A 72,089-nucleotide genomic window follows, 5' to 3' on the forward strand; every position below is an offset into this window, starting at 1 on the left:
TTAATTAAGAATATTTTATAAGTCAATATGAGTTTTACCACCAAAGTGGAACACTTTTTGAGATTTATGGGTTTATTCTTGATTATTTGTGAAAGGATAAATTTTCTTTAAAATTATTATATATAATGGCTTGCCCAAAGGATGTTATTATATATACTAATTTGAAATTTGTGTGTAATATGGATTATTTGTGTTTAGAGATACTAGCCTAGAGGGTCTTTCTGCCCAAAGGGGATGGATTTTTCAAAGGTAGAATAATCTCATTTGTGAACTCCATATATAAAAAATTTTATTGCATATACATATTCTACCCAAAGGGGAATGTGTAGTGATGCTCAAAATGTTCAAATAATTTATTAATATCCTACTTACTAATATATGCTTCTGTGTTGTCTTGCATCAGTTTGCATTAGTATGAACAACAATAATGCCACAGTTGAAATGTTAACTACTACAAATTTTAAGCAATGGAAAGAAGAGATTGATTTTGCATTGGCAATGAGAGAAATAGATTTAGCCTTGTGAGAAGATGAACCTGTTAAGCCTACTATTGAGAGTAGTGCTGAACAAAAGGAACCATATGCTAAGTGGAAGAGATCTAATCGTCTGAGTCTCATTGCTATAAAAAGAACTATTACTGATTATCTCAAGAGTGGACTACCAAGTAACGTTAATGCAAAAACTTATCTTGCTATTGTAGAATAAAGATACTTTGTATCTGATAAGGCCAAGGCTGAGACCCTAATGAACTAATTAACCAATATGAAATACAATCATGTTGGAAGTGTGAGAGATTGTATCCTTCACATGGTTCATATCCAAACCAAACTTAAGGGTCTTAAACTTGAGATTTCTGATGATTTTATTATCCACCTTGCTCTTAATACCTTGCCTTCTAATTTTAGTATAACACCCAAAATCAGACTTAGAGTGTTAGTGACCTTATATCTAAATGTGATGTTGAGGAAAAGAAACTTGAGAGTGAGAGGAAACTTAAGAGTGAGACTGCCTTGTTTATTTCCCAATCTAAACCTCACCCCAGAAAGGATAAATCTATGATTAGACCTAATCATCATGCTCCTAAGAAATATCAAAAATTCAAAAGGCATGGGTATGGTCAGGCTAAAATGGTGGATTGTAATAATGTTGCCTAGAAGAGTGGTTTGAAATGTTTCTTTTGTAAAAAGAATGGTCATAAGAGGAGCGAGTGTCATGAGTTTATAGTTTGGCTAAGGAATAGAAACAAGGGAGAAGGTAAATCCTTAGCTTTTGTTTGCTTTGAATCTAATTTGGTTGATGTGCCACCAAATTCCTGGTAGCTTGATAATGGTGCAACTGTTCATGTTGCCATTACCTTGCAGGGATTCATAAGCAAACGGAAAGCCAAGGGAGCATGAAGCCAAGCATAGAGCTGGAAATCACATGGAAGTAAATGTTGAGCTAGTAGGAGTAGTTAGTTTGATATTAGAATCTGGTTTTGAGCTCATTTTAGAGGATACTTTATATGTTCCAACTTTTAAGAGAAATTTAATTTCTATTTCTGCTTTAGATAAGATTGGATATTTTAATAATTTTGGTGATAGAAAGACTGATATGTTTTTTGGTTCTAAATTGATTGGTTGTTGTGTTTTATTTGATAAATTATATAGACTATGTTTGGCTTCAGATTATGAAAATGGAATTCATTGTGAGGCAAATATAGTATCTAAGAGACCTTTGGCCAAAGAGAAATCTTATTCATTATGGCATAAGCGTTTAGGTCATATATCTAAGGAAAAGATAGAGAGATTAATAAAAGACAATATTCTTCCTTGTTTAGATTTTGGAGACTTAGACACCTGTGTGGATTGCATTAGGGGTAAATTGACCAAAATTAAAAAGAAAGGTGCTAATAGGAGTTTGGATCTTTTAGAGATCATTCAAACTGATATTAGTGGACCTTATTCACCTACTATTTGTGGCAACAAATATTTTATCACATTTATTGATGATTTTTTCCGATATGGTTATTTGTTTCTAATTAAAGAAAAATTAGATGCACGTGAGAAATTTAAAGTTTTTAAAACTGAGGTTGAAAAGCAGTTAGGAAAAGTCATCAAAATTGTGAGGTCTAACCATGGGGGAGAATATTATGGCAAACATGATGAGACTGGGTAACATATGGGACCATTTGCCAAATATTTGCAAGAGTGTGGAATAGTTGCTCAGTACACCATGCCTGGTAGTCCTAAACAAAATGGGGTGTTTGAGAGGCATAATCATACTATCAAAGATATGATGAGGAGCATGATGAGTAGTAATTTGCTTGAATTCCTTTGAGGTGAAGCCATTAAAACTGCCTTGTATATCCTAAATCGTGTTCCTAGCAAATTTGTTCCCAAAACACCTTTAGAGTTGTGAATGGGTAGGAAACCGAGTGTGAATCAATTTCATGCTTGGGTTTGTCCAGCTAATTTTAGAATTTATAATCCTAATGAGAAAAAGATAAACCCTAGAACTACCCGTTGTTTCTTTGTAGGATACCCAGATCATTCTAAAGGATACAAGTTCTATTATCCTACCCATGGCACAAGAATAGTAGAATTTATGACAGCAAAATTCTTAGAGTTTGATGTTACTGATATTGATTATTCCCCACAACCGGTTGAGAATGTGCAAAATAAAATAGTTTCTCTTCCTTTGCCTATTTTGCAAGAAAAGATAGTAAAGGTACCTGTTGAGAGGGAAGGTGATATACAAGAGATAATTGAAGAGCCACCTGTTAGAATGTCTTCTAGGGAAAGAAGGTCTGCTATTTCTGATGATTATGTTGTGTATCTTGGTGAGAGTATTATGATATAGGTCATGTTGTTGATCCAGTAACATTTGAAAAGGCTGTCAATGGCACTCATTCACATTTATGGGTTAATGCTATGAAAGATGAAATGGCATCCATGGCTCATAATAGAGTTTGGGAATTAGTAGAGCTTCCATCTGGTTATAAGCCTATAGGGTGTAAATGGGTGTTTAAAACTAAGAAGGACTCTAAGGGAAAAATTGAGAGGTTTAAGGTAAGATTAGTTGCGAAGGGTTTTACTCAACGTGAGGGTGTTGATCATAATGAGACTTTCTCACCAATTTCCACTAAAGATTCATTCAGGATTATTACGGCTTTAGTGGCTCATTTTGAGTTAGAGCTTCACCAAATGGATGTGAAAACTGCATTATTAAATGAAGATCTTGATGCAAATGTGTTTATGGTGCAACCTGAAGGTTTTTAGGAGAGTGGTAAGGAACATTTGGTGTGCAGATTGAAAAAATCCACTTATGGGCTTAAGCAAGTTTCACGCCAATGGTATCTCAAATTTGATGAAGTAGTCACTTGATTTTATTGAGAATAAGATTGATCATTACATTTATCTAAAAGTTAGTCGAAGTAAATTTATATTTCTTGTTCTTTATATTGATGATATTTTATTGGCTAATAGTGATATGGCACTACTTTGTGAGACTAAACAATTGCTCTCTAAGACCTTTGACATGAAAGATCTTGGGAAGGCATCTTTTATCTTGGGTATTGAGATTCATCATGATCGATCTTGTCATATGTTGGGACTTTCTCAAAGTGCCTACATTGATCGTGTGCTTAGTAGATTTAATATGCAACATTTTAAAGGTGGTGATGTTCATATTATAAAAGGGGACAAATTTAGTAAGGAACAGTGTCCTAAAGTTAACTTTGAGAAAGATTCCATGATTGATGTACCTTATGCTAGTGTTGTTGGTAGCTTGATGTATGCTCAAGTGTATACAAGACCTGATATTGCATATATTGTTGGTGTTCTTGATCATTATTTGTCTAACCCTGGGGCAATGCATTAGGTTACTGTTAAGAAAGTTTTAAGGTACTTGCAAAGGACAAAAGAATATATGTTGGTTTATAGACAAGTTGATCAACTTGAGATAGTTGGATATTCAGACTCAGATTTTGCGGTTGTCATGGTGATTTGAAATCTACATTGGGGTATGTGTTCATGCTTGCTGGTGGAGCTATTTCATGGAAAAGTGTTAAACAAACACTAATTGCTTCTTCTACTATGCAAGCTGAATTTGTTGCTTGTTATGGAGCTACAACACAGACAGTGTGGCTTAAAAATTTTGTTTTTGGGCTTATTGTGGTGGAGTCCATTTCTAAACCACTTCCAATTTATTGTGATAACAGTGCTGTTGTGTTCTTTTCAAATAATAATAAAAGTAATAGTGATTCTAAATATTTGGAGATCAAATATCTCACTGTTAGAGATTTAGTGAAGAAACGGGATATAGAGATAATGCATATTGATACTGAGTTAATGCTTGCTAATCCACTAACCAAGGGTGATACGGTGTGTCCGCAAGTGCACGGGTCACAGTAGTATAGTTTTAAAATGATATCGATCCCACAGGGAATTGTGCTTAAATTGGAAATAAAAGTATAAGCAAATTAGAATGACAAAAATTAAAAGATATTAAAAATAAAATCTAAAAATTAAAATTAAGACAAAAATTAAAGATGTAAAATGAAATTTGGAATTAAAATTGGTATTTAAGGAATTAATGCTAAATCAAACAATTAACTAAAATTAATTAGACTAGATTACCAAAAATTAATTTGAAATTTCTATTTATGAAATTAAGAAGAATTAAATCTAAAAAAATAAAGTAATTCTAGATATTGGATTTAAATTGAAATTGCTATTTATGAGGTTTGGAGAATTTATATCTAACTTCAATGAAAAATAAATTGATTCTAGAGATTGGATTTTCAATATTGTTTGCATGTGATTTTTCCCTAATTTAGCCAAACACATGAGAATTGCAATTTTGAGGGAAATCAATTCTTAAATTTTTGAAACCTTTTTCAAGCATCTCAAAATTGGTTTTCATTAAATCAAACCCTGTTTTCACGGTATTTCAAATCTAACAAAACCCAATTAATGCTCTAATTGATTTTTGGAAAGTTCCCCTTAATCTTCTTAGCTTATTTCTAACACCAAGAAAATAAAGTTTATTGCAAGATTATCCATCCCCAATATTCACTTTTCAGTCCATCTATTAAGGATTAAAACTTAACTTAATGAGGGCCCATTCATCAAGCAAGGAAATAAGCACACAAGCAATAAATCAAAATATAACAATATTCATTTAAATGGCTAAATCAGTTCAAAACCACAAAACAAATCAATATTTACAAACCCATCTCTAGAATCTCAATAAACTACTCACAAATCATTGTTTAAAGACAAACCCAAATGAAGAAATGAAGAAATAATGGAAATGTAAGCTAAAAGGGGTAGAAAAACCCAGCAAATTTGCAGCAGATTCTGCTGCACAAAAGTGCAGAAAACGTGATCTGCAGCTGCTGGAAAAAGATGCAGAAGATGCTCCTCCCTTTCCCTCTTTCTATCTTTCTAAAAATGCCTCCCTTGCTCTCTATGGAAAGAAAGTGATAAAGGGCACTTTATATAGGCAAGGGGACTGTTCTAGAATGGGTAAAAGGGGGAAGGATCCAGAGAAAGTGAGGTAAAAAGGCTGGAGTAACGGAAATGCCACGTCAAAAATTTTCCAGTAAAAACGACATAAGCCGAGTCAGTTGTGTCGCGGGTTGTGTCGCTCTCGGCGTGAATATCTGACGATCGACACAACCTGCGACATGAGCTAATTCGGTTGTGCTGCAGGTTGTGTCGCTCTCGGCCATTTTTTTCTCAACTTCAAAATTTTTGCAATTCGATTTTAATCTCCTCCAAATGGCTACTCTGATCAAAATACATCAAATTTCTCCAGATTTAACCTACAAAACAAATAAATTCCAAAAATTAAACTAAGAAATGTGAAAATTGTAAAATTGACTAAATATATACTAATATCTAAAATAATAGCTATGAATAAGGGTAAATTATGTGCAAAAATTACTCCTAAATGATGATCTAAAATGCATGCATCAAATTCCCCCATACTCAAACTCTTGCTTGTCCTCAAGCAAAATTTCATTAAAACTCATTTGGAAGGGAATAGAATCAGTCTTTGAAAACTCAAAATTCACTAATCCAAACTACCAACTTACCTCTAGCCACCAACATTCCAAATTCCCACCAAAGAAAAGCACAAAGAATGAAGCAAGCACTCTCAACTATTACAGAATAGCTAAGAATTAACCAATCAACCCAAGCAACAAATACCAACCAGCTACAAGAGTCAATTGTGCCAAAACAAACCTAAATGAAATAGATAGCCAATGTGTCTCAAATAGATGGTGAGTAATGTATGAAAGATTATATTGCCAAACCCATATGCAAGCATAAAAGATCTAACTCTACTAATGTAACAAGCATTTTTCAAAGAATCATTAGGTCTTTTTAAGGGTTGTAATGGGGTCAAATAGGGTAAGATTGTGGTTAACAAAGAAAGGGAATAAGGTAAACAAAATATGAGAATAATATTAACCATGAAACTCAAAGTGCATCCATTTTTTTTTTTTTTTTAATACTAATTTTTTTTATCAAGAGGAAAGAAATTCACAATGAATCTTAAGTGCTAACACAATAAAGGGACTACTTTTATAATATATATTTTTTTATTTTGTATGTGTCCCTATTTCACGTCACACCCAAAATTACCTTTGGGATATTTTTGTGACTATTTATTTATTTATTTATTTTTTATCAACTTTTCACAATTACTCTAGCACTTTTCAAGATGTTTCAATCCTCCAAGTTTTTTTTTTTTTTTTTTTTATATTATCATTTTTTTATGCACTTAATTGCTAAAATACTATTCTCATAGATAGGTGGTAGTGTTTAGGTTTAACGGCTAGGTAAATGATTTGGGTTCCAAAGAAATTAGGGAATTAAGGTTCAAGGGGGTTTGCAAGGGTTAAAATGAGATTAAGGTAGGTTAAGGCTAAATGTGAGGTTTAAAATATGAAGAAATGCCTAAATCATATTCTTATCAAATGCAAGTTAAAAATTTCGCTTTGAAAGATCTAAGATGCTTGTTCTAGGAATGGTGAGACGACAATGACCATTTTCTTTCTTAAAGGCTTATCCAGACACTCAAAACTCAAAATAACTAATCAGAATCTGCATACCTAGATGAATGTATTAATTTTCAGCTATTAAGTAAGAGAAAGAATAATGCTTAAGACTTTGTACCAATGAACTTTCATTCCACTAACCATCTAAAGACAAGTTGGATTGCTTGAATAAGTGGCTTATGGAATTCAAAGACTGGTTTAAAAAATTCAAAAATTTTAGATGAATAAATGAAATGCATGAGTGTATAGTCAACCTATATGCAACTAAGTATGCATAACTAAGTATATGAAGCTATATGCAGTGTATATACGTGAATATGTACAAGTATGAGTGTGTCGCTAAATGAAAAAGGAAAAAGTAATTTTTGCAAAAAAATTTACCCTCTCCCCCATACTTAGAATGAACATTGTCCTCAATGTTAGAAGTTTGCAAGGAATGGGATAATTTGGCTATATGTGCATAAAGAATTATTACCCTGTTGCATAAGCGATAGCACAACTTGTGTTGAAAATGACACAAGCTGAGATAAGAAGTGTTACCTCATTGAAGTGCAGCCAATTTAATTAAATAAAATTTGGACAGCTGCTGCACTCATTACAAAAGAAACAGTGCAATGGAATCCATTAAATCAATTAAACTCAAAAAGTTGAAATAGGAAGTTAAGCGCAAAAATATAGCCATCAAGTGTAAATCCAAAATAGCAAATCAAAGCAAGTGAGCAATTGTACTAAAGATATAAAAGAAAAATGTACGTTATGAGGAACTAAAAAAAAACTGAATAAGTAAATGGTTAAAAATAAAAACAACACAAGCAAAATATTAACAAGTTCAAAATACTAATTAACGAAATTAAAGACATGAAATGTAAATGGAGAATAAAAGCTGGTCAGTCGGGTATGAGAAGTCCTTTGCCCTTGCCATGTTGTGACGGTGGTGGTGCTTGTGGTGGCTGCTGTGGAGAGAGAATGTTCAAAATCAGTGCTTGGTTTGTTTCGATCTTCTCCAGCTTAGCTCGCACGACTTTCAATTCATCTTGCATTTCAGCACTTCGATCCAAATATATGTCAGCTAAATCTCGTAGTGTCTGAAAATTGACCTCTGTAATTTGCCGAAAAGAATAGATCTCATCACTGAGATTCTCCATGAATGTCAAAAGAGTTGCTATGGATGGTCCAGAAGCTGTTGATGAAGCAGGTTGAGCTGGTGGAGCTCGGCGTGAAGGTTGTGTGGGAGGTCGCACAAATGGTCGCCAGTTCTGAGGAGGAACTAATGGCAGTGGGAGAACCAGGTGGTTTGTCTGTTAGTGCAGGAATCTCATACTGCTTGGTAGCTTCATTTTTGATACAAAATTTTTGGTTGGCAAGATGAGGTCCATCCAAAAATAACAAACCAGTAGGAAGAGCAGGACACTTGTGCATTTGAGGATTAAACCCAAAATAATGTGCAATAGGTGTGACCAAGCCTCCAAAGACAATACTACCAGTACCCCTAGTGGTCTGGCGAATCACATGGCGGCAGAAATAATAACTGTGGAAGCCTTTACGCGCTTTTTGCACACCACAAAAAGAAGAGATCATATTGTGACATTGTGCCAACACTGGATCCTCTGCCTAAAACTGTATTTGCAATTAGGCGCTGAAGCAATCTCAAGGCATGATTCTCAATCTTGGAGGCCTTACTGTGTCCTGGTTTGAAAGTACCTGCTGAAGGGGCAATGCGCTTCCAAAATTCATACGCATTATAGTCCCATTGGTTAGTAGGTATTTTGAACAGACCATCAGGTGGAAAGCCAAATATATGGTGAAAATTATCCATAGACAGCACCCTATCTTGACCAAGGCATCTAAAATGGATCGTCAAGTCATTGTCCAAAGCAATTTTATGCTCATTAGTGGACAGGGAGGCCAGAAATTCCTGCACTAAAATGGGGTAGACCAGTTCCTGTTTATGTGCAAATCGCACCCAACCTAAAGCATCTAACAGAGACTGCATTTCATCATAAATCTTCAAGGTTTTAAGTGTAGACACATCCAAATACCTTGTTTGAATCATTTGTCGGGCTGCAACCCTTGCCTTATTTTTCTTCATTTCGGCAGTAGGTAGTGTCCAATGTGTAGCAGTAGGCAAAGAGGAAGGGAATGCAAGGTTACCTCTAGATACCGGCGTTTGACCGCAGATTTGAATGCCACGCTGCTCACAGCGCGCGCATTGGAGGCGGGCTTGGGGTTATTGCGGGCTGGTTCGGGTTGTTTCCGCTTGACGCCGGCCATCGATTTGTTATGTTTGATACTTTTAGACTTTTTCTTTTTGAGTGTTGCGATCGGAGCATTAGCGAATGGGCCGCGATGGGTCGGCGTGCATGGGTGGGGTGGTTTGGGGGTTGTTGTGTGGGGAGTGGGGAGGCGAGTTTTCGAATGATAATGGAGAGTCGGTCATGGCGAAATGGAGGGTCGTGATCGGGGAAAGAGAAATATGGGAAGAGTTGCGGCCGGTGAAGGTGACGGGAAAAATGGAGGTTACGGCAGGGAGGGTTGTGTCGGGGGCGATGTCGAGAGGAAGATGAAGGTAATGGGCTATCGGGTTAGGGTCTTTAGGTTTGGGTTGTGGGCTTGGGTATAGGCTTTTGGGTTTGCTGCTGGTTTTTAGGTTTAATTTTGGGCTTGGTGGGGTACGGTTTTTAGGGCTTTGGGTTTGTCGCCCATTCCTGAAGAGAGTTTTTATTCCAAAAGGGTGCCCAATGAACACAAGCGACACAAGCAAAACCGGTTATGTAATCACGCCCAATTTGACCAAATTTCATAGCACCTAAAAAAAATTGAAACAAATTAGATTTCAAATGATTAAACCTTCATAACATGAATTCTAATTGTTCAACCTGTTATGTTCATTAAATACTTACACAAAATAATTTTTCAAAGCACCAATTCACACACCCATTTTCAAATAATTTCCTTGTTAAACCAAGATGTTAAAATTTGGAAAAATTTTCTCTTAAAAGTAACCAAAGGGGCAATGAATCCAGCAATATGAACCAGCAAATATTCAACAAAATAGAGATTATAAGTGAACAAATTAAAAACCTAAAATTTAAAGCTAAAATTTAAAGCTAAATAAAATTTTTATTGCTCATTTGCTTGCAATGCATTGCATCCCATCTGCACAAGGAAATTAGAACAATGTTAAATTCTGAATACGGAGTATATAAAAAAAAAAAAAACTTAAAACAAATGAAAGAAAAATTGGGAGTTATGCACAAAAATGCTAAGTTTAGGTCTTTAGCTTGACCATACTTACTCAAAATTTCATGGAGAATGAGAAAGATAGCAAGTTGCTATTTTCTCAATTGGCTCACCAGCTAAATAATGCCTCAACCTTTGTCCATTTACCTTGAAATTACCAGATTTTTCACCAAAAATTTCCACAGCACCATGAGGTAAAACTTTCACAATTTTAAATGGGCCGGACCACCTTGATTTTAATTTTCCTGGAAAAAATTTCAACCTTGAATTGAATAAGAGAACCAAATCTCCTTCTTTAAAGTCCTTTTTCTTGATATGCTTATCATGCCATTTTTTAGTTCTTTCTTTATAGATCCTAGCATTTTCATAAGCATCAAGTCTCAATTCTTCTAACTCATCAAGTTGCAAAAGTCTTTTGTGTCCAGCAGCTTGTAAATCAAAATTGATTGCTCTTATGGCCCAATAAGCTTTATGTTCTAACTCTACGGGCAAATGGCATGATTTCCCAAAAACTAACCTATAAGGTGTAGTTCCTATGGGGGTTTTAAATGCTGTTCTATATGCCCAAAGAGTGTCATCTAATTTAAGGGACCAATCTTTTCTGGACTTATTGACAGTTTTCTCCAAGATTTGCTTGATTTCTCTATTTGTGATTTCTACTTGGCCATTTGTTTGAGGGTGATATGGTGTGGCAATCCTATGCTTTACCCCATATTTTCTCATCAATTTTTCAAATTGGTGGTTGCAAAAATGGCTACCACCATCACTGATTATGGCACGTGGGGCACCAAACTAGTCAAAACAAATTTTTTCAGAAATTTCACCACAACTTTTGCATCATTGGTAGGTGTAGCAATAGCTTCTACCCATTTAGATACATAGTCTACCCCTACCAAGATATATTTATTCCCATAAGAAGATGGAAATGGCCCCATGAAATCAATTCCCCACACATCAAATAATTCAACTTCTAATATGGATTGTTGGGGCATCTCATCTCTTTTGGAAATGTTGCCTACCCTTTGGCACCTATCACACTTGCTTACAAAATTTCTCACATGTTTAAACATATTAGGCCAATAGAAACCTGATGTCAAGACTTTTTCAACAGTTTTTGAGACACTAAAATGACCACCATATTCAGAGGAATGACAATGGTAAATAACATCATGAATTTCTTCCTCTGGTATACATCTCCTAATTATTCCATCATTACATCTTCTAAACAAAAGAGGTTCTTCCCAAGAATAAAATTTAACATCATGCAAGAATCTTTTCTTTTGCTGCCAAGACAAATCAGGTGGCAAGACACCACAAGACAAGAAATTCACAATATCAGCAAACCATGGAAGTGCAGAATTCAACATATACAACTGCTCATTCATGAAAAATTCATCAATTGGCACAATTTCATCATCTTTATTTTCAGTTTTCATCCTAGAAAGGTGATCAGCCACCACATTCTCAACACCCTTTTTATCTCTTATTTCCAAATCAAATTCTTGAAGTAACAATATCCATCTAATCAACCTAGATTTAGCTTCTTTCTTGCTCATTAAATACTTTATTGCTGCATGATCAGTGAAAACTATTACCTTTGAGTTGACCAAATAAGAACGGAATTTATTGAGTGCAAATACTACCGCAAGGAACTCCTTTTCAGTTGTGGCATAATTAACTTGAGCTTCATCAAGGGTTCGGCTTGCATAGTAAATGGCATAAGGTTTCCTATCTTTCCGCTGGCCAAGGACAGCTCCAACAGCAAACTCACTTGCATCACACATGATTTCAAATGGCAAAATCCAATCTGGGGGTTGCATGATAGGAGCTGTTGTTAAGGCCGTCTTTAACCTGCAAAAAGCAACCATACAATCTTGATTAAAATCAAATTTAACATCATGATTCAAAAGATTTGTTAAGGGTTTAGCAAGTTTAGAAAAATCCTGAATAAATCGCCGATAAAACCCGGCATGTCCAAGGAAACTTCGGACTCCTTTGACAGTGGTTGGAGGGGGCATTTTTTCAATAATTTCTATTTTAGCTCTATCCACTTCAATTCCCCTATTTGAGATTAAATGCCCTAAAACGATTCCCTCTTGGACCATAAAGTGGCATTTCTCCCAATTCAACACCAGATCATTATCAGCACATCTCTGCAAAATTTTAGACAAATTAGTCAAGCATGAATCAAAATTAGTTCCATATACTAAAAAGTCATCCATGAAGACCTCCATAATTTCTTCAATAAAATCAGAAAAAATGGCCATCATGCACCTTTGAAATGTGCCAGGCGAATTACACAATCCGAATGGCATCCTTCGATAGGCAAAGGTGCCATAGGGACAGGTAAAGGTAGTTTTCTCTTGGTCATCAGGATGTATTAGAATTTGAAAGAAACCAGAATATCCATCTAAGTAACAAAAGAATGAATGCTTGGCTAATCTCTCTAACATTTGATCCATAAAAGGAAGGGGAAAATGGTCTTTTCTTGTGGCATTGTTCAACTTCCTATAGTCTATGCACATTCTCCAACTCGTAATGATTCTAGTGGGTATCAATTCATTATTCTCATTTTTAACAACTGTCACCCCACCTTTCTTTGGTACAACATGCACAGGACTAACCCACTCACTGTCAGAAATGGGGTAAATAATTCCAGCAGCTAGTAATTTTAGGATTTCCTTTTTCACAACATCCTTCATTGTAGGATTCAATCTTCTTTGGTGTTCAATGGAAGGTTTACTATTTGGCTCAAGAAAAATCCTATGCATACAAACTGTTGGACTAATTCCCTTTATATCATCAATTGCATAACCCAAAACTCTCCTATATTTTCTCAAAACTCTCAACAATTTGTCAATCTCAATATCAGTCAAACATGCATTAATTATAACAGGATATGTTTCATTTGGTCCAAGAAAAGCATACCTGAGGTTGGAAGGAAGAGGTTTAAGATCTACCTTTGGGGCATCCTCTACCTTTAATGATGGTGGTTTGATCTCCAAATTTTGCACTCCTTCAAGTTGAAAAATTGTGGCTTGGGATGTGGTGGAGAGCTTTCCAAGTATTGCGCAAAAATAGCCATGTTGTGATTATCATCATCAATGCTCCCACCATGGACTAAGCAATTTTCAAGTGGGTCTTGTGGATAGCTTTTTCTGAAATGCTCTTGAACAATCTCTTCAATAATGTCTACCCGCAAACAAGACTCAACTTCTTCATGTTTCCTTTTCATGGCAGGATTGATGTTGAATATCATTTGATCATCTCCCACTCTAAGTGTCAATTGCTCACCCTTTACATCAATTAATGCACCAGCTGTTGCCAAGAAGGGTCTTCCCAATAAGATAGGAACTTTTGTGTCTTCTTCCATATCTAAAATGACAAAGTCCACCGGAATGTAGAATTTCCCAACCTTGATAGGCACATTTTCAAGAATGCCTTCTGGATACTTAATTGAACGGTCAGCTAATGAAAGATACATGTTTGTGGGCTTCAATTCTCCCATATTCAACTTCTCATATATTGAAAGAGGCATTAGGCTGACGCTAGCTCCAAGGTCACATAAAGCATTGCCACACAATTATCACCAATATGACAAGGGATGGAAAACACACCCGGATCTTTGAGTTTGGGAGGTAACTTCTTCTGGATTATAGCACTGCATTGCTCTCCCAAGTTGATGGTGTCATAATCTTCTAGTCTTCTCTTGTTGGAAAGAATCTCCTTCAAAAACTTGGCATAACTTGGCATTTGGGATAGTGCCTCAGTGAATGGCACATTGATATACAATTTCTTTAGCACTTCAAGGAACTTGCCAAATTGTTTGTCTAGTTTATGCTTGATGAATCTTTGAGGGTAGGGAAGGGTGGGTTTGTAAGGTTCAGGTGGGATGTATGGTTTCTCTCCCTCATCTTGCTCACTTTTGCTTTCTTCTTCTTTTTCATTTTTCTTGCTCTCAACTGAATTTTCTTCTTTTGTGCTCTCTTTTTCTTCTCTCTTGTTTTCACTCTCTTGACCAACTTTTTTACCACTTCTCAAGGTTACAAACTTACATTGTTCATGAGGGTTTTGTGGTTGGCTAGGTAGTTTCCCATAGGAATTGCTTCCTGATGAGCTTGCTTGTTGCGCCAATTGAGTCTCCAACATGCGGTTGTGGACTTGTAATTGATCCATGGTTTGTCTCATGTGTTGCATTTCTTCCTCCAATTTGTTATTCATCTTGCTTTGTTCAGCAAAAAATTTCTCCATCATGCTCTCCAAGGTTGGCTTCGGTTCATGAGGTGGAAGGGATTGTTGTGCTCTTGCTTGATATCCAGGTGGTGGTTGTCTTGTGGGCTGAAATTGAGGCTGAAATTGAGGCTTGTTCTGCTGCATAAACTGCTGGTTATGAGCATAATTTGAGCTTTGGCCTTGTTGAGCAAAAGTTGCTTGTGGTCTCCATGTTGAGTTGTTCATATTAGAATAAGAATTTCCCATAGGTTTTTGTTGATAACCTCCTGCATAAGCAGCTTGCTCTTGCAAATAATCATCACCATAAGAAGAATAATCAACTCCACAACTTTGAGTTCCATTTGTGAAGGCAACTTGTTGCATAGTTGTAGGAGTTGAGGTTGTTGCCTTTGTGCAAAAATCACTAAGAAGCTGAGTCAACTGATCAAATTTTGCATTCATGTAGTTAACTGAGTCAAGTTCATAGATCCCAGCTTTCTTTGGCTCAAGTGCTCTAGGATTTCCCCATAAATGGGTATTATGAGCAATCTTCTCTAATAGATCATAGCATTCTTCACTTGTCATTCTCATGAAATCTCCTCCTGCTTGTGAATCAATTGTGTTTCTTATGGCTGGAGTAACTCTGGTGTAGAAAGTCTGAACACTCCTCCATTTGGGTATTTCATGATGAGGACATTGCCTTTCAAGCTCCTTAAATCTCATCCAAGATTCATACAAAGTTTCATCATCTCTTGGTTTAAAAGCTACCATCAAATTCCTCAAATGAGTGGTCTTCCCAGGTGGGAAAAATTGAGATAGAAAAGCTTGAGATAGCTGCTCCCAAGTAGCTATAATAGCTTGTGGAAGTGAGTCATACCACTCCAATGCTGAATCCCGAAGAGAAAATGGAAATAATGTGAGCCGAATAACTTCATCAGAAACTCCAGGTTGTCTTTGTGTACCACATATCATTAAAAATTTCTTCAAATGAGAATGAGGATTTTCAAGTGGACTACCTCCAAATTGTGAATTCTGAACCATTTGAATGAGACCAGTTTTTAACTCAAATTGATTAGCTCCAATAATAGGTCTGTTATCTCTCACATCAGTACATCTAGGAAAAGCATAGTCTAACATGGATCTTCTTTGAGGATCATTTTGATTAACCACAGCATTTTGCCCGTTTTGCTCGTTTCCTCCATTATCTCCACCAATAGCTCTATTTTGATTCTCCATATTTTCTATTGTCTCCTCTTGCTCAAATATTTGTTGTTCTTCTTTTTCTGCTTCTTTTCTTTTCTTGTATTCCTTTTTGTTGGCTCGACAGAATTTTTCAATTTCTGGGTTGAACAATAATTCGGTGTCACTTGTGCTTTTCGATCGTCTCATAAACAAGAAAAGTACCTGAAAAACACAAGAAACAATAGTAAAAATAAAAGAAAATAAAAATTCTAATTAGTTTAAAACAATTAAAATCCAACTTAAAACAAACAATTCCCCGGCAACGGCGCCAAAAACTTGATACGGTGTGTCCGCAAGTGCACGGGTCACAGTAGTATAGTTTTAAAATGATATCGATCCCACAGGGAATTGTGCTTAAATTGGAAATAAAAGTATAAGCAAATTAGAATGACAAAAATTAAAAGATATTAAAAATAAAATCTAAAAATTAAAATTAAGACAAAAATTAAAGATGTAAAATGAAATTTGGAATTAAAATTGGTATTTAAGGAATTAATGCTAAATCAAACAATTAACTAAAATTAATTAGACTAGATTACCAAAAATTAATTTGAAATTTCTATTTATGAAATTAAGAAGAATTAAATCTAAAAAAATAAAGTAATTCTAGATATTGGATTTAAATTGAAATTGCTATTTATGAGGTTTGGAGAATTTATATCTAACTTCAATGAAAAATAAATTGATTCTAGAGATTGGATTTTCAATATTGTTTGCATGTGATTTTTCCCTAATTTAGCCAAACACATGAGAATTGCAATTTTGAGGGAAATCAATTCTTAAATTTTTGAAACCTTTTTCAAGCATCTCAAAATTGGTTTTCATTAAATCAAACCCTGTTTTCACGGTATTTCAAATCTAACAAAAACCCAATTAATGCTCTAATTGATTTTTGGAAAGTTCCCCTTAATCTTCTTAGCTTATTTCTAACACCAAGAAAATAAAGTTTATTGCAAGATTATCCATCCCCAATATTCACTTTTCAGTCCATCTATTAAGGATTAAAACTTAACTTAATGAGGGCCCATTCATCAAGCAAGGAAATAAGCACACAAGCAATAAATCAAAATATAACAATATTCATTTAAATGGCTAAATCAGTTCAAAACCACAAAACAAATCAATATTTACAAACCCATCTCTAGAATCTCAATAAACTACTCACAAATCATTGTTTAAAGACAAACCCAAATGAAGAAATGAAGAAATAATGGAAATGTAAGCTAAAAGGGGTAGAAAAACCCAGCAAATTTGCAGCAGATTCTGCTGCACAAAAGTGCAGAAAACGTGATCTGCATTCTTTGGAAAAGATGCAGAAGATGCTCCTCCCTTTCCTCTTTCTATCTTTCTAAAATGCCTCCCTTGCTCTCTATGGAAAGAAAGTGATAAAGGGCACTTTATATAGGCAAGGGACTGTTCTAGAATGGGTAAAGGGGAAGGATCCAGAAAGTGAGGTAAAAGTCCGAGTAACGAAATGCCACGTCAAAAATTTTCCAGTAAAAACGACATAAGCCGAGTCAGTTGTGTCGCGGGTTGTGTCGCTCTCGGCGTGAATATCTGACGATCGACACAACCTGCGACATGAGCTAATTCGGTTGTGCTGCAGGTTGTGTCGCTCTCGGCCATTTTTTTTTTTTTTTTTTTTTTTTCAACTTCAAAATTTTTGCAATTCGATTTTAATCTCCTCCAAATGGCTACTCTGATCAAAATACATCAAATTTCTCCAAATTTAACCTACAAAACAAATAAATTCCAAAAATTAAACTAAGAAATGTGAAAATTGTAAAATTGACTAAATATATACTAATATCTAAAATAATAGCTATGAATAAGGGTAAATTATGTGCAAAAATTACTCCTAAATGATGATCTAAAATGCATGCATCAAAGGGTCCTAGACCCATAGTGTTTAAGGGTCATGTTACTAATATGGGTGTTGTGGAGTCTTTTGATGTTTTTGGTTAGTGGGAGCTTGGTTTTGTAATCAACTCTTTTGAGACATTATTTTGTCCTTATAATCAATATTTGTTTGGGATGGAAATATGTGATTATTTGATGATCATCATTTGTCATATTATATTTGATTATATTTGCTCATTTTTGAGACATTATTTTATCCTTATAATCAATATTTGTTTGGGATGGAAATATGTGATTATTTGATTATCATCATTTGTGATATTATATTTGATCATATTTGCTCATTAATTAATAGTATGTCATGAGATATATGTTAAATTCTTAAGACATATGTGGTTTAGTCTTAAATATTATTTATAGCCGCTATGCACGTTTCCATTGGTGTTTTTGGAAATAAATGGCTTATTGTGGATTTCTCTTGCTTATTCCTAAGTATTTGTGTTAAAAGAGAAATTAATGGGGACCAACAATGAAATAGCAAATTGATCACATTTGAGTGTTATTTTCTTGTTACACTATCATACTGTAATCTATGCCGATTAAGTCATTTATATTTGTAACCATGGATTGGTCGTATGTCAATAAAGGGGATAAGTATTGTCATGATTCAATATAGTTGGTTTAATATAGATGAGATTTATAGAGGTGTTATTTCTTAATCTGTATGTTTTCAAAATTAGTGGCCACATTTGTGTCTTAGTATTTGGTCTGAGAGTCATTTTTAAATTGTTAAAAAAAGCCACAATTAAAATTGCCTAAGTGGGAGGATGTAAGAATTTATGATATAGGCTACTATTAATTATGGGTTATTTTAGTTTGTGAAAATAGACTGAATAAATACAGTTTAAGAATATGTGTATAGAGCTCAATTTGTGTTTTTGTGATTACTTATGTAATGGACTTGAACACTTCTGTTGAACCAGTATGGTAAGGTGGTTAAAAATGTAGACCTAATCCTGTAAGGACTTGGGATGGGAATGTTTATAGGATTCTCTATAAAATAGGCTAGGTCCCCTCTCCATCCTTAAGAAAAAGAATTGCTTGGCTAGTCCCATTGAAAAGCCACCAACATGAAAAGGCAAAAAAGAGAAAGATCCGGTTTTATCTAACTTATTATTGAAAGGAATTGTATGTATAGGAATACAATGAGTCAAATAACTAACTCTACAACAAATCAAAAATCAAATACACAAATTGTTCTCGTTTATAAATCTGTGGATTGGTATTTAAATTCATGTACTAGATTCCAATCATTAAATTACAGGATTATGCAACTTTTGATAGAAAATAATTGAAAATGGTCATGCATTATTTATATGTGACTATTCATATAAATCGACTGCTGTCAAACATTAATGGTTTGACTGAAATTTCATATAATCTATTCACAATGCAAAAATCTAGGGTTGGTGAAAATTATCTCATACCCTTTTTAAACTTTAATGTTTTCAATTAATGTTGTTTTATTTTTGGAGATAAGGTTTCTATATTTGGTTTAGCTAATAAACTCTGTTTTTTTTTTTAATCAAAAAAGAATTTATTGTGTAGTTTCTAATGTAAGCTTAAAAAAAATTATTACATTTTATCTATCATTTAAAGTTTTTACATAGTTATTAGGAAAACTATTAAATCACTTAAATTATAATAAAATTCTCTATAATTTGATAAAATTATCTTTTATTTCATCAAATTAATAGAAAAAGAGGGTGGTGATAATATAAGTTATAGAAAATTATACAAATAATTATTGTGCTTAGTAGAAATTAAGGTAAAATCGAGAAAAAATAATTAATACACTTAATCTTTTTAAAGTGCTAGATAATTTTGGACAAAATAACTTTAAAAAATGGAAGATAAAAGTAGATGGAGGTATTACTATCTCCATCTCATTTCAAGTGTTTTTTAAGATATTTACATAATAATTAAGAAAATGATTAATAACCTCATTTAAGAAAAACTAATAATTAACTAAAGTAACCTTATATTTAATTAAAATATAGAAAATTGATAAGAAAAAAGATAAATACATTCGGAAGAGCAAAGTTGGAAAAAAAATAATTAACACTTTCTTAATTTTATAATTAAAAAGACAAATAAAATGAAAAATTTTTTAAAAATGAGACGGAAATAAAACAGGGAGAGAATTTTTTTTTTTTTTCTGTTGAATTCTGCAAATTTGTTAATATAAGAAAACTACATCTAAGGTTTATTTTTATTAAACATGAGACATTGAGAATTGTATTGAACAATTCGTCAACTTCTAAATTGAGAAAGGAAAATTTACTATCTGTGAAATTTAGATCTTGATATCTATTCCTAACTTATAAAATTAATTTTGATCAACTAATTAAATGACTACTAAAAAATTAATATTAAATATAAGACATTAAATTAATACAAATTCTTGATATTACATGCTGCTCAATTAGGTGGATGTGGTATTTATGTGTCGAAGAGATATAAGCAAAGAAAAAAAAGAGTATTTTAATATCACTAGAATATATATATATATATATATATATATATATATATATCAGATAATTATGCATTATATATTAACGTATATAAAAGGAAAAACTCCCGACACATGCATGATTGATAATTAATTATCTTGCGATGAAAATAGGAAAAGCAACCTTGAAAACTCTCTATTACTTGAAAGAAACTTCTATTTCATTGTTGAGACACTGTTACCATAAATCAAGTCATTTGATATGTGGGATCCATGCGAGATTCATATTGCTGGAGCTGCACTTACCATCACAAAAATAAATATAATATATTATATTTGTAATCTGTGTAGACATATAGATCTAGTCACGGGCTGATTTCGATTCAATTTTGAGTTGAAATCCCAAAGTTGAATGACTTCAAGGTTTGGTTCAATTTCAATTAAAAAAAAGTTTCGAATATTATCAAATTATAATAAATTTTATGGCATCATTTATTTATCTTCCCATCCCATCTTTCCATTTCTCAATTTTAATAATTTTTTCTGCTGCTTATAAAAAAAATTATTTATTTAATTTCTATTGTAAAAAATTAAAATGGCTCAAATATAAATCTACTATAAATTTTTAGGAGAAAAAAATTGAATCAAGCCGATTTCGATTTAAAACTGCCATTTTAAACTGACTATTTTTGGACGCAGGCCAATGATGGGGGACCCTGAATCAGCCCCTCTAACCATCTTCAGGACCAATTCAAAGCCCCAAAATATTAACTCAGGGCGATTTTCGATTTGACCCGAACTAATCTCGATCCAGTTGACAAACCGAACCAAACTGACCTAGGATGGTTCTACAGACATTAGCAGTCAAGATTGATGTGATTGTAGCATTTACAAGTCTGACCAGGGTGCACTTCAGTCAGTTGTTAGCTGAAGCAAATAAACCTCCAGAATTAATGAAACAGGAAAAATAAAAATAAAAAAAAAAGAAAACAAAACCATAAGTTATTTCCAAGAGAGAGAGAAAGAGAGAGGGGATAATTGAATAGAATAATCATGAGAAGATGCCTATACACTTGTTTGTTGAGTTGGAAAGGAAGTGAAGATGATGGAATATGAATTCTCAACACATGCTGCATCCAAAAAAGCAAGTAGATAGCAATCATCCTTCCCAATTGTCCAGGACTCAAATCTATTGATCTTTTGCTTAATCTAATTAATTATTTATAATTACACTATGTTTAGCGATCAAACTATTCTTTTTCTTTTATGCATTTTGTTGACTTTTGGCTAAAGCTCCCATGGATTCCTGAACAACTTTAGTTCTTTACTCTTGGGAGTCGCATAAGCAACAGTGTGTCAAAGTTAACACACATCTTCACAATATTCTCTTTTTTTTTTCTTTTTTTATTCTTGAAATAATATTAGAGTGTAATTTTTATGTGATATACTAAGTTGATCTCCCCAATTTGATTAGAGAATTTTTAATATTTTGCAGAGAGAATTAAATTCAACTAATTAATTAACATGAGCAATCATCTAACTCTGTTTTGAACCATATATTTTAAAATGTAAATCTTGAGAAAGATTTTCCAAACCAAGCAGAAGTAATTCCCAACTGAAATAATTCCAGGAACGTATTCCGTAAACATGACAATGTATTTGAAAGTTCAAAAAACGTATCATTGAAGCTAAGCAAAAGTCAAGAAACAAAAAAAAAATGGTAATGTAAAATTAAAAAACAGATAATAAGTGCCCCCTCAATAATTTCATGATGGCAAGTAATGGCCCCCTCCCTCATATTTCACTGAAACCTGAGGCCTTTGTCTGGTATAGGCTTGTTGGCATCCAAAGAAAAGAAAAACAAATTAAGTGGGAATCTATAAAAAGAGAAAAAAAATAAAATAAAATCACAACTTTTAAAGAAAGAAAGAAAGAAATATCTCTCTCTCTGCGTCAAACGCCATTTCACTTACTTTCAAGGCATAGAGAAAGATTTATTTGTTTGTTTGTTGCACATTGTTTGTTTTCTCTTACCTTCATGGAACTTTCATTTTTGTTTTCTAGAGAATTTTGTGGTTTTCTTTTTGTACATGGCAAGTGAGAAAAAGAGAAAGAGAAAGAAATACTGACAAGTTGTTTGGTGGGTTCTGTCAGGGTCTGAAAAGCCAACGTGACCTTAGCGTAATAATTAATTAAAATAAACAAGCAAGAAAAAGTTACCCTAAAGGATAAAAAGAGAAAGAGAAAGAGAAAGAAAAGAAAATTGCAAAGAGAAAGAAAGATAAAAGGAAAATAAAATAAGACAAAAATATTAGGGTTCGACTTGTAACAAGTTCCTGGAAAGTCAATATAAAGTACACTTGAAAGTTTGGTCCATCTCAGAGACAAATATACCCTTCTTATCTTCAGCAGTGTAACAAAATGAAATGCTTCCTAGTTAGCTAGCTAGTTATTGAACTGATGCATGATCAAGGACACAGAGATGAGATCGAGATACTCATTGAACCATATGGAAGTTTGATCCCTTTTCCTACTCTTTCTCGGAAAAAAAATAAGATCCTTTTCCACGATTCGAATGGACCATTTTCGTTATATGATTTTAATGCATGGACCCCCATCTCATTTATCAACTTTGAACGTTTCTTGGTTATTTATGTACTTGATCCAACAACTAAAACTAAACAACAAGTTGAAAGGTATTTTGCCTGATAATAACAAAGTAAAAAAAAAAAAAACTACTATGTGGATTATAAAGAGAAAATAATAGAATCAAGGTCAATTAGATTAAAAGTGAATACAATTATTAATTCCACCCACGTATGACATCATCCACAGCTAAACATGACATTATGAAGGAAATGGGTGCTGCTTAACATTCCAAGTAGAGAGAGAGATTCTGGGTATGGATGAAATTGAAGGAATAGAAATGGTTAGGATATGATAGAGAATGAACATATCTAATCGGCAGCACTGCTTCCCAACCATTTTCCCTTATGGCCCTTGTCAAGATGGATCCTAATTAAAAAAAAAAAAAAAAAAGGAAATAACGTATATATGCCATTCATTCGTGGTCCATTGGCTCCATTCTTTCTATTTATCATTCTTTACAAAAATTATAAAAAATTAATGAGAATAAAATTTAAACTCCACTCATTTTCCATTATGGATTTTTCCCTAATTCGCTATAAATTCAAGATATAAAATATATATTAAAATTTATTTATCAAATATATAAGAATCATGCATATTTGTATTTTAAATTCGTGATAGATCGAATCTAAATAAGAATTATAATGTCATAACAAATTAATTGATTAATTAATTTATATAAATATAATGATAGATGTGCAGTTTTAAATTAATTAAAAATATATTAAATTGGAGCTTTTCTCTCCTCTCACATCAGTTAGCTATGGACACAAATCCTAATATAATGATAATAATAGCAGGGACAAAAGTATCAAGATTGGAAATTTCGTGAGACAGAGAAATCCAGCAGGCTTATTTCTTAAGACTGGATGGTGATATATCCAGCAACAGATAATAGATAATTAATTATTAATTAAAAGTGAAATATATATATATATATATATATATATATATATATATATATATATATATATATATATAATTATATTCAAATTGCTATGATATTAACGCATTAAGGAAGACAAAGATGTGTGTGGGTTTACGTGGCCTCCTCTTCTTTTTTGTTTGGATTTGGATTTTATTTACCTAGAATATATGAAATGAGGGGATATAATTTATTTTATTTTCAGATAATGTGTCTGAAATTGTAGGTATGGAAGTCCATCTTCGCGTTTAAAATATGTAGATTTTATTATAAAATTGAAAAAAAATTTCATTATATATAATTTATTAGCCTTTATTTAATTCTGATGAAAATTTAAATTTGAAATTTCATAATTTCATAAAAAGTAATTATTTTTAAAATTTAGAAATATAAGAATAATTATCAATATAATTTAGTTCTTTTCCACTTATCAAATAGGAATGGGAATTTAAATTTTTCAAATTCCAAGCAAACTAATTTTGATAGGAAAGGTTGTGAGGCCACCCCACCCAAAAAATGTTTTGAGATGGAGTTGCCGAGTTGTTTCATTAACAAAAGCTTACCACCTAATCCATCTGTACGTTGCGTTGTCACATCTTAGTGTTCATGCCTTCTTCATCAAAACTTAAAAGCAGCTGCTTTATATGGACGATAAAAATTATTATAATTAATGATTATAATAAAATCATTATATATATATATATATATAATAATTATATTCTAACAAAAAAGTTTTTGAAAAATTATTGAGTATACCTCAAAATCTTCTATTTCTTAACAAATCATCCTATGAAATGGTGATTTCGCATAGTAATTTTAGATAGAGCAACAAACCAATAGGAAAATGATGAAATTACTAAAATAAATATAAAAAGAGATAAATAGCTTTAAATAGTAATTAGTAAAAGATTTTTACTTATTGTAACTCAATCCATTATTACAATTCTATAAGTAAGAGAACGAAAAAACAATGAGAAGTAAGATGAAGGTATGATAACAAAATATTCAAAATGGATGGTGAGAAGTTTAGGGTTTGCTTATTTGTGGAAAGTTGGGATGGTTTTTTTTTAAAAAGTTTTTTTTTTTTTTAAGAAAACTGAAAAATAAAATAGAGTTTTTTAAAATTTAATTAAGATTTAAAACCAAATATTAAGTTGTTATCCACTGTTTTTTTATAATAAATATTCTATTTTCTAAATAAAAAACATGATTTTTTTATAACTAAAATTATATTATAACTTTTAATTTTTAAAATTGAATAATTATTTAAAAAATATTTATTTATAATAATAAAAAAATTAATTATATTATTATAAAATAAATGAATAATACATATTAAAAAAATTTAATTACATACCTTGGATTTTGGCCGAAACTTATATTCGAAATATTTCACTAGTTTTGGGGCGTGTTAAATTTTAGTAGTTTTGGATTTATCTTAGGTTTAAATATATTTTAATATATGTATTTTATTATTTAAAATATGTTTATATAAATAATTAATTAAATATAAAATATATTTTTAAAATATATATTACGTTTGTTTAACAAAAGGTATCATCATCACATACCGCACAAGTGACTTCAAAGACTTAATTAATGGACAAAATTCATAAAGATGAGCCCCTTAATTAAGCCCATCTAATAGTTAGGACCAAATGCTCATCCCATATAATTCAGGGAATTGAAATGGACTTTTGGCTTATGTTTTTGCAATTTTCATATTTAAAAAAAAAATCACCAAGAATACTTGTTCATATGAAAAAATATAAATTAAAAAATAAATAAATTTTCACAAAAATAAAATATGCTCACTAAACATATAAACTCAACATACACTTTTTTAATAGATTTGTACAACTAAACACCTAGATTTAAATGCAATCAAAACATATATTTATCAGAGTATTGCTATAGAAAACGCAAACCCATATGAGAATGAATTCATTAATCATTAAATTAAATATTTATTTATAAATTTATGTACTTTATAGATATATTTTAATTGATTTTATATATATCTCAATGTATAAAAAAATAATTTTATTGCCATATAACTTCCAGCTTGTATTAGATGTGTTTTTTTTTTTTTTTTTTTTGAGAATGATAATTTAATGATTTTCGGAACATGTAATCCTAAATTAGAGGAGAGAGAAAAAGTCAAAGAAGCCAACTCATAAAATCTGTAAGCAAGAACAATGGCAGGAATTGCCGTCCACAAAACAAGCAGTAATGGTACACCATAGCATAATTAATTAATTAATTAGTTAATTAATAGTGATGAAAATTGAAGGTTTTGGACGGCCAAGAAAGTTTCTTTTTTTTTTTTTTTCTGATTTAGTTATGTTTGAGCTATACACAAATAGCAAAGACCCAACATAAAATAGAGCAAGGCCCTTCCATCACAAACTGTTCGGGGAAACATAGCAGGAAATGAAGCTCTGGAGGAGGGCCACCGGTGCCCTCAAAGACCAGAGAAGCATTCTCCTCGTCAGCCTATCTCGCCGGTCGGCTTACCGGAACCCTGATCTCGAAGCGTCCATCATTAAGGCAACCGATCATAATGATAGCTGCATCGATTACAGGAATGCCCAGAGAGTTTTTGCATGGATTTGTGATTCCCCGGTAAGCTTGAAGCCTCTGATTCGAGCTCTCAGTAAACGAATGGAGAAGACGCAGAGCTGGATTGTGGCTCTCAAGGGCTTGATGTTAATGCATGGCGTTTTCTGTTGCAAGACCCCAGCCGTTCTGAGAATTGGAAGGTTGCCATTTGATTTATCACATTTCACCGATGGACACTCGAAAAAGTTCGAAATGTGGGCATTCAATGCCTTCGTTCGCAGTTATTATACGTATTTAGATCAAAGATCTGTACTCTTGTATGAGCAACGCAAGCAAACGGAAGATCCAATGGTACAGGAGCTTCTGAAGCTGCGAAACTGGCAATCCTTGCTTGATATTCTGCTTCAAATCAAACCCCTTGCCGATAACATGAGGGAAAGCCTGATTCTTGAAGCCATGGATTGTGTCATCATGGAAATATTTGACGTTTATAGCAGAATTTGTAATGGGATTGCGAAGCTTCTGTTGGGAATTTACTCGGCTGGGAAGCTTGAAGCAAGCATGGCACTTAAGGTTCTTCAAAAGGCAATAAGTCAGGGTGAGGATCTTGCTCTCTATTTCGAGTTTTGCAGCCATTTTGGTGTCTTTAACGCCATGGAAGTCCCCAAAGTCACTCACATACCAGAAGAAGATATCAGAGAACTTGAACGTATAATTAATGGAATTTCTGATACACCTCAAGTGAATAATTATGATTGCTTCGATGATAATAAAGCTACAATGGTAAGGGAAGATGCTGGTGACATTGTTGAATACAAGAAACCCAATGGATTGAAGACGATAATAACAGACAAATGGGAGGTTTTTGATGAAGATCAATTCAAGTATAAAATTCAAGGGAATGAACTCTACAATTTTAGAACAGGAAACCCTTCAAATTGTGCTTCTGTTCCTCTTTTGCCTGTTTATAAACAAGAAATTCCAGATTTAATTAGTTTCTAGTACTTTTGAAAAATATATATTGGGACTTGTACCTCATGGCTTCGACGACAGCTTCTTTATCAATGGATGACATTTTTGTTGAAGAGCAAATGGTTGATGATCACTTTTAATATACTTTTAATTAATTACGTACTTTTTTATGAGTTTGCATGTTATTAGAGTATTTCTTTAAGCAGCCAAATTGCATATATGGGTTTGTTTATGGGTTATTGATATGAAAATTGCAGCGACAAAAGCTAACATTAGCACGTTATTGGACGTAATTAAACATATTTTATATATATCTATCAAAGTAATTTTCATATCTATTTTATAGTTTATAAAAAATTAATTCTTTCAGAATTAATAACTGTCTCTTTCAATAATATCTTTTTAAGAATCAAATATGAATTTGTCCCTTAAAAGTACAGTCAACCTTACAAGAGGTCTTAAATTCGCCGTGAAATTACTAACTCTAATTGGCATGCTCCATAATCTATCATCTCCATTGATTTTGGTGGCTAGTATACGTGCAAATTCATAAGCAAATTAATTAACTACTGCCTCTCTCTTTCTCTCTTCCTCACTTTTCTCTATTGCTTCTAATCAAATAACACAATAAATAAACCTAACAATTCAGTTCAATCAAATTAAACCTACCATAATAATAGAAATGCCAAAATGAGAAGGAAACTTAATTTATTTTCCGAAAGGGGCTGTTAATATTCATAGTCCAGACCAATTACAAACGAAAGCCCTTGACGATAAGAATCTAAAGCCATTATTCTTATTCAGATTAAAATATTAGTTAACATCATTAAAAATTTCAATTCTTTGTAAACCAAAGGGAAAAAAAAAATTATTTAAAGAATTACACTCAATTTCCAATTTGGATATAGACATTGATGGATCGCATTGACTGGCGAATTATTAGTGTCACATGCAAAGTTGTAACAACAAATTTAAGTAAAATATGCATTCTCAAAACTAAAATTTTTTTCTCTTTAATTTATTAAATAAGGAAATTTTCTATATATGAAATAAAACGACCTATTTTTAAATACTATAAATATTCTTCAGGTCTCTCACAAACAAGTCTCAAGAGATTTTAACGAGCAGAAATGACTCGAACGAGGGATCTCCTTGCATATACAAGTCTTGATGTTTGCATATGCACGAAGGAGGCCATGGCAAAAATAGACTTGTTCAATTCAAATTAGAAATTGGACCTGGGCTGAACCTGACCATTCATATACTAGATGGGGCCTTTTGCTTCTCTCTCTCTCTCTCTCTTTCTTCTTCTTTTTTTTTTTTTTTTAATTTTTTTTTATTGCTCCTAGCCCTTTGTAAAATAAAATATACAACTCAACTCAACTAAGTTTTTATCCCAAAAATTTAGGGTCGACTATATAGATTCAATTTCTCCACTCTAAACGATTTTGGGTTAAATCCTCAGAAATGTATAATACTTCTAACTTTAAGTCTACCCCTTTTTTTTCTTTCTATCCTCTAACCTAATGTGCTCTACTTGTCTAACTGGAACCTCTCGTATGTCCACGCTTCACATGACCAAACCATCTAAATAGAAAAATATAAACATGAAATGTCCATAAAATTCAGGGATAATTCCCATTCTGACGTTTTTTTTTTTTCCAACTTTCCCGCATTTTTTTGAGCTGCACGATGAAGACGTCTGGATTATCAGCAATGAGAAGATAAATGCTATTAGTTCATTACAGCAGAAGGCATGCACAATGAAAATTTTGACAGTAAAATTTCACTTCAAAAAAGAGGGGGGAAATAACATTAGAGAATCAAAACAATAGATGACAATCACATAAAACAAACACCAAACAAGTTTAATTGTTGAGCTCGGAAACTTATACCAATTACCATCCTACAGAAACATCATGTTGGAAACAAATTACACTGCTACAATGAAAAACAGGTAAATGGAAATGGCAACTATAATGTACATCTTAAATTATCATATACCTACACTTGGATTCCCATGAGATGAGAATCCTCATTCTCTTCCATCTTTTTAAAAAATATGCACAAGAAGGGAACAACTCCTTGGATACTTACGAAAATACAAGGCTAATAGGATAGCCATGAAAGATGCAACAGAACAAGGAATAAATAGATAAATAACACCAATCCAGTGCAAATGACCAACAACCTACCACCCATCAATCTGCATATGCCCCTCACCCCTAAGAAAAAACAAAAATGTAGAGGGAGAAGGAACGAGAGGAGCATGGGGGAAAGTGAAAAAAAGACACTCTTTTCACTAACATGCATTTTCCTGCAACATGTACAATCTTTTTTCAAAATGACAAGAACAAAGACATCTTACACGATCAATCTACCAAAAACAGAATTAAATTGGTCCAAAAAAATTTAAGCATAGCATGAATCTACCCCGATGTCTGAATACATTAGTTTAATGAAGCTTCACCTTACCAGCTGTCATCATAGGAGTTCAAAGACATCAAAATAAAATATATAGAACATCCAATTTAGCATCCAACTTCATTAAAAGCAAACATCAAATATCAAACAATATCAAACTTCAGGAATTCACAAGTTTCTCTAAATATGACTATATCATGCTCAATCATTATGCTGCATAAATGAATGATACAATGTTATCCAGCAAGCATATGCATGTACCACTTAGGGAAAAAAAAGTTGCATGTTTGCATACTTGCAAATGCAATACCAGGCTCAGAAACACACACATGAAATAAAATGTGCATAAATGCACATTTATTAAGGAGTCTGCATCTGGATTTTGAGGAACTGCCATTCTTGATACAATATACTTGAAACAAATGCCCTGCTGTCTTACACAAAAACTAATATTACCAGCCCCAAAGGTAATCTGGGAAAATCTAGCATTATGATTTGAGAGATTAGCAAAACTTCATATTATCTGAATTCTGGACACCAATGTGAGAATCCTCATAAACGCCACCCTTACACAATTATGCGATATAAGCAATAAAGCAAAATTAAAGTCAAGCCCTTCAAACAGTCATAAGAATCCATTCGAAATAAAATAAACAAATTACCATCATGTGAAACACAATAACATATGATGAAAGGAGCATTCATTTACCAATCTTTGATGAGATTCAATTTAAGGGATGAAAAGATGTTATCCAAAATCCAAAAAAAATAATTTCATTCACATCCTACATCCTGGTGGTGAGAAATTACTAGTTGCCTTTATAACACAAACAGCACTGAAAAATTAACAGCGATTCTGGAAAAGAACAAATGTTCGAATTTCAAAAACATGTATCATATCTGTGAAGATTCATGAACTACAATGAACCAGATAGATCTCTGCGAAAGGCCACAGATATATACAAGAGAAGCAGACCAAATGCAATGGAAGTCCCACCATAGGCACCGGCAATGTAAATCTACCTTATAGTGACAAACTTGTTGGTACCATGTTTTGCCCAGTGAGTCCTCAAATCAATTGGGTTAACAAAGTTATAACCTTCAGCAGCAAGTTTCTCCAATACCTTCTTAAATGCACCCTGGCTCATTTTCCTTCCAGCTATCCTTGCACCACGTCTTTTAGTGCTCATTGGCAAGGGGTACATTGATACATTGGTAGTGCAACAAGCAGACTGCCATCCACCGCAGCCCCATCGATAACACTGCTGAGGAGTTCCAGTACAAGAGCAAACTGGAATAGGAATACCTGAAATATCCATATCAATCCCATTTATGACAACATCCATACTTTTTTTAGCTGGCTTCACACGTTGAACTGCATTGTTACTACTATCTTTTGGCTTCCTAGGTTTCTTAGCTTTTGGGGTTTTCGGGGCACCCCCACCTTGTCTTTTCTTCAACTGATTCCCTTCCTTGTTTACGCTTGGCTCCTCAATCCTAGGCACCTTCTCATCCCTAGATGAATTGGGTGGCTGTAAAACTTGCATGGAGTGAGCTCCAGATGTTTCTGGGAGAACAGCATAATTAGGATTCGGAGGTAACATGTTCAAAAACTTCTCCCTCTGGCTTATCCAACTGTCTCTTACATAGTTCATAGGGACAGGGGCATCTGAAACCACGCAATCACGTGGATGAAAAGCTCCGTTGGGACCAACCATGATGTTATTAGGATCACGCCCAGGTAGGAAATGTTTTGTGTCACGGTCTGCCATGCTCGACATGAGCTGCAGACCGAGATTCCCTTTAAAGGTCGGTTCATAATAACCCCAATTGCGCATGTTTAGTGCATCGTCATCCATGAAAACTACACAGTTATGAACAACACGACAGTGAGGAAATTAGTCATTTGTTATGTTTTAGATTGACGCATTATATCAGTTGCTATAGAAAATCAAACTTTCATAAAGTTTTGGGGCGACATATTAGTGGCAGTGCAATGCTGCAGCTATCAACGAGCCCTCAAAATTATATTTTAGAAAACAAACAAATACAACAATAGCATCAAAACTAAGTAAGGAAACATAATAAAAAAAAAAATGTGCATTGAAATAATGCTTCAACCAACACAGATCCATTCAAATTTCAGCACAACAGATTCAAATGTAAATAGATCCGGAAAAAGGGCATCTGCATATAAAGAAGCAAATAATGCCTAATCGACTGCTTAGTTTCCGAAATAAAAATGAGGAGGAAGTACAACTTCAAATCGCATTTTCCAATTTCACATTCATATCCAAATGAAAACTTATTGTGCTAAGATATCAATTATTTCCAGATCCAAACAGAGGAACTCTAAGATTCCCATCAACAAAAATTAAAATTCCAAAGTACCCATTAACGAGAAAACATAATTTTTTGATATTCAAATCTTCGAACAACATCCAGCATTTTGACCGGCACCAAACCAGAAACCCATTATCAGATCTACAATACTGAAATTTCAAAAATGGAAAGCATTTTCATGACTAGGGTTTCAAAAATTTTGACTTTGCAAACAATAGCAGATCTCAGCGATCTGGAGCGAAATCACCAATTGACGATATGCAATTTAACCTGAAGAAGAAGTACAGACATATATGTGCATATAAGGCAGGTTTTAAGTACAGGACCCATATATTCAAATTTTAGAAGAAAGAGAGGGAGAGAAAGAGAGAGGAGAGAGAAAACTTACTTGGGGGGGTGTAAACGGCTCTTTAGGGTTTTGCCCTTCTGGAGAGAGAAAGGGAGAGAGAGAGAGGAGAGAGGAGAGAGAAGCCTGAGAGAGAAAGACAGAAAGAGAATGAGAAAGAGGAGAGAGGAGAGAGAAAGCCCTAAAAATGAGAGAGAGACCCAAAATGTGTTCCTATCAAAGAAGGATACATTTTTTTTTTTTTTTTTGTAAAGGTATTTTTTTTAAAATATTAATAAAAAGATAAATAAATAAACAAAATCTAAGAATACAAAAGAGTCAAGAGAGATAGATGCGCTAATTATTTTGTAGGGCATGAATCTCTTCTATTCTATTCTATTCTTCCTTTCCAATTTGAGGGGGAGGCCACCCCACTTTATTTTATTCTTTCTTTTTCATTACTCTTTTTTTTTTTTTTTTACATTAGTATTAATATGGACAAACATGGGTTTTTCTTTTTACTTTATAACCAATCACCATTATCTAGAATTAACCTTTTGTTTTTTCATAAATTTAACTTTCTTGTGGAAAATCTTCTCAGGAGTGATGAAGAAAGAATCAAATCACAAGCCATGGCATGGTAAGCAAGCCTTTGGGCTCAGACCAATTGAGCCAAGCCTTTAGATAGGTATTAAAATATTAGTCCAGTTTTTGGTTTTAGGCCTTTGGGCTTCTTCATCCCATTAATAGTTTTTATTTTTTATTTTAAGAAATTATTTTACAATTATTTGATATTCATAATGATGAATGATTTTCTATATAATTATATTTTGTGTATGCTTATAATATAAATGAATTTTTAAAACAAAATCTTCAACTTTATTAATCTTTTCAATTGAAATTTTAATTTGGTAATAACTAATAATAAAGAGGTAGTCTTAATTCACAACAGTTGATTTAAAATCTTAATATTAATTTAATTCTAATGTTTATTTGTAACAATTGAATCAATTTTTATACATTAAGATTAAGTTATTTTTATCAAATATTAGCTATTTTAATAACTGTTTTAATAATTATTAGATATTAAATATTAAATATAAAATAATGATATCATCTTTAACTTAATATTATAAATGGCTCTCAATTAATGCATGTAGCTAAGTGCTAGACACATTAAAAAAATATATTTTCTTTTTTTTATATATATTTATATATTAATGTGTATTTAGATAAATTGAACAAATTTTGATGTAAAAAGTTGATTAAAAAATCATTAAAATAAATTGAATAAAGCCTAAAAACATAAATTTTTATAATTAATTAGTAATTTTATATTTACATTGAAATTAAATTAGTGCTCGAATTAGCTAATGAAATCTTTTTCTAGTGGTTAATTAGGCAAAAAGCTCAGCTGAGACTCTTTAGAGATTCTCATATTGGATGTTTATTTCTCTTTAAAGTGTCTACTCTATTTGGTGTGGATAAAGATCATTGATGTTAACAAAATTATTTCAATGTCTCATATAATGAAGGGATATTTATTCTATCTAAGAGATTTCAAGTTCAAACATCATCACTGATCTCTTAATATGATTGTATATCTATATCCAATTAATTCAATTCCTGAAAGTATCCTAAACCTTAGTCCTTATGCAGACATAGTAGAATGCTTATAAATATACATGTATAGATTTGAAAGATGCAATATTTATTACCTAAATTTATATACCCATTTTTATTTAAAAAAGTAAATATTTCAAGATAAAAAGAAAGGGTGCACTCACTCAATTTTAGATAAAATGTCACGACCCAACCTATGGGCCGGACCGACACTAAGACCTGGACTAGTCTAATGCTCCAGAGGCCCGTAGTAAGTCTAACTATTCCTCGGCCCAACTCTAAGGCCCATTTGGGCCCAATTTTAAGAATTCAACCGGACAGAGTCCGGCCATAAAATGGACTTTTCAACAGGGAGTTTTTTACTCACCTGACCTGTAAACACAATATATAATCAATTGGGGAGCTCAGCTCACCCTCCACATACTCAAATGTCACAAAAATAAATGGGAGCTCAGCTCCCTCATCCAGTCTAACATATATGCATATAATAAGTTTACAGGTCCAATATGGTAATTATATTACAGATCCAAATCAAATAAATATTTCTAACACATGCAGAAATTCTAGGAGTTAATAGAATTATACAAATATTAATAAACGACCTGCGGAGAAGAAAGCAGGTTAACCACAGCAAATATCCTCCTGTAGCTTGGAAAAATAATGAACAGGAGTGAGCGTTCAATTCAGAGAGTAAAATATCAATTTTAACCATAATCTCTATAGCTATCTAAAGCTAATGCACCCTGTAGAGTGAAATGTAACATCGTCAATATTTTCATATTATAACAGCAAAAAGGTAATCTGGAGCACTCACACACTCGATAAAGTCAAACAGTACATATATGGGAGATGATCTCCTATACAGCTGTGATAGCCCTTACCTGTCTACAGTATAGCCGAGCAAGATATGCCATGCAGTATACCGGAACACCCTATTTTAATTCAATCATTTTTTTTTATTCTTCCTAATTTATTTTTTTCATAGTTATGAAGTACAATTTATGAAATATAATTTATTGAAATTATAATTTATTTGAGGTTCTGAAAATTTTATAAAAAAATCCGGCAGAGTACCGGCTAAAAATGAAGAAAACAGTTCTTCGAAACCTATGAAAAACACTTCCAATAATCATTTCCAATCATTCTCAAACTCCAATAACCATCAACATGGTCTCAACATTAATCCACAATTTCATTCAAATTCAAAATCAACTGAAATTTCATGAAGATATTCTCAAATTATATTAATTAACAAAATTCTTCAAAATATATACATCAACATATGATTACATAAATTTACTATTTACATGAGTTCATAATTTACAAATCACAAACTACTACCTAATACAAAATGCAAAAACATAATTTCAAAAGGGACCTAAAGATCCTACCACTGATGCACTGTAGATGAGAGGTGACTCTAACGCTAGGTAGATCTGTGACCTCACCTAGTCTGTGGTCTGCTGGTCTCTCTATCTGTCTCTCCAGAACCTACACGTGGCAAAAAGCGACGTGCTAAGCAATAATGCTTAGTGGTGCCAATAATAAAATAAAAAGAACTAATATAAAAAAATAAATATGCAGTGAGTGTATTGATGTCTCATGCAAACAAATTTTTGATAATTATTGGTAGTCTTATTTATTTGATACTTGTTATATTCATTATTTCATTAAATTTATCAACTTTCATTTTTAGTTGCCCAAGTAACATATACTAGATGACTGGACTGGATAAACAGGTAAACTGGCATTGGGTATCAAGTACCTCGGGCCGTCACACCATCGGTCACATATGTGTCTCTCGGTGTGCAACAGAACAGCTAATAAGCTGTAATAACATTAGGCACAAGGCCAAGTCTCAACACAATATCAGAATGGCTAAAAGCCATGAAATCATAGAATGGCATAATGTTATGTGTAGTACTGCTAACTGAACCCTATTGGCATGCCAACCTATCCAAACCAATCTTGCTAGGTGTACTAGGGCATGTTACACTTTTAAACTTTACAATTCTTGAAATTTAAGTTTAGGTATTACTATTCATTTCATTAGTCAACTAAAATGTTGACTTTTGCATAGACAATAGGTACATTGGTTCTAATACTCCTAACATACCATATTTTGCATTCTAAAATTGTTGGTATTGGTTGCCAATACCATTTCTAAGCTTAATGTTAGTTGTTCAAAATTTTCAGATTTTAAGCCTTGTGTTTACTGTTCAATTTGTTATTTTTACAGTAGGAATTTGGCAAAGTTGTCTTCATGAAAGTTATTCCTTATTTTGTCTAGTTATATTTCCTTTTTTTGAATCACTCCATTTGGAGTTTTGTAGCTCAAGTTATGGCCTAAACACCATAACTGGCCGGATTGGACAGAATCTAAAATTCTGGGCAAAACTGGTTCTGCCATATTTGGTAACCTAAGTTTGGTTGACAATTTAACTAGGTTATGGTCAGAATTGGGATTTCTATTCTTCATGAAAATTGTAGGTCTATGTCTCAGCTTTCTACTGGTAAAATTTCAGGTCAATTAGACCTTTCTACACTGAGTTATGACTAAATGAATAAATACTATTCATTTGATCATTTTACCCAGGCATATTGCAGGTCACCCGGATTAGGGCAATTTTTAGGTCAACTTGGTTTGGTTTTCTGGGCAAGGTTTCTTCACCAAAATTGTGACATTATGTGTCTAGTTTCATGTCCAATTAGCCTTGCACTAATTGAACCTCTACAACTCCAGTTATTACTGCCCAAACCTACTGGACTCATACTCAGTCCTGCAAGTTAGCTAAGGCAGCTCACCTAAACTCAAATCCAACATACTTACTCACTTCAATTCCTTCTCACACACATTAAAATGTTCACTAATTGACCATTACAAGGTTAATAAACCATTACATGAGCAAACCCTAGCTGCCAAAATTTTTAGAGTGCACACACACATATTTTTATCTTGTTTTCTTACATTTCCTACTTACTTCATGCCATTAAACATGAATTTAATCAAAATAGCAAAAATTTGGATACTAACCTTGATTTAGCTAATTCCCAAAGCTTGAAAACTCCTCTTTTTCTCTTTCTTTTTGCTGCCCAAGACTTGCTCTAGGTGTAAGGGTAAATATTTGTGAAGAGAAGCTAGGATTTTGGGGTGATTTGGGTGGTGAACTCAAGCTTGGCGAAACTTTAATAGAGTTTTCCTTCCTCTCTCTCTCTCTCTCCACGTTTTTTGCTGCCCCAAAGGTTGAAGATAGCTATTTAGTTCTTTAATTTTTATCTCCTTTTATTCATTTTTAAGTAGTTTATAATGATGTATCAAAATTTGGTTGGGTGGGAGGATGTTTAATGACATCATAATGATGTCATAATTCAAATTTCTTTCCTTTTCTTGTCTACTTAATTTTAATTTATTTTTTGGAAATATTTATTCATATTTTATATCATAATAATTATTTACTTAACTGAACAAGTCGGCAAAAAATCACCTCTGAGGGCGAAATGATCAAAATGCCCTCCGTTTGGCTTAACAGACTAAAATTGTCTGTACCGATTGAAAAATTTTTCTAAGCATTTTCTTGGCATTCTAATGTCATAGGAACCTCAATGACCCTTCTCTGGAGTCCCAAAAATTATTTTATGAATTTTTCCTCGGGTCTAGGGCTCCTAGTTGCGAGAACCGCAACTTTCCACTAGGTTACCCATCGCTAGGGCACCAGCTCATTTAACTTAGTTGTATTTTATTTCTAAAAGTTTTCCTAAATTTTTCTTATTAATATTTGAGTTAATTATGGTTCTTCACTTTAGTTTAAATATTTTTCCGAATGTTCTAGCTGTCCGGACCGACACTAGTGACCGGAACAGTAGAATGTACGGAGTTGCTACAAGGAGGGTGTTACAACAACCCTCTTAATCCAACTTATGCCAACGAAGAACTCAAGCCGAACTTTCACTTAATAAACCAAATCGGAGTCCCAGTAAAGAACTCAAGCCGTGTCTACCCCGAAGGACTAGGTCCTAGCAAAGATCTCAAGCCATGTCTACCCGTCATATCCATAGCCAACACCACACCACACGCACGCCAACTCACACACACTGCTCCAAATTACCACAACAACATCCATGGCACTTTAACAGTTGTGAATGTAATATAAAATGTGCCTAGAGTTTAACTACATAGATACATATTTATAAGTGATGCATAGGCATGCTTGAACATATAATAATATCGAAATTACAATTAAAATTAATATTTTACTCACAGACTCAACCGAAGTCACTTTGGCGGCTAGGCGGAGGAGGAAGGCTATCCCGGCTCACCTGAAAATTTTATTACAAATATTTAATACATTTGACTTAATATAAACTAAGAAAAATATCAAAGATGTCCTAAGTCATGCCGAAAATCCAGCAGAGTGTCCCCTATACCTAGGATCTACCCAACCTGCAAAAGGGCTTAAAACACACTTCTATATCCACAAACCATACACCCACAACTCAATCGCATCACACAACCCCTCCTGGGCCCATCCAAACAGTCATCAATCACAATATGTAAAATTACTATTTAGTCCTTATAATTGACCCTTTTTTCAAAAACTATCCAAATGAGTTCTAAAAATTCTAAAACTTTGCCCCGTGGTCCTTAGCATCATTACTAAGCTAGTGCAAAAGAAATTATAATTTTCTGAGCTACTACAAATATTTTATGAATTTTTAATCCAATTCAAGCACTAGAAAATTACGAAAAAGTAAGGTTCGGGTTTACCTATGCAATTTCGACCTCAAGAACGCGCTCGGGACTTCTAAGAACGGTGGAGTAGCTAAAATCTCGATCCAATTCTAAGATTTTTTCGGTAGCCGGTCTGTCTGGCCAGAAATTCACAGACCGGGATAACTGTCGAATTTCCGTGAATTGAAGGTACCTACACAAAGCCTACAATACGAGGGTTAGTATATAATTTTTTTACGAAATTTTCTAAGCTCATTTAATGCTCGAAAAAATACTATGAAGTTTCATGGGACCCACTGAAAAACGGTGTCTGAAAATTTTGAAATTTATATTGCCGTGAAGCTCTCGACGAGTGGAGCGCTTTGGTACTCTCGGTTTTCTCATGGGGTTCACGATTTGTGAGAAATCTAGCCCAAAAATCAAAATAGGCTAAAACTTCCTGAACAAAAATTGAGCAAACCGCTCGATGGATTTTAGTGTTCTTGGTGTCTATGGAAAACTCTTGAGGTGTAGATGGTATTTGACACAAGACCCGGTCCAATCGGTGGCTGGATCGACAGGATTTCAGTCGGGAAGCTGAAGCGGCACGCTGCGCATCGGGTGGTCTTCGCGAGCGCTTTCCCGGCATTCCAGGCTGCGGCTGGCGAGGAGGGAAGGGCGAGGCAGCGCGTCGGCGAGGTGGGGAGGCTGGGGCGGCGGCTGGCCGAGAGGGGAGGTGAGAGGAGAGAGAAAACGGGAGGGGAAGGAGGGACGTCGGGCTCGCGAGGGAGAAAGAAGAAGAAAAAGAAAAAGGCTAGTCCGTTTCGACCAGTCCAATCCTGTCCGATTCGATTCAGTAAGTCCGACTCAAGATACAAAATTTTGAATTTTTACTCTGTCTTGAGACCAAAAACGAGGCCCAAAAATTTCGAAAAAATTCAAAAAAACTCAGAAAAATTCATAAAGTCCAAATATATTTTTAGTTTTGTCATGTGGTCTTTAAATTAATTTTTAAAAATTATCAAAGTTTTATATTTTCGGGAAATCAAACCCGATTTTGAAAATTCGAAAAATTTCAAATAATTTTCTAAAATTTAAATAAAATAAAATATTAATATTACTCACAAACTAATAAATTTAAAAATTTAGAGTGTTACATTCTTCCCCCCTTACAGAAAATTCGTCCTCGAATTTTACACAAGGTATAATAAAGTACAGAATTATACATTGAATAGATAAGGGTACTTGCTACGCATGTTCCGCTCTGACTTCCAAGTGCACTCTTCCATTGACTGACTCCTCTATAAAACCTTAACCATAGGGATCTGTTTTGATCTTAGCTGCCTCACTTGGTAGTCCACTATGGCTACAGGTTGCTCCTCAAACATCATGTTTTCTTTCAGCTCTATTACATCCGGTTGTAGCACATGAGAAGGATCAGGAATGTATTTCCTAAGCATGGAGATGTGAAATACAGGATGAACATGAGAAAGGTTGGGTGGTAGCTCCAACGGGTAGGCAATTGCTCCAACTCTATCAATAACCTCAAAAGGTCCAATATACCGAGGTGCCAACTTGCCCTTCTTTCCAAATCTCATGACTCCCTTCATCGGAGAAATCTTCAGGAATACGTAGTCGCCTACTGCAAACTCTACATCCCTCCGTCTGGGATCTGCATAACTCTTTTGCCTGCTAAAAGCTATTTTCAGTCATTCCCTGATTAAAGGAACTATCTCTAAAGTGTACTACACTAGGTCTACATCATGCACCTTCGCTTCTCCCATTTTCGTCCAACACAAAGGTGTCATTCCTATGCTGGAGTGATAACTGTTGTTGTAGGAAAACTCCACCAAGGGTAACTAATCATCCTATTGACCTCCAAAATCCAAAACACTCATGCAAAGCATGTCTTCCAGTGTTTGGATTGTCCTTTCGGACTGTCCGTCTGTCTGAGGGTGGAAAGCAGTATTAAAGTTCAATTGCGTGCCAAGTGCCTCCTGCAACTTTCTCCAAAACTGAGAAGTGAACTGGGGCCCTCTGTCAGATATTATGGAAGCAGGAACTCCATGCAATATGACGATTTCTCGAATATAGAGTCGGGCGTACTGTGCAACAGAATATGTGATCTTCACAGGCAAGAAATGAGCTGATTTAGTTAGGCGGTCTATAATTACCCATATCGAATCATATCCTCACGTGGTACGAGGCAACCCAGTCACAAAATCCATAGTAATTATCTCCCACTTTCATTTTGGGATAGGGAGCTCTTACAGCTTCCCTGATGGCCTCTGATGTTCAAATTTCACCTTCTGACAAGTCAAGCATTTGGACACAAAGTCTGCTATGTCTCTCTTCATGCCATTCCACCAATAGCTATCTTTCACATCACAGTACATCTTGGTGGAGCCTGGGTGGATATTGTACAGTGTATAGTGTGCCTCTTGCATGATTTCATTTCTGAGATTATCCACGTCGGGCACACATATCCTAGAACCTTGCATAAGGGCGCCATCATTGGCAAATCCAAACTCACCACCTTCACCCTGCTGTATTTTTTCTATGATCTTCATCAATTATTGGTTTCTGTGCTGGGAAACTCTAACTCTGTCTCGCAGGTCTGGCCTCACTGAAAAATGAGCCAACAATACCCCCTCATCTGAAAAGATCTAAGATCAGACCTTGATCCATCAACTCATGTACTTCCTGAATCAATGGTCTCTGCTCCACTGGTATATACACTAAGCTGCTAAAAGATTTTCTACTCAAAGCATCTGCTACTACATTGGCCTTCCCAGGGTTGTACTGGATGGTACAATTATAGTCCTTCAGAAGCTCTATCCATCTCCTCTGTCTCAAGTTTAAATCCCTCTGTTGGAAGATGTACTTCAAACTCTTGTGATCGGTGTATATCTCGCACACCTCACCATACAGGTAGTGTCTCCAAATTTTTAGTGCAAAGACTACAGCCGCCATTTTCAAATCATGGGTGGGGTAGTTTTGCTCATGCCTCTTCAGCTGCCTTGAAGCATAAGCCACTACTTTTTCATTCTGCATCAAAACACACCCTAAGCCAACTCTTGAGGCGTCACAGTACACGGTATATCCTTCACCACTCGTTGGTAATGTCAACACAGGGGCAGTGGTTAGACACTCCTTAAGCTTTTGGAAACTCTCCTCACAATCATCTATCCAAATGAATGGAACATTCTTCCGAGTTAACTTAGTTAGGGGAGCTGCTATCCTGGAAAAATCCTGCATAAAATGCCTATAGTAGCCAGTTAAGCCCGAAAAACTTCACACCTCAGTGACTGTTATAGGCCTAAGCCAATCAGTTACAGCCTCAAGAAAATGCCTTCACTCAAAACCACGTGTCCCAAGAATGAGATGCTTTCTAGCCAAAATTCACATTTTGAAAATTTGGCATATAGCTGGTGCTCCCTCAAAGTCTGCAATATCATCCTCAAGTGCCACACGTGTTCTTCCTTGATCCGAGAGTATACCAAAATGTCATCTATGAATACGATGACAAAATGGTCCAGGAACGGCCTGAACACTCTGTTCATCAAGTCTATGAAGGCTGCTGGTGCATTAGTGAGTCCAAAAGACATCACCAAGAACTCATAATGACCATATCTTATCCTGAATGCTGTTTTGGACACATCCTCATTCTTGATTCTCGAATGATGGTAGCCTGATCGTAGGTCTATCTTGGAAAAGAATCTAGCCCCTTGGAGCTGATCAAACAGATCATCGATCCGAGGAAATGGATACTTGTTCTTCACAGTCACCCTGTTCAGCTGTCTATAATTAATACACAACCTCAATGAGCCATCTTTCTTTCTCACAAATAGAACAGGAGCGCCCCAAGGTGAAGTGCTCGGACATATGAAACCCTTGTCCAAAAGTTCCTGTAGTTGCTCCTTTAACTCTTTCAATTCTGCTGGTGCCATCCTGTAAGGCGACATTGATATGGGGTTTGTACCCGGAACAACATTAATGCAGAACTCTATTTCCCTTCCTGGAGGCAACCCTAGAAGCTCCTCAGGGAACACATCCATGAATTCTCTGACAACAGGAACATTTTCCATGTTAGCACCTTCTACAAATGTATCTCTCACCAATGCCAAATACCTATGACATCCATGCCTCAACATTTTTCTAGCACTAATTGTTAACACCAAATTATATAGAGCCATGCTCCTGTCACTATCAAAGCTAAACTCTTCCGCACCAGGTATGTGAAAATACACCCTTTTATTCCTGTAGTCTAAAGTGCCATAATGAGTTGCCAACCAATCCATTCCCAAAATTACATCGAAATCCATTACTGGTAGAGGAACCAAGTCTGCTGGGAGGATATTTCAATCCACTACTATTAGGTTACCCGGAAAAACCATATCTACATCTATGTTGTCACTAAGCGGGGTAGCTATAGACAAAGGACATTCTAAAGTTGTAGGGTTTTTACCCAATCTCATGGCAAACATTGGGGAGAGAAATGAGTGCGTAGCACCCAGATCTATCAAAACACGAGCCTTATAGGAATAGACTAGAAGAATACCTGCCATAACTGCATTGGAAGCCTGAGCATCCTAGTGGGTCAGGGTGAAAACCTGAGCTTGACCCCTACCCTGCATTGCAGAACCCTGATATTGACTTCTACCTCCTGATCTGCCTCCAAATCCACGTCCCCCTTGTCCTCGGCCCTGTTGGCCACTGAATCGACTGTCTGCCATACTGAAAACACCGGGATACAACTGATGAGGAACATTTGTATTAGAACCCTATGACCCCATCTGTGGCTCGCTGAACACAGGGCATTCCCTAGCAAAGTGACCTGGTTGGCCACACTTGAAGCATACTCCTGAACCCATCAGACAAGGTCCTGAATGTCCTCTTCCACACTGTGCGTTAGGTGCCAAGGAGGATCCTGAACCAGACCCTGAACTGCTGTATCCCGAACTGTGACCACTACTGGATTCGTACCCTAGTCTGAATCCTCGAGATTTGTGTCTAAAACCACTCCTCTTGTTTCTGCTTTTTCCTCTGTAATTACCTTGGCCTCCGCTGTCTGGAGCACCCATGTGGGGAACACCTAAAGAACCTTCTGCTCTATTTTTCTTTACTCTTTCACTGTCATCTTCAGTGTAGCTAATCTCAATCTGTTGGGCTCGATCAACTACCACATCAAAAGACTGATCAGACATCATGGCCAGGTTTGCATACCTCTTGTCCAGCCCCTTTAGGAACCTTTTTACCTTCATACTTTCAATAGCCACTGTTGTAGAGGCATATCTGCTTAATTCCAGAAATTCTGTAGCATATTCATCTATAGACCTACTATTCTGTCTTAAGGCCTCAAAGGCCCATTGCTTTTGATCTCTGAAACTTTCTGGTACAAACTCGTTAATAAACAGTTCCACAAACTGGGTCCATGACAAACCCTCCATCCGATGTAATATGTAGTCATTCATCCATTATCTAGGCATAGACCCCATGACATGCTGCACACATTCTATAAGTCTCCTATCAGTCAACTGTAACTCTGTTCCTACCTGTCTGCAGGAATCCAAAAACCAATAGGCATCGTCTGACACATCATAAGTACCAGGCACCAATTTCTTGAAATTAATTATCTGTTTGTAAGGTTCCCTCCTTGGTGCGGTGGACTGTTGCTGTTGGAGAGCGTGGACTATATACTGTGCCATTATATCGATGGTTCTCTGCAAACCTGCTAGAGTAGCTGCCATTGGGTCCATAGGACTCGGGGCCACAAAAGACTATTCCTGAACTGGTGGCGGTTGCTCCTCTACTTGAGCAGGTCTAGGCCTCCTACCCCGCCTCCTCGTGGTAGGTGCCTGATCCTGTGCCGACACCTCGTCAGGCACATCTGGTTCTGGTGCAGTGGTAGCTCTCCTGCTTCTATGCATTTTTTTGAAATTCAGCAGCATTAGCCCACAAAATTTCAAAACTGCATATTACATAGCTCTATAGACTCATATTTACACACAATTATATAAAGCAGAAACTAGAAGCAAAGATGAGAATGCAAGATGAATGTTGACCCTATTTTCCGCATGTGACTCCTGTTAGACTCTTCCCAACACTTTAGACAAATATTCCTTATGAATCTGGAGCCTAAGCTCTGATACCATATTTGTCATGACCCAACCTATGGGCCAGACTGGCACTAAGACCTGGGCCAGCCTAAAGCCCCCGAGGCCCATAGTAAGCCTAACTATTCCTCGACCCAACTCTAAAGCCCATTTAGGCCTAATTTCAAGAATTCAACTGGACAGAGTCCGACTATAAAATGGACCTTTCAACGGGGAGTTTTTAACTCACCCGACCTGTAAACACAATATATAATCATTTGGGGAGCTCAGCTCACCCTCCACATACTCAAATGTCACAAAAATAAATGGGAGCCCAGCTTCTTCATCCAGTCCAACATACATGCATATAATAAGTTTACAGGTCCAATATGGTAATTATATTATAGACCCAAATCAAATAAATATTTCTAACACATACGAAAATTCTAGGAGTTAATAGAATTATACAAATATTAATAAATGACCTACAAAGAAGAAAAGCAGGTTAACCATAACAAATATCCTCCTGTAGCCAGGAAAAATAATGAACAGGAGTGAGCGTTCAACTCAAAGAATAAAATATCAATTTTAACCATACTCTCTATAGCTATCTAAAGCTAATGCACCATGTAGAGTGAAATGCAACATCGTCAATATTTTCACATCATAATAGCAAAAAGGTAATCTGGAGCATTCGCACACCCGATAAGGTCAAACAATACATATATAGGAGCTAATCCCCTATATAGCCCTCTTAATCCAACCTGTGCCAGCGAAGAACTCAAGCCGGACTTTCACTTAATAAACCAAATCAGGGTCCCAGCGAAGAACTCAAGCCGTGTATATCCCAAAGGACCGAGTCCCAGCGAAGATCTCAAGCTGTGTCTACCCGTCCTGTCCATAGCCAACACCATACCACACGCATGCCAACTCACGCACACTGCTCTAAATTATCACAATAACATCCATGACACTTTAACAGTTGTGAATGCAACATAAAACGTGCTTAGAGTTTAACTGTATAGATATATATTTATAAGTGATGCATGGGCATGCTTGAACATATAATAATATCGAAATTACAATTAAAATTAATATTTTACTTACAGACTCAACCGAAGTCACTGTAGCGGCTAGGCGGAGGAGGAAGGCTGTCCCGGCTCATCTAATAATTTTATTACAATTATTTAATACATTTGACTCAATACAAACTAAGAAAAAGACCAAAGATGTCCTAAGTCGTGCCAAAAATCTAGCAGAGTCTTCCCTATACCTAGGACTTACCCAACTTACAAAAGGGCTTAAAACACACTTCTATATCCACAAACTATACACTCATAACTTAATCACATCACACAGCCCCTCCTGGACCCATCCAAACAGTCATCAATCACAATATGTAAAATTACTGTTTAGTCCTTATAATTGACTCTTTTTTCAAAAACTACCCAAATGAGTTCTAAAAATTCTAAAACTTTGCCCCGCGGTCCTTAGCATCATTACTAAGCTAGTGCAAAAGGAATTATAATTTCCTAAGCTACCACAAATATTTTATGAATTTTTAATCCAATTCAAGAACTAGAAAATTACAAAAAAGTAAGGTTCAGGTTTACCTATGCCGATTTCGACCTCTGGAACACGCTCGGGACATCTAACAATGGTGGGGTAGCGAAAATCTCGATTCAATTCTAAGACTTTTTCGGTAGCCGGTCTGTCTGGTCGAAAATTCACAGACCGGGGCAACTGTCGAATTTTTGTGAATTGAAGGTACCTACACAAAGCCCACAACACAGGGGTTCGTATATAATTTTTTTACGAAATTTTCTAAGCTCATTTAATGCTAGAAAAAATACTACGAAGTTTCATGGGATCCACCGAAAAACAGTGTCGAAAAATTTTTAAATTTATATTGCCGCCAAGCTCTCGACGAGTGGAGCGCTCTGATACTCTCGGTTTTTTTGTGGGATTCACGGTTTGCGAGAAATCTAGCCCAAAAGTCAAAATGAGCTAAAACTTCCTGGACAAAAATTGGGCAAATCGCTCAATGGATTTTGGTGTTCTTGGTGTCCATGGAAAGCTCTCGAGGTGTAGATGGTGTTTGACACAAGACCCGGCCCAATCAGTGATCGGATCGGTCGGATTTCGGCCGAGAAGCTGAAGCGGCGCGCTACGCATCAGGTAGTCTTTGCGCACGCTTTCTCTACGTTCTAGGCGACGGCCGATGAGGAGGGAAGGGCGAGGTGACGAGTCGACGAGGTGGGGAGGCAGGGGTGGCGGCTGGCCGAAGAGGAGGTGAGAGGAGAGAGAAAATGGGAGGGGAAGGAGGGACGTCGGGCGCGTGAGGGAGAAAGAAAAAGAAAAAGAAAAGGGCCGGTCCGGTTTGATTCGGCAGGTCCGATTCAAGATACAAAATTTTGAATTTTTGCTCTACCTTGGGACCAAAAACGAGACCCAAAAATTCTGAAAAAAATTTAGAAAACTCAGAAAAATTCGTAGAGTCCAAATATATTTTAATTTTGCCACATGGTCTTTAAATTAATTTTTAAAAATCATTAAAGTTTTATATTTTTGGAAAATCAAATCCGATTTCGAAAATCCAAAAAATTTCAAATAATTTCTTAAAATTTAAATAAAATAAAATATTAATATTACTCACAAACTAATAAATTTAAAAATTTGGGGTGTTACATAAAATTAATGAAAATAAATCATATAATTATATGATTCACATTATTTATAATTTAAAATTAGTTGAAAATAAATTACATAGTTATTTATAATAATTAATATAAATTAATTAATGTTCATATAACGTGATAGATTATTTTTATTTAAAAATTTCTTTAAATGAATAAATTTTAATTATTAAAGATCTTTTAGGAAATTCATAATTTTAAGAGTATATTTAATCATTGAAATGAACTTGAGAATGTAAAATCTTTGGATTTGATTAATAAAGGAATCTCCAGTTTATTGTATGCAATTTACAAAAAATTATATACTATTGATATGAACAAAAGATAAAATGTGCATGAATGATCTAATGAAATCCAATCATTTAATTTATTATATGACCAAAACCATTAGCCTAATTTCCTCCATTGCTTAGTTTGTCAATCTTTCCAAATTCCAATCCTCACCCTATAATAAATAGACATTCCTCACACAAAAACATATCCTCGTCATTACTAGAATATGAATTTCTTCATTTTAAAAAATATATAATTTCACATTATTTTTCACTTTGGAGTGCGACTTCTTGGGGAAGTGGACATGTTATATTTTCGGCATTGGCATGGAATCAATCCTTCCATATTTTCTTTTATTTTCTTTTTATAATATATATATATATATATATATATATATATATATATATATATATATATATATATATTACAATTTCAAAGTTGATCATTTTGGTCCCATGTCTCATTAAAAATTAGCCAATGAAAATTCAGGATGCATAGATCGGATAGATTGTAGTATGATGGCACCTTTTCTGAGAATTGCATGTTCTCTCTGGTTAGTGAGAGAAAATCCTTTCTCTCGTTTCAATTTCCTTTAAGTTGCTGGTCATTCGTTGTCTCCTGTTGATTATAGACAGTGGAAGGTTCCCCCTCTCTCATCCAAATTGGAGAGTGTGTCCCTCCTCCTCATCTTTGGTTTTAGGTTATGCATAGGTTAGTCTTTCGACATTATTTTATTTACAGATCTTGTGTTTACTAGTAAGTGAAAATTTTTTTGCTCAACTCTTATTTATTATAAATTTAAAATATAAATATATGAAATTTATTTATTAAAAAAGTAAACTACTACAATAAATTAAAATTAAATCTAAACAAGAAAAATTCAGATACGTTAAGTTTAAAGCTTTAATAATTAGTTTCTAAGGATTATTTCTGTAGACTAATATCTCACAAGATATGATCCCGCGGTAGGTCACTGATCCCTTTAGGCTATATGAGACTGAAAAGCGTGAGCTTTGCCAAACCTTTCCCGGTTCTTCGGCATGTGGTCCTTACTTTTCGTTGGTCCTTACTTTTCGTTTTCGATAGAAACTAGTATTTGATGGCCGTGCACAGCTGCCACAGCAGCTAGCTGCTAAGCAGAGATCACTCACCATCTTCACAGAGTTACATCCAAGGATTAGGATAAACCCATGAATAACCAGCAAGCCAAAGAATACATCACATGCTAAGAAGGAAAATATAGCCACCCAGCAATGAGAGAGTAAACCCACAACCCGACATGGAGAGAAACTCCTCCCTACTCTCAATAAACCGGGGAAGCCACTTGAATAATAGAGCATGTCGTGAGCGCAGCAAACAAATAATAAAGGAAAAGAGAGCTCATCTCTCTAAAGCCTAAAAAGAGATAATTAATCAAATAATACTCAACTTGCTAAAGGTTAATTTATTTTACATACAATATAAAAAAAATTAATTATAATTTTAACATATTTAATAGACTAAATTGTAAATTTACCCTACTAAAACATTGAATTGAACTAACGGCTAGGATGAGCGTCCAAAGGCAAGCAGCTGTCTGGTGCTTTCCGCTCTCTTAGCTAGCAGCCTTAGGTTTCTTTCTTCCTTTCTAAGCTTTCCCCTTTTTTCCCTCTATGCAGTGCAGTGGTTTATCTTGGCTCAAGAACAGCTGGCTCATGCAAGCCTCCATGTGCAATTTTTTTCCCTTCTTTCTCTCTCTTCCCATCCTCTGCAAATCCAAGAAAAGCAAAAAAAGTGGGAGATTGTTAAGATTTTCAGCCAAACTACAGCTACTGCTCTCAAAAGCAAGAAAGCGAAAAAGAACTATTTGTCTCTCGTCCATAGAGAGAACAAAGCCATAGCTTGTACAGGGACCCAATAAAGAAAGAGAAAGGTTATGAAAAATAAAGAAGTAACAATATCAAGAAAAGAAAAAAAAAAAAAGCAAGGAAATGGGTGGGAATCTTTCTTCGTCTTTCACTGTTAGTCGATCCCACATCGCCACCTCTCCTCTCCTGGGTACTACTCCTTTTCATGCTCTCTTTCCCTTTTATGTCTTTTTTTCTTTCTTTCTTTCTTTTTTTTTTTTAATTATTTTTTTTTCATCTTTTCCCACACCTCTGTCTCTCTCTCTCTCACACACAAACAGAGATACTAAGACAAAGTTAGATTTTCTGTGTTTCTGGCATTAGCTTATGAGCATTTCTCTCTATGGGTTTGTCATGTGGGGATGGGGAGCATGATTTTGTAAGCGTCTCTCCTTTTCTTTCTCCCTCTCTCCCTCTCTTTTCACAAATTTGGTAATTGGTGAAGTGAAGGATTTTGGTTTTGCGTCACAGTTTGCCATTCTTGAGTCTAACACCCTGATTCTTATTAATTAATGCCAGTGTATTTTTGGGTTTTCTTAGGATGAGAGAGAGTGAAGTTCCACTAATATATGAGACCACCAGGCAGAGCGGACAAAGGTTTGGCGAAATGGACATACACCACCATCATCATCCTGTCGAAGATGTTGAATTCTGGCCTGTTGAACACCCAATGGAGCCCCAGGATGAAGATCGCCCTGTCAGATGCCCAATTCCAACTTCTTCTTTTGTCAATGTAAGAATTTAATCATGTTTTAATTTATAAACCTGGTAAAGGTCATATAATTATATATCTGTTGCTTTCCCTACTAATCCTTATGTCACATTCCACTCATCAATTTAAATTTTCTTTAGTTTAGTGGATTTGGAAGTGTTGCCTTTACATTCTTGACGAGTTTAATTCTCATGAGATTGAATACCAGCTACAATGCCAGGAAAAAGATTGAAATATATTGCAAGTGTGGAATAAAATTAAGCATAATAATGCTTGAAAATTTTAACTTCTGTGATGAAATGTTGAGAATTTTGTTCAACAAGGATTCTCAGATCTTTTTTCCCTTTTTCTTTGGATGGATTGATTCTTTAGTCCACAGAGTGCAAACTCTGTATCCAAAACCTCTTCCAATGGCTTATTTTTTGACGATTTCATTTAGATACATTAAACTGCTGCACAGACTATATTCAACAAGTTCCATCTTGACAAAATAAAAATGGTTTTGAAGGATGGAAGCATAAGCGAGCAGAGATGTGGTGAGAGCTTAAGGAAGAGAGCGGATGTTCCAGCGGCAGTTAACAAAGAAGGGATTGTTATTGTGGCTGCAGAACCTCCACTTCGAGCAGTGCGAAAAAGGCACCATACCCTTACCCATGGAAATCACATAACAAGAATGCCTCATCTTCCTCCTCTTCCCACCCAGAATGTTACCATCTTTCAAATGCTTCAACAGTTAGATGAGTTTGAGTGTTAGCAAAATAGATAAAATACATTGAATTCCATGTTTTCTCATCTATCTTGTGTTTCTTTTGATTCCATTATGGAGTGATGAGAAATTCTTCTTCTTGATTAGATTATGTAGCTTCAACAGGGCAAGGAGATGTATCAAGGACTTCATATTGTATTAGCCATTTGGAATATATAATATTCTGCGTGATATCATCCAATTCCAATCTAGTTTCTTCACATGTCATGTTCCTTACCTAATTGACAAGATATCTGATAAAAATATTGGTCTACAACAACTTTCTTTTCCCTTTTTCACAGGAAAGGGAAACTCTTCTGGATTACTCACATGCATACATTCCTAGTTCAAATTAAGATTTATTTTTTGAAAAGAAAAGAGAGCTTGAATTTGAGTTATCGTACTGTGAGATAAGCATTCGAACACTGAAATAGCAGTCTAGTGGTGCCATTAATGAATAATATGAAGAGAATACTATATGCTTGATTTATCTGGAAACTCTGAAAACAAAATAAGTATGAAAAATGCATATTACTCGGCCGGCAGAGTCCTCTAAACCCCAACCAAAAAAAGAGCAATTTTTTTTTTCAAAGACCGAAGAGAGAAAAGCATTTCAAACCAAGGAGCAAGCAATAGTGGGACAGAGAATATAGGCCGTTAGTTTAATGAGCCGAAAGAGAAGCCAATTCTTTCTTTTAAAGCAGTCTCCCCAAAATTGTCAGTCCTGCATCGCACGGACCAAAAGCATATTCACTTTATAAAAAGAGGGAAAAGGCGACCTCTCCAATCATTACATGTTCAACATTGTAGCACTGTCTATTTCTCAGTTACTCTTGAAAAAGTAAAAGATTCTCTTCGTATTGAGAGAGATAGAGAGATTGATCATGATTTCACCTCCTCCCCTACTCTCCATAGTCAAGAGAGAGAGAGAGAGACAGAGTCTTGACAAATTGTATATCAACTTGTTCCAGCTCCCCCTCTACCGTCATGATGCTTGTTGTGAGGGCCTAACTCAAGCATTTCTATCCAAGTTGTAAAGTTTGGGTAAAAATCTTATAAAAATTCAAGATTTAGGCCACAAAAATCATTAAAGATATGAGAAAAGGATGTTAGATGATCTTTGTACCTTCAGAATTTAACTTTTCCTATGATTAAACAGTTCAAAAATATTTTCATTCTACAAGTGTACCAACGAGGTCATTTTTGTGGCTAGAAATGGACATGAATCTGATTCTTGTACCTTTGAAGTTGAGTTGGGCTAGAATTATACACACATCTAAATTACATTATCATTCTACGAGTGAGATACAAAGGGCGATAGCCATGCCCAGTATGAGTGAAATTATCTGAACCAATGAACTTCTAAATGTTGAGCTGCTGTTGTTCATTTCTGCAAGCACTCCAGCAACAGCAATGTATATGAAGCCGCCAGCCGTAAATCCCTGCGGCAAAGAGGAAAATTTTGTGTAATCCTGAAATTATTAAAGTCAAAATGAAGTTGCTCAATGCAAGGGGCTCACCTCAATCAAAGATGACTGTCCTGGATCTTGTCCCCAGAGCAAAGCCTGGAACAAAAGCAGTAATTTTCATTTTTTTTTCCCTGTTTTCTTCATCATTTGAAATTAGGAAAGACACTATGGCAATAACACTTACCAATACAGTTCCTGCTAGAGCCAACAACGCTGAAAGGAAGTTGAAAAAAAGGGCTTTAGTTACACTAAAACCAGATCTTACCAGAATTCCAAAATCTCCCACCTGCAGAAAAGGATAAACAAGGCTATAAAACTTCCACACATACAATCTCCCAAGGAAAAGGTGAATCAAAAGATATTGTTGGGAAGGGGGGGGGGGGGGGGGGAGAGGGGTGTTGTGTGGGGGGAGGGGGTTTGTGTGATTAATTGGCACAAAAACAGTAACTTAATAGTATGGTTCAGATTACATTGTTGCAACTCATGCTTAAAATTACAATATAATAATAGCCCTACAAGACTGCATACAGAAGGTTGATAGTCAGTAGTCTCTGATGTTGTATGAATATAAAGCCAAATGGTTTCCTGAGCCAACACCACTAAACCTCTCATGCATAATCAATTCAGAACATGTTTATGTACACCATCAATTTTCATCATTAAATCCCAAATTTGGTGAACAGGAAGGTGATTTTTTCACAACTCAGTGATAATCCAATGACAAGTTTTGATAAGTTTTAAGGATTCACACGAGAAATCACATGGAATAAGAAACACACAAGGGAACAGTCACCCTGGTTTCCATCCATTCTTGCACAAGATAAGCTTGACTGAGACAGATCTGTGTTAACAAGAAAAAGGGGAAAGAGAAAGAGAGAGAGAGGCAAAACTCAAGAAAGAAGTTGATTAAGTGCAGTATAGCTAACGATAGTACAGGTTCTTTCATAGTTATTTAAATTTGCCAAAAGGAAGAGGGTAAAAAAAACTACTACATGCCTGAAAGTGATGCCAATATGTAAATTAAACTGTCAAGAATGAATTCTTCAAAAACTATATTGATCAATGAACAGAAGGAAGAACCAATACCTCCTGAGGAAGTTCATGTGCAAGCAAAAATAGAGTTCTAGACCATCCTCCAATAGATCCATAGAGGAGAAATGCATTTCCTAAAGCCATTCCATCAGTAAAATTGTGCTGCAAGGTCAATGTGAATACCATAAAAAATTAAAGCAAATTCCTCTCTCTCTCTCTCTCTCTCTCTCTCTCTCTCTCTCTCTCTCTCTCTATATATATATATATATATATATATATATCTTTTAATTTTTGAGACAATACTTTAAATAAATCAAGATTCTTTTGAAAGACTAGTGATGACAGATCAAAGAAAAACAAAAAGGACAAATTTACAGATAAGGAGGTACACATACAACACCATCAGAAAACAAATTGAGATAACCAAACACCAGATTTGATGGTGCCTGACCAACTTCCTTTTTGTTCAGGGATTTTTTAGTACTGGTAGAGCCACCTGTAGCATCAATATCTGACATATCATCCTTGCAATCAGGAGTAGACTTTCTCTGCAGGATAAATGCACATCAACTCAACTCAACAGAAATAATCAACTAATTCTAAACTAAATGGGGTGGGTTACATCAGGTTAGGACTAAACTGTCTTTGAAGGGATGCATCAAATAAGGTTTCATTTTCATATCCATCATTTAACGAGATAAGCTATCCTCCCAAGTTCAGGCAGGCTCCTGCACTATACACCCCAAATAACATGTAGGAATTTTGTTCTGCTCCTGCTGTTATTAAAATACTCTTTAATGAGGAGAAAATAGCGTAACAAACTTCTAAAAACCATAACCTCACAAATAAAAGGTTTTTATGTTGTTTGCACTTTATGCACCAGATAACTATACTTCTTGACCCTCTGGCCTCAAAATTTTTGGGTTCAAATTGGACCAAGCCATGAGAGGTAGCATTATTAGAAATCTGGCTGATCTCTAACTGCCTATGGTTGCAGAACTAATCAGATATACTAATTCTCAGTTTACCTTCCGAAGAAGAGATTCATTTTCAGTCAAATTAACCCCATTCAAATAGTTATCTGAAACTTCATCTGACACATTTCCTTCAGTTTCCTTGGGAGATTTTGACTGCATAACTTCGTTAACGTCATCATCATCACCATCTTTCAATTTCTTACTGCTCTTTTGATGGTGGTGGTGACCATGACTCCATGCAGAAGCTCCACTAGAGTTATCTTCAACATATCTAACCAGCTTCTCTACAAGAAGAAAAAGTACAATGCCAGCTGCGACAACCAATATACCACAATAAGAATTCAAGGTGTTGTAACGCAATCTGCAGAACCCCTGATGATAATGAGAACACAAGATCAACAAAACCTAACAGCTCTCAAGGTGAATGAAGAGATTACAAATCTTAAACAAGTTAGATATGACTAATTAAAAAAATGTCTCTTATTCTTTCTGGCTAGCACTTAAACACAGAACTAAATATCTCATAAATACATAAAATGGTTAAAGAAATCAGAAGAATGTTTAAGGAAATTTCGACTGTCCTTTGTAACTGCTGGCTGTTAAGCCAATGTGTGTGGGCATGTGTCTGATGCTGTATCTATGTATTTGAACAAGAAAGGCTGACACTAGTCAACGGGATTGCATAAATATCTTGATACTTACCCAAGACAGACAACCCAATAGAAAGATCTTTCAAAGAATGGGCATGTGAGTGCCCATGTCCAACATAAGCATGATGAGAATGGTCAGCGCCATGATCATGAGAGTGAGAGTGCTCACCACCTGCAAAACATGATTTAATAATTTATCACCAACTAACAGCACTAATTCATCCCTGGCACTTGAAAATAAATGATGTATCAGAAATTCCAGTCAACTTTCAAAATTAAGTAAAAAATTGTACTCCCTTGGTCTCGTATTTCAAATGCCGATCCATGAAGCCAACATTTTAAATAGATGACATTGAATGAAAAGTAAGAAATTTCAGCTTGTGGTGTCAAGTAGATGGGAAAGAGTCTCTCTCTTTATAACAAAAGAATTCAGATTTGACATAGAATTCTGGAGGAGGTTCTTTGAGAATTTCAGAGGGAATAGAAATGAGCTGTTGAAGAGCAAGAACTGAAAGAAAAAGGGGTGTGCTGCTAGCTTTCTTACAGATGCTCAACTTTCAATTCATTTCCATGACATCCAACATCTCCATAATGAGCATAACTTGCAACATAGTGTCTGTCTTTGGAGTCGGCTCATGCCACATATGACACGTACAATACAAGAGAGCTACTGATAAGCATGTGCTTGCAAGCAAGTGATAACTTCACCTTATGTTGATACAATAATATTTTTATCAGTAAATAACGAAATTTAAAGGTCATATCAACTCAATACAACTTCTCATGGTGAATTCTTTGAATAGTTAGCTGGAAACAACTGGAATTAGGTGAATAGGCGTATTAACATCCTTCCCTCACTTGATTCAGTTATTAAAAGGGATCTCGGAATTCAGAGAAAAGGCTCCTGGCTGGGGGTAGGGCTGAGTAATAAACAGTTTTAACAGAAAAATTGAACAAACCGATTTAGTTCCGTTTTTGGTTTACACAGTTCGGTTTATGTTTTTTTAATAAAATTCATTTTACAGTTGTTTCGTTATTTTAGTCAAAAATCGATTAAATAGGCTCATCCTGTTATTTTATATCCCTGGACCTTGGACCTTGGGCCTATTTTGTCTTCAACCCAAAGAAGATCCTTTATTTTTGGCTCATAACTTAGGCCTATTTTGTCTTCAGTTAATCAATTCGCATCATCGACCTCTTCAATCTTCAGTTCCCATCGACATTTTCTTCTTCTTTAGAGAATGCATTTCTTCCTCAGAGAATGCATCTTCTTCTTCCCTGTTCACTGTTCCCATCGACTTCTTCAGTTCCATCCTCCTCCTCCACCTACTTCTTGCCTTCCCCTCCCCTCGTCTTCCTCTCAATTCTGTTTCTCCCTTTGGACCCTCCCTGGCTGCTGCATGTCCTCATTCTGTTCCCATTGACTTATTTTCCTCACCCATAAACCTCGGTTCTCTCTCTAGTGTACTAGATTTCGATCTTTTACTCAACAAGCAAAACCTTGGTTCTGTGCCTCTCACCCGCAGCCACAAGTCATGGTTCAATTGAGATTGCTTTTTTCAATTGTAATCTTTAACTTATTTGTAATTGTTGAATGATGTGTGCATTTTGCCTTTGTTGAATGTGAGTTTGAGATCGCATTTTTTTTAAGGGAAGGGGAAGATGGAAGTGAAGATCTGTAGGAGTACGCAAAAAATGGGTGCCGTTTGCCCTTTTTGCACAAACCAACTAACTGAACGGGACCGATTCGATTCAGTTCCTCTTATCAGCTCGATTTGGCTCAGTTTTTGTTTTAGGAGAATTCAGTGGTTTGGTTTTTCAAAATCGGTTCAGTTCAGAGCCGAACTGACCGATTGCTTAGGCCTAGTTGGAGGTAGCAAAGTAAATTAACTGAAGTGAAATTTCCACTATTGGGAGCCATTGGCTTCCCAAGAAATGTGGGTAAACACTGCTCTTCATTTTTAAGGCAATGGAAATTATATCAAATGCTCCCGATATGATAAAGAAAGTCGAGTAGCTTAGGATTTTTTGTGTTGTAAAAATATGAGTTAAGGTAAAAACTAGGGGAAAGCATTAAAAGTAAAAGAAAGAACAGCACTTGATCAATATCATACCAAAGGCATGTGGTAATTGATGAAGAAAGGCATCCCCTAACATAGCTCCTGCCTATAAATGGCAAAGGAAAAGTTGATCAATTAATGGAACCATAATATAGCACTAACAAAGAAAAGGAAAATATCCATATATTTGGGGGAAATACAATTAAGGCCACTAGAAAATGCAATACCAACTAGAATTGAAAGTTAGAGAAAAAAAAGAAGATTTTAAAAATAGGGGCATTGCATTTAAGTTTTGAATGGAAAAACTTACGTAATTGTATTAACAAGAGTTTCTTATATAATGAAACACATCAATGAGAAATTAAAGTCAAACCACTTTTCCTCCATCAATATACTTCAATACACAAAATAATGTCTTTTCAGCCAATTACTATACATCTTATCCTCAAAAAGAAAGACTGAGGAACTTATTATGGAGCATATGAGGTCTTAGGCCATTATAATTTGCCACCCCACCCTCAACCAGGGGCCAAAAAAATCAACTATCTGCCTAGCCCAAAAGAAAAATTAGCACCTCAATTACACAGTTGGAGATTAGTTGACGATTTTAAGCACAATGCATGCAATCAACTAACAACTATTAAAAAAATAATAAGAAAAGTCTACAACATCTAATCAGTTAATGAAGTGAGAAAACCAATAAACCAATCTTCAAAATATATATATATATATATATATATATATATATATATATATATATATATATATATATATATATATATAAAAGGAGCTTGGAAATAGGATTAGCTAACCATGCAGAAGCAACCAAAATTACCAAGGAAAGACATAGGAGTAGAATCAGTAGATAGGTGAGAGCAATATTTGCCCTCGCCTGTTAAGAAATCACAAAATTGGGCAGATGAGACACTAGAAAGAATATGTGATTAACCAATTATTGAGCAGTCCTTGGAAGGCACTGGTGCCATCCAAGAACTAACAGAAGCAGAAATTGACAGTTTCTTTCATATCACTGTAGAGTTGCTTTAGCACTTCTCATCATTATATAAATTTAAAAGGAGGGTTTTGCAAACTAATCTGCAACTAAGTGAATAGGCATGAAAAGCTCAACTAACCCTCAATCTCAGCATGTTAAAGACTACATTAACCCTCTGTAATCATCCAGCTTAATCTAAAGCAAGACCTACAAGTACAGCAAAACACATGCCATAACTTTCAATCTGTCAGATTGGATGACTGCCATGGCAACTGGATTTAACACCATTCTTCGCATCACAGTAAAACTTCTAAACAAATTTCTTTAAAAAAATATTTCAACTTCGATTATTTGCATATGGCTGATGTTTCTGATGGTACAACACAACTTAAATATCACGTAGTTGGAAGGAAGAACTTACGCATCAATTGAACATTCACTACATTCAGCATTAGGATTTACCAGGCAACAGAAGCATCAACTAGCATGGCAGATATTGATTAAGGTTAAATAAACAGTAAACCATCCACCACTTAAGGTCCAGAATTTCACAAGTGATGATAACAGAGAAGTAGATCAAATTCACATAAACAAAATCAACAATTATGCTTAAATCTCCAGCAATGAAAGCAGACTACAGAGATTTCCAGAGAACTCAAAGAGATAATCATATAAAAAAGTAAACTAAATGAGAATGGTCAAAGAATCTGACCCCAAATAAAGCCAATGAATCAACAACTGCCTTTGATGGTTTTCCTTGTACTGCAATAAATGAATAAAACAACAAATTCAGACTTTTTCCATAAAAATAGGTATGCTATAACAATAAAAATAAATAAATAAATACTTGAGGGGAAGAAAAAAAAAAACACTTGAGAAACATTTACATGAGTAAGCAAAGTCAATTTTCAATAAACATCTTCAAACTCATGAATTTGAAACATAAGTATGTACTCACAATGAAGTCACTTACTAAATATGACTGGCAAAATAATCAGGCAGATAAGGGAAGCCAAGCTCACCAAAAGTGAGCATCCCAAAGCACGTAACCAAAGACCTATTAAAAAAAAAAAAAAAAAAGATAATGATCAGAATCAGCAAAATCATTTATTCAAAACTTTCATTGTGATCCATCTAGAAGAAAAGATAAGATAGATTTTAGGATCACATACCCTTAAAAAATTCAAAAATTTAATTATAATGGATGTGAAATTTTTTTTAAGTGAAACAGATAAGCAGATTGACAGTAAGAAAGGGTAAATTGTAAGAGTTCAAATAGACTAAAACAATTTTTTTTTGGTTAATTTATAAAATATATTCTGTAAGCATGAAAGAAATTCAATTAACTAGATATTGACATTCTTTACATGTCAATAAGCCTGTGACCCATGCACCCACACGAGTCTTTGCTCTAATTGAACAAAGCTCTCTTGATGGGTTTCTGCAAACACTGTGCCCATGGCTTGTAGAAATGTCCGAGATTCCTTTAATTTTTTTTTTTCCGAGCATGGAAAATGTGGCACCTGATCACAAGTGGGAAGGAGGCATTGGAATTAAAATGGAATTCCATATCATTCAAAATGGATGAATATTGTTTGTGTGTTCATTTCCAGAAAGCATTTTGCTGCTTTATCTTTAGGGCTAACCACCTATAGAAGTTTCTGTATAAATCTCTTTATAGATTCAATTGTAGGACTACGAAAGACTAAGATCTCTATTGTGATTGTAATCGGAAAAGATTACTTTCCTTTTGGGTGGTGGGCGTCTCATCATTCAGCATCACGATAGAACAAAGCAATTTGACTGAAATCATTCAGCATCACAATAGAACACCACCGTTAACTATTACACAAGCAAAGCCTTTCTGCAGGACCACAGTGCGAAAACCTAAGCTCTGATCGCTAATAATCAAGCTACTTATCAATTTAGAATTAGCATTGGCACCTCCCACAGAATTGAGGCCAACGACGATGAAGCTACAAGACTACAACTTTACAAGTTTATGCTGAATTGAACTTCCAAAATGCAAAAGAGCATTCCTTTTCATTTGAGCTAACATATATTAAGGAGTTCACTGCTCTAGATAAAATTTATTTTTAAAAAAAATGATAAATGAAAATGCAGCATCAATGAAGCATAAAACAGACTTAGAAACCAAGAATTAACTTCATTTGAAACCAAAATTGAATAGAATCTAAAAAAAAAAAAAAATACCTAGAACAGTGAGATTCAAATCACGGTCGTGACCGTGACTGGGATGGTGATCATGAATGTGGTAGTTACTAAATCCATAGAGCTTCATATCCTCCTCCTCCGCCAATTCCTCTGGCAGCTTCGATTCAATCGCGTGACTGTCATGTTTATCATCATGATGGTGATGATGATGGTCGCAGTCGTGATGGTGGTGGTGGTGGTGTCCATGGGAATGATCATGCACCGGCGACGCACAGAATCCACTACCAAGGCATAGATTGGCGCAGAAGAGTAAAAGCAGTAACAAAGACAGCAAGATCTGAATCTGCTTCTTACAAAACACCATGTTCAAATTTCAACCAAAAAGATAAAAATAAAATAAATAAACAAAAAAATTGGTAACTAATAAAAGTATTAGGAGAGAAATTAAGAAAAGCGTGGAAAGGAGGTGTTTGGGAGAAGACTAAGAATTGCGGCGCTTGCAGGTGCCTTCAATGGTGATGAAACAAACAATACAAAGGAAAAGTACGATTATGCCGATTATGATGCCGAACGCAACTACATCCATACTCTCTCTCTCTCTCTCTCTCTCTCTCTCCGTAAAGATTTTTCCTTTTTTTTTTTAATTTCTAGTTTTTTTTTTTTTTTCGAGATGTTGGCTTTTCCTTTTTTTTTTTTTTTCCCACTTGGAATCCTAAAAGAAGAGGCGTCAGAGAGCGAGTATCGGCTATTCAAGTGTCAGCGAGCTCTCACGAAGATCCTTTTTCTTCAATTTAAGATCTTAATAGGAAAAACTTTGTTACATATTTATTTAAATTCATAACAAATTGGGTTTAAATAATTTTTTTAATAAAATATTTATAAGTAAATCACAATAAACTCAATAAAAATAAATGTTGAGCAAGAAATGTCGTCTGTTCATAAATTGAAAGCACAATCAGAATTAACTTTGATTTTGATTCATTGGATGAAAATGCTTTTGAGATATAAAAAAATAAAAAAGAAAATCAACATTTCCGGCGGACCATAGAATTTGCCTGGATATAAAATCAATTTGTAATGGCTCAGAAAGTAGCGTGATGAAAGCGTGGAGCCATTTCTTTACTTGAAAAGACAGTGTCATGGCTATCACCACAGATTTGCAGGAGACTCAATTTTAAAGAAACTCATGCAGATAGTGAGCAATCGTCAGCTGAATTTGATAAAGCTTATAAGCTCTTTGGTGTCTTCATACAGAAGTGCCTGGGCTCTTTTATGTGTGATATTGGCATACATGATTCTCTACAATGCTAACATAATGAATATCGGCATGCATTATTCTCTGCAGGTTTCACGGTTTTTTTGCATTCTAGTACTTAAGCCGATAGTCTTAGTGTCAGCATGCAAGCCAACACTAAAACTATCGGCTTTCCTATTAAGTTGCTCTCTAAAATCAAATTCATCACCTTAGTACGGAATTATTTTCCATACACAAAGGTTTGAGCAATATATATATATATATATATTATTTTTTCACTTAGTTAAGCAAAAGCCCGAAGTGCCATCTATACTTGAATTAGGCCTAGAAGGGGAATTGAAACTCTATTTGCTCAGTTGTCTTGAGAAACATTGAAACAACTAATGAAGGGGCAAAGGAAATGCCACCATTTGAATGCATCTCATTGAAAACCAATGCTACCTTTGATGAGCTTAAGCAAAAAGTGGAAAGTAATTTCAGGGAATTGTACCGGGGATTAAGAGGCTTCGTGATTGGATCCGTACTGAACTTGAACACAAAGGGGATGTTATGAGAATATAGACTGGAGATGAAACGGTGCATTGGAGAGTATTGTCAGGTTGTTGAGAAACTGTTAAAGAAGTTGTTGAGTTTGTTAGGCAGCTGATATATGTGATAGTTGATGCGTTATTTATGTGATTGGCTCTTCATAGTGCTTGTACTCCGTTATACGCTGAATAAATAGTAGAGGAAAGGATAGTTGTGTATCTTGTATCTTTTCTAGAATTTCTTCTCTGTTATTTTCTGTTCTTGTATTGCTTCCTGAAATTCACACAACAGGGGACTGATCCAGATTTTGGACTCGCTGAAGTGGGTTCCAAAAACCTGTGCGAGGGCAGCAAAAAGAGAAAGGAATGATCAGTGAGTTGATACATGAATGTGATCTTAATAACCGAGTTATGATTAACCTTGTGGAACCAAAGATGATGATGGTAGTGAGAAGTGGGTATCGCGTGACGCAACTTCTTGCAGCACACCAGATGTATTCGCATCCCAAATCATCAGGAAATTCCTCATATATTTCTTTGCAGCCGTTGTGAACATGAAATCATTATCTTACCTTCTCTACCACAGCAACAAACAGTTTCCTTTCACTTCTAGTTCATATGTTTCATGTTAAATATGATTATACTCGAGGAATAAAAGAAAGTCAGGCATTAGAATTAATGTTCTTGATTAGGCATCAATGTAGCATATAGTAAGCCTAAATCTACCTGCAAATTTCTCACATGCTTTCATAGAATGAACTTGAGCATGTTACACTTGATATCTGCAACTGAAGTTTCCAGCATGCATCCCTTCAAATAAAAATTGACTTATTGACATCCATAATTGACATAATATAATATCAATATGCTAAGAAGCTAAGACCAGTTTTCTCCAACAAAGACATACTGAACAAGCTTCACAGATGGCAAGGCATTTATTTCTCGTCAAGTATAGCATCACAATGATTCTACAGTGTGCATCTCTGAATACACCAAATGATAGCCCATCACACTGGATGCACTATATACACATAAGCAAACCACAAGCAAAATCCACAAAAACACATGGTCAGTGTACTACTATAAAGCTACCATATTCGTTTCCCCTATATTGTGAAACAAGACTTGAGGTTATCAAGTACCTCCAAACTATTATCTACCAGTGTCTTGACCCCTTCCAGAAGCCCATATTCTTCAAAGCAAATTGCAGCTGACTGCATGTTTACAAATGTCAGTAACCACTCTCCATGTACTCCTAACAAAGCACAATGATACACTAGTGTACATCTATTTGATATTCACAAAATTCCACTGCTTTAAATTGAAGTGTCGAACTGCTGAACTTCTACACTGTCACCTGTTCCAGAGCATACATGTTATCTCGTTTCTGGTGTAATCAGAAGTGGAAACAAAACTAACTTTCAGGATTTTTGGAGAAGCACAAGATAAATCACAAATAAAATTTTCCCTTTTGCCTTGGATAAACCTAAATGCGCAAGTGCAAGTCTGTGTCCGCATCAGACTTCAACTTTCTGAACATGCAAGTGTGCATTTCTTTTTTTATTTTCCTCATCAATTATCCAAGCTATTTATTGCTTGCCGAAAAGATGGTAGCATAGAGGGAGAAAAAAAATAGAATAAAAAGCAAAAGGCAAAGGTTAACGTTAACCAAAACATACCATTCACAGTTTTTAACTCAACACTGAGGAGGAGAGCCTGGCTCAGAATCACAAACAGATGCAAAAGACATCGTATCTTCTTTTGATATGGCCACAAAGTTCAGTGGTGCAGTAGACAACCTTCTCATTTCCTTGAAGTATCCATTTTGACGTCCAGAATAAGATCTAGGTGTGAGGAGTTCCGGAGTTGCACCACCAACTGAATTCCGTCGAGGTGTGGGAGTCATGGAACCATTCCCATTTGCACGATAACCATTCGGTTTTCTAAAGCTGTTAGCTTTTCGTGGACTGGGTTTAGAACCATACATGGCTTCCTTCTCCGTTAGCAGCAGATCTTGGAGTTTCTTCTGGTCCTGCAATCAATTGGAAAGTTGAACTGTAAGAACAAAGAAGCAGTAGAAGTCACTTTTGGATACATAAGAGATAAGATCTTGATAAGAATATATCCTATTATTAATCTAAATACAGTTTACAGGTTGTTAGTTGGAACCTGAAATTAAAAGAAAAAGAAGAAAAAACAATTTATGTTTTTTTCTATTTACAAGAAACAATATAGCACATGAAACATCATGGGAATCCTTAATGACAGGAATTCATCAGAACAACTTAATCTCTTGTCATTTACCCTGTATCTCCTTTTTTCCTCTTCTCTTTGTTGTCTGGCCAGTTTGTAATCCTGCAATATTGACACTAATCTTACCTGCAAGCAATATCAAGACATAAATTTATAAGAAAAATATTGTGGAGAAAATCTGTTCAAAGATACTCCGCACTAAAAATAAACAGCTCACCCCATCATGGAGAAATGACATCCTTTTTTCATCTTCCCAAGCAAGAGTTTTATTTATCAGATTGTCGACCATTGCTGGAAAGAGTAAATTATTAGGCTCTGAAAGGTAGTGCAGACTAAACAAAGAATAACATCATCGAAGGAAGCACTACCTGGAATTTTGCTGACAGTAACTCGAGCCCGTTCTGCACGTTTAAGGTTAATGTGAGCACCTCTCCCAGCACTATACCTGTTGCTGTCCTGAAATGCGAGAAGAATCTTTTAAGGATGACAACATAGGTGACCAGAAGTAACCGGTGGATGGTGTTGTATCAAATTGAACTTCTTACCATGCTCAACAAATAAACAATGCGAAGTAAAATATGAAAATGCTCAACTCTTAATGAATAAATCCTAGATCAAAAATCAGTCACTATTTCAATTAACATTATATCCAGAGCCATACAAGATGTTATATTAAAAACCAGGACGCATGCATGGAGAGAGAGAGAGAGAGAGAGAGAGAGAGAGAGAGTTAAGGGCACCTAAAAAAAACTCAAAACTATTATCATGTGATGATAGACCATGTTGCAGTAGCAGATAATTTCAGCTTACTTGATTATACTCTTCAAGCCAATTTTCCTCCTCACATGCTGAAAGCCACCGGTCAATCCTATCCATGACTTCTTTTCGGCTCATAGCTTCTTCTTTAGCTTTGACTATTTGGGCTTCAATGTTTGCCAAAAGCTCAGAAGGATCCACTAAGCCTGAACAATAACAGAAAGACTTACTATTCAGCAATTCCTTTAACAAGGAAATTGCTTACACTAAACCATGAGAAACTAACCCAACAAAAACACAAATGAGAGAACAGGAATATCTATACCAGAATCTATCAATGCGTTGGATTTCTCAGCAGCAGTACTTGTATCAGGTTCAATATGAGTAATTTTGCATATCTCCTCCAACTCTGATCTCCTTTTCATAACAAGTTCTTTCATTCTACTTGCTTTCAATTTAGTAAGCCTCTCCACTTCTGCTGATGCCTGTTATAAAAATGTGTCAACCCAATGATCCATTTTTCAATTATTAAAAAAGAACTAATGCAGAGTGCATTCAAACCTGTTCAATCATCCCTGTTGAGAGAACACCTGGTTCAACAATTTCAGATTCTGAGGATGCAAGGATAAAAGTAATTCTTGAAAAGGTATTTTTCTCTTCTTTCGGTGAGTCCATCAAATTCCAAAGTTCAAATAATGATGCCACAATATCTTTCAGCTGGATTTCAAATAGGGTTTTAACTTTTAATTAATCTGTCAAAGGAAAATCATTATTAAAGCACTAGTGTTATTCACATTACCTTCTGGATTCGAGCTTTTCTTTCTAACTTCAACTTGATAATGGCTTGTTCTAGACCTTCCAGAGTGCTATTGCTTATATTAGTGGATTGTTCTTGGTTTGCTCCATGCAAACTTGGATGCACATCACTAACAGTCTTGCCAAAATCCAACCCAAGCACACCACACAGAGAATGCACCTCATTCACATAGTCAAAGACCTTACGGAGACGATCAGACTGCAAACAGAAGGAAGAATCATAAAAATTATTAGACTAGAATAGTGAAATATCATAGTTTACCTTGCAGCCATCCTATGTGTTAAAGATGCCAACAGAGTTCTACACAAGTATACAAATGGTATCATCGTATATCCAAGTGAATCTATACATATAAGATGTAATATCAAAGGCATAATGAAAGAAACCATCAAAACATTTCAGCTTTTCAATTAAGCAAATTATTACTACATGCTCCAGACAGTAGCAAAAAGTCAATTTCTTGCTTGAAAATTTCACAGAAAAAAAATAAAATTGCACCATTTGTAAATTTACTCATGCTTAGTTGAAACTTCTGCCTATTATATTAATCATGAGTGCCCCCTACTCTGATTTTGTGACTATATATCACTTACAAAGTTAATTAGCAGATTAACTATGTGATTGCCAACAGTTCAAGATGTGATAGTATAAATTTAATGCTAGCTTCCACTGGCAACTGTTAGATAGATATTGAATGTTTGAAATACATATGAATGGAGGAACAAAGAGAATTTTATACTCAAATTAGAACTTGCAACATATACAACATGAAAAGAATTGAGAAATTTCACTTAAATTAGACCTACAAAATTTTGTATAGAATAGCAAAGCAAAAAGTGATTCAATTTCTACCATTATTATGATATTACATATTCCAATATGGTTGAATACCAGTAAAATAAATGGATTCGGGATTTAATCTTTTGATGAGATAAAGAACCAATAATAGCATCAATTTGCATCATAATTTGCATACCTTCTCCTTTTGAAGGGTGCGAAGATGTGTTTGATATTCATTAAGCTTTCTTAGCGATAAATCTTGCTCATCTAGAGTTAAAGAACTCATCATAGAATTGTTGAGATTGTTGTATCCAGAAATTTCCCCACTGATCTTTTCAATTTGTGCCTTTATATCTGCAAATTGCTTCATCCGTTCCTCCTTCTTTGTCCTCAGATCTTCCACCATTGGAGTAACAGATGCAAGTTTCTCTTTCAATGATGGCAACTTCTTCTCTGTCTGAGTCTGAAAAATTAATAACGATGAGTCAAGTGATCAAGCATTCACCCACAGAAATATGTTCCACCCTGAAAGTATGTACTAACTACCAAGCAAAAGTATTTAAAAGATATAGCTTTAATACAAATAATAGCACTGATATTCCTTATAATAACCCAGGGAGAACAATGTCAACTAGCAAATAGAATATGAGACAAATAAAAGTAAATCAACAGGCCAAAAATAATTTAAACACCAAAAGGAGGTAATGAATGAAATAGAAGTAATGCAGAAAGATGAAACATGATAATAACAAAAATAAACATATAATCACAATCACTTATTGCAAAGGTAACTTAGTACCACTAAGTGAACATTAAGTTCCCCAAGGGCAGCCATGAGTGTTGCAAGTTCAGCTTCCTTGGCTGCGACGAATTGATTAAGGCGTGCTTTGGCGTTGGCAGCTTCCTCAACCTTTCTCCGATAAACTTCCAAGCATTCTCTCTCCAACTCCAACAGCATGCGGTCCTTATCTGCTTCACTCTCACCAATGTCATTCCAAATTTGCTGCTCTCATGACAATAAAAAGTCCATTTAAAAAAATAGTTGAATTTTATTCTCCATGACAAATAAGAAAACTAGTTAAATAAGCAGAAACATTAATTGAATTTCCATTTAATTATGATACAGAATGAAATGCTTTTGATAATATTGGCAAGACAAAATTAGCCATCAAACAATCTAATAAAAATAAAATGCATTGATCAAATTCAACCCAAGCCTAAACAGTTAACTCGACACAATGCACTGTTCCTTACAGGAATCCAGAGAAGAAATATAAGGGTAAAATTCAGCTTTAAGAACATTGCATAAAACTTGAGATGATGCAACAACAGAAATTTTAAATCTAGAAGAATCCACTGAAATTAATCCAAAACTTAAAACTATGAAATTGACATAAAACCAAAAAAAAAAAAATAGAGAACACCAGTTCAATTAGAACAACTATCCCATAAAAGAAATGAGAAATGCACGCCAACACAAAACAAAAGAACAGATCACAATAAAATGGATTAACAGTAAATATGTAGAAAAAAAAATTGAGCAACTAAATTTGAATTATAGCAGAAAAAGAAAAAGCAGCAATCAACTGTTTCGACAAATTCAATAAAAAATAAATAGGAGGTTTTAATCTCTAGTGAACAGATCACTGTTAAAACCAAAAGAAAGCTAATTCATAGCTCCAGTAGACCCATTATTATTATCTTAAAAGAAACAATCAATGCTCCGTCTTTAACAGAGCAAAACAATAAACTTTCTCAAAAATCAATCATTACTTGTGTAAAAGCAAATTTCCAAGAAGAGAAAAAGAACCCACATATTTTCTTCCTTACCAAACATCATACTGTGCCAGCAGCAAGAAAAACCCCAAAACAGACCCCCCAAAATTTTTAAAAAAAAAAGAAAAAAGAGGGGAAAAAGAGGGAAAAAGAAAGACCTGAAGCTCTCTGAGTAAAGCATTGCAGCTAGTGCTTGTACGCTCACTGATAGTAGGACTCCCAATAGCCAGCATTTCCACCAGCCCCTCTTTCTCCTTCTCACTTTTAGTGTATAGACTCCCTTTCTCTAAAAATTTAAGCAAGAAATGCAACTACAGCTTCTCTCAAAAACAGAGCTCAAGACTGGAATAAAAAAAAAAAAACCAAAAAGCAAAAACAAAAACTTAACACTCAAAAAAGACAAGATAAAGACTAGAAAGAAGAAGAAGAAGAAGAAGAAGAAGAAGGAAAGAAGCAAGTGGGTTTTTGCTAAAAAGTCAAAAAGAAACCAAAGAACTAAGAGGCATTGCTTGAAACAACCTTAGCTTCCTCAGATCTGAACCCCAAATAACACCAACCATTCCTCTCTCTCTCTCTCTCTCTCTCTCTCTCCCCCCTTCAATTCTTTAAATTTTCTTCCCAAAATTGGAATTTAAAAAAAAAAAAAGGAAAAGAAAAGCAAGAGAACAAAAGGGTTAGTAAAAATAATAATAATAATAATGATTGGCAATTAAAAAAAAAAAAAAAAAAGAAGGAAAAGGAGTAAGCTAAAAAAGCACAACAAAGAAAGAGGACCCCCAACACAAGTGAAACAAACAGACTAATGATGTGATTTTTGGGAAGCTAAGTTAAAATGCGCCAAAAAAAATGTAGCTGCTAACTGACAGAAGAAAGGGATCTGCGCACATTAGCATCCAAAATTTCATTACTAGGGCTACTAGTGAGCTCAAAAGGGCTCTGTACAATAATACAAATACATACATAAATACACAAATAAATTTTAGTAAAAAATTTAAGAAATAAGGATTAAACCTGATTATATTAAGTTAATAATATGCCTTCAGAATCTAGTCAGGATGTGCATATAAATACATAAATATTAAACTATCCTTTTTCATGAAACAAAAAAAAAAAAAAGAAGTTTTCTTCTAAGACTTCTTCTAATGCCAAGATAAGGTTCAGTTTAGAAAAAATTGTCAAAATAAGGTCCAATCTAATAAATTTTAATACAAGTATAAACTATATAAAATTATTTTTTTACTGATTATATAAATCATTTCTTTGTCAAACCATGATTTTATTATCTGACATTTGATGCTAGGAGTTAGATATTCTATTAATAAATTTTATAATTATTTTTAAATTTTAAATTTTAAATTCAAATCTCAACTAAAATTAAATAATACATAATTATTAAATTAATACTAAATAATAATAATAATAATAATAATAATATACATCTCTATTTATTTATCAACAAACTCAAAAATTATTTTTTTCATTTAAAAATATTAATCAGATAACTCAATTATTCGATATCAAGTTTGAATTTATTAAATTTGTGTTTGAGTTTCTTTTGTTGAGCTTATCAAGTTTGATATTAGTTGAGTGTAATCTTATTTTTTTAATATAATAAACCTACTTAAAATAAATTAAATTTGAATTAAATTTGAATTTAACATATTTTAAATAAGTAGAGTTTAAATTAATACTAATAAATTAAACTTGAATAAGTTAAAATTTGACTGGCTTCCTTTACACAAAATTAGTAAGAAAAATAGACAGGCTGATGAATCACAATTTGGAGGTAGCGTGGCTGACATATAAAAATAATAAAACATAGCTAAAATCTCAATAAAGGGTGTCAAAAATATTATAAATTGAAATATAATTTTTCCCTTAATTTCTATTGTCTTTAAATTCAAAAATATAGTTGTGTGCTTAGTATAGGACAAAAATTTCTTGAAGAAAACCAAAGTAGAAGTAAAGGAAACTTCATTTTTCCATTATTTACACAAGAAAAGGAAAACACTTCAAATCTTGCTTTGTGTAAACGAATTTACCTAATCTGTGCCATCTTTTCCAACATCTAACAATGGCCTTCCATGCCCCAAATTTAGCATTGAAAAGGACAAAAACCTTATTTATGACAAAAAAATGTGGTAATATGTATATGAGAATCCTAAAATTTCCATTCAATCATTTCAGGGGATGATGGGAACTTGGTGAGATCTACTTTCACTATCATCCACCTTAATTAGGCAGAGATTGTTATTGTTAAACTACAATTAGGATGTACTTATTTGTCTTAATTTCTTTCTATTGTCACACAATTAGCAGTTTATTTTCACTTGGCAATTAATTTCTTTAATCATTTTATTAGATAGGTTGTCTTCATTTTCATTTTCTCTTATACAGTGATTAAAACCATATATGTATTTAAGTAAAATATATGAGATTGACCTAACTGTTTATTAATATAAATAATATAATTGTTAAATTATTAAAATTTAGAAAATTTTATATTAAAAAATACACATTCACTTGTTCAAATTATATATACTATAAGCAATTACAATTTACAAAGCAAAATATCAAAAGGATGTTAGGAGCTTTAATATACAATTATGCAACCAAGGCCCAAAATTTTAAAAAAATTTTCTAATAAAATTAGAAAGCATAATTCCGCATTCACATGTGTCAGTTTTTAAATGAACAATTAGAAAATTATTTTTTTTAATTTTTAAAAAATTTAAATAAGATTTTAAAAATAATAAAAATTATGTTTTCCAAATAAAAAAATAATGACTTTAAATTATGTTATAACCTTTTTATATCTAAAATTGAATTATTATTATTATTATTTAGACAAATATTTATTTACAATGATAAAAAAAAATTATGTTATTATAAAATAAATAAATAATACATATTAAAAAATTTAAAATTAAAATGAGTTTTTAAATATGTATTACAATGATTTATTTTTTTTAATTATAGAAGATATGAATAATTTTTTATTTTTAAAATAGAAAATCGTTTTCTATCATTTACAAGTAAATATATTTTTCATGTTTTTATTATTTTTTATCAAAAATAAAAAATATAATTTTTTTAAAAAAATAAAAATAAAAAATTATTTTTCTTAAATAGACGTTAAGATTAATATATATATATATATATAAAAACCTTTGAGATTTGACATCAAAATATATATTTTGATGAATATAGTGAGAGCAAACTCACTTGCCAACTAGGGTAACTTTTAACATTTATCTTTACCTAAATTTATAGCAATTTGACTTCCATTAGTAACGTAGTAGCATGAAATTAGGTCACATACAATGCAAAAGTCCTCTCCAAATTAATGGGATGTGATGATTATTTAGTATTTCCTTTATCTTCCTATCAAGGGATTTCTTTAATTCCACATTTTCATTCTTAATGCCAAAAAGCTTACTACTAACAAATTACTTCTAATTAGTTGGAATGAGTCATCATTCTCAAAGTTCAAGCTTCGTTTTATTATTTAGT

The 72,089-nt window shown here is 34.4% G+C and overlaps 5 protein-coding genes and 1 non-coding gene across 10 annotated transcripts; 3 read left to right on the forward strand and 3 right to left on the reverse strand.

Annotated features, from left to right (window-relative positions):
• The first annotated feature begins 15,182 nt into the window (after nt 1-15,182).
• LOC131174252 (small nucleolar RNA R71) lies at nt 15,183-15,289 on the forward strand. Its single transcript, XR_009144500.1, has one exon. It is a non-coding gene; the product is annotated as a small nucleolar RNA R71 (small nucleolar RNA).
• Nucleotides 15,290-26,018: 10,729 nt separating this feature from the next.
• On the forward strand, nt 26,019-27,358 carry LOC110668903 (putative clathrin assembly protein At1g25240). Its single transcript, XM_021830296.2, has one exon. It carries the CDS (start codon nt 26,125-26,127, stop codon nt 27,253-27,255), a length of 1,131 nt encoding a protein of 376 aa, XP_021685988.2. The 5' UTR covers nt 26,019-26,124; the 3' UTR covers nt 27,256-27,358.
• A 3,093-nt stretch (nt 27,359-30,451) lies between these two features.
• Nucleotides 30,452-32,586, reverse strand: LOC110668882 (protein BASIC PENTACYSTEINE2). 2 transcript variants are annotated; one of them, XM_058136465.1, is made up of 2 exons: nt 32,381-32,586; nt 30,452-32,262 (listed from the first exon to the last, which is right to left on the reverse strand). In XM_058136465.1, the coding sequence occupies exon 2, from the start codon at nt 31,506-31,508 to the stop codon at nt 30,669-30,671; it is 840 nt and encodes a 279-aa protein (XP_057992448.1). In that variant the 5' UTR covers nt 31,509-32,262; nt 32,381-32,586; the 3' UTR covers nt 30,452-30,668. The 2 variants fall into 2 exon arrangements, with proteins under 2 accessions (XP_057992448.1, XP_021685961.2); XM_021830269.2 differs by having other exon boundaries at nt 30,452-31,513; nt 32,381-32,582.
• A 16,654-nt stretch (nt 32,587-49,240) lies between these two features.
• LOC110668883 (uncharacterized) lies at nt 49,241-51,263 on the forward strand. 3 transcript variants are annotated; one of them, XM_021830271.2, is made up of 4 exons: nt 49,241-49,749; nt 49,880-49,977; nt 50,139-50,331; nt 50,819-51,263. In XM_021830271.2, exons 2-4 carry the CDS (start codon nt 49,961-49,963, stop codon nt 51,062-51,064), a joined length of 456 nt encoding a protein of 151 aa, XP_021685963.2. In that variant the 5' UTR covers nt 49,241-49,749; nt 49,880-49,960; the 3' UTR covers nt 51,065-51,263. The 3 variants fall into 3 exon arrangements, with proteins under 3 accessions (XP_021685963.2, XP_021685964.2, XP_021685962.2); XM_021830272.2 differs by lacking the exon at nt 49,880-49,977; XM_021830270.2 differs by lacking the exon at nt 49,241-49,749 and having other exon boundaries at nt 49,779-49,977.
• Nucleotides 51,264-52,174: 911 nt separating this feature from the next.
• LOC110668881 (IAA-alanine resistance protein 1) lies at nt 52,175-61,200 on the reverse strand. The gene is made up of 11 exons (XM_021830265.2): nt 60,452-61,200; nt 59,211-59,294; nt 58,950-58,999; nt 57,298-57,349; nt 55,236-55,355; nt 54,585-54,844; nt 53,952-54,104; nt 53,611-53,718; nt 52,709-52,810; nt 52,576-52,620; nt 52,175-52,497 (listed from the first exon to the last, which is right to left on the reverse strand). Exons 1-11 carry the CDS (start codon nt 60,774-60,776, stop codon nt 52,345-52,347), a joined length of 1,452 nt encoding a protein of 483 aa, XP_021685957.2. The 5' UTR covers nt 60,777-61,200; the 3' UTR covers nt 52,175-52,344.
• A 1,898-nt stretch (nt 61,201-63,098) lies between these two features.
• LOC110668880 (65-kDa microtubule-associated protein 6) lies at nt 63,099-69,281 on the reverse strand. Of its 2 annotated transcripts, XM_058136709.1 has the most exons (13): nt 69,096-69,281; nt 68,735-68,918; nt 67,600-67,803; nt 66,997-67,263; nt 66,003-66,218; nt 65,765-65,920; nt 65,529-65,688; nt 65,258-65,409; nt 64,816-64,903; nt 64,665-64,738; nt 64,499-64,573; nt 63,874-64,226; nt 63,099-63,551 (listed from the first exon to the last, which is right to left on the reverse strand). In XM_058136709.1, the coding sequence occupies exons 2-12, from the start codon at nt 68,807-68,809 to the stop codon at nt 63,891-63,893; spliced, it is 1,803 nt and encodes a 600-aa protein (XP_057992692.1). In that variant the 5' UTR covers nt 68,810-68,918; nt 69,096-69,281; the 3' UTR covers nt 63,099-63,551; nt 63,874-63,890. The 2 variants fall into 2 exon arrangements, with proteins under 2 accessions (XP_057992692.1, XP_057992691.1); XM_058136708.1 differs by having other exon boundaries at nt 68,735-69,172.
• Between the last annotated feature and the right edge of the window lie 2,808 nt (nt 69,282-72,089).

This window comes from Hevea brasiliensis, chromosome 15 (assembly GCF_030052815.1).
Source record: "Hevea brasiliensis isolate MT/VB/25A 57/8 chromosome 15, ASM3005281v1, whole genome shotgun sequence".
NCBI classification, from domain to species: domain Eukaryota; kingdom Viridiplantae; phylum Streptophyta; class Magnoliopsida; order Malpighiales; family Euphorbiaceae; genus Hevea; species Hevea brasiliensis.

Coding starts and splice junctions, on each gene's coding strand:
- LOC110668880 (XM_058136709.1), bottom strand. CDS start 68,809: ATGCTGGCTATTGGGAGTCCTACTATCAGTGAGCGTACAAGCACTAGC. Junction 65,921..66,002: donor GAAAAGCTCGAATCCAGAAG/GTAATGTGAATA, acceptor TTTGAAATCCAG/CTGAAAGATATTGTGGCATC. Junction 65,410..65,528: donor CAACGCATTGATAGATTCTG/GTATAGATATTC, acceptor GTTATTGTTCAG/GCTTAGTGGATCCTTCTGAG.
- LOC110668883 (XM_021830271.2), top strand. Junction 50,332..50,818: donor CAACTTCTTCTTTTGTCAAT/GTAAGAATTTAA, acceptor ATGGTTTTGAAG/GATGGAAGCATAAGCGAGCA.
- LOC110668903 (XM_021830296.2), top strand. CDS start 26,125: ATGAAGCTCTGGAGGAGGGCCACCGGTGCCCTCAAAGACCAGAGAAGC.
- LOC110668882 (XM_058136465.1), bottom strand. CDS start 31,508: ATGGATGACGATGCACTAAACATGCGCAATTGGGGTTATTATGAACCG.
- LOC110668881 (XM_021830265.2), bottom strand. CDS start 60,776: ATGGTGTTTTGTAAGAAGCAGATTCAGATCTTGCTGTCTTTGTTACTG. Junction 59,295..60,451: donor TTTGAATCTCACTGTTCTAG/GTATTTTTTTTT, acceptor TTTTTTTAATAG/GTCTTTGGTTACGTGCTTTG. Junction 52,811..53,610: donor CACATGAACTTCCTCAGGAG/GTATTGGTTCTT, acceptor CCTTTTCTGCAG/GTGGGAGATTTTGGAATTCT.